At 33.0% G+C, this 72089-nt stretch overlaps 1 protein-coding gene across 1 annotated transcript; it reads right to left on the bottom strand.

Annotated features, from left to right (window-relative positions):
• Positions 1-43084: 43084 nt before the first annotated feature.
• Positions 43085-62193, bottom strand: LOC140692591 (heat shock transcription factor, Y-linked-like). The gene is made up of 2 exons (XM_072956990.1): positions 62116-62193; positions 43085-43849 (listed from the first exon to the last, which is right to left on the bottom strand). Exons 1-2 carry the CDS (start codon positions 62191-62193, stop codon positions 43319-43321), a joined length of 609 nt encoding a protein of 202 aa, XP_072813091.1. The 3' UTR covers positions 43085-43318.
• Between the last annotated feature and the right edge of the window lie 9896 nt (positions 62194-72089).

Below are 72089 nucleotides of genomic sequence, written 5' to 3'. Positions count from 1 at the left end.
ATTAGGACATTATAAGAACAGTAAAGAAAATGAACAAATCACCTCCCTTAATGTCATAATACTACAAAATATTTTGACTTTCCTGGGTTATTTTCTTCATTGTTTTTCCCATATACATGCACATTTTACTAAAATATATGCCTATAATCTCTTTGAAATCATTTAAATTATTAAAATATTTCTCTGTGCTGTAAATATAGCCCTGTTGGTTCTCTAATTTATAACTGGTAGCTTGCATATTTCTGTCTTCACCATCCTTCTTGTCTGTCCCAGAAGGAAACCAGTACTTGGTACACTAAACTTATATATGTGATTCTTTTCCTGTTTCTTTATGATTATTTCTCTTATATCATTAGTTTCCTCATATAAGAGATAAGTTAGAGTTTCTTTCTCTGTATGACTTATTTTCATATTTACAACATTCTCTGGGTGCAGTCACATTTTTCCAAATGAAAGAGTTTTATTTTTTGATATGACAATTACTAAGTATTTATTATGTTATCTGTATCTCACATCTACTTCAGCCAATCATCTGTTGATGGGCAGTTGAATTGTGCATCTATCCTTGGCTATTTTAAATGATGATGTTAAGAACATTGGGGGTAATATATCCTTCAAAGTTTATGTTTTCATGTTTTTACAGATTTATATCCAAAACTGGAATTGCTGCAACATGTAATGCTTCTATTTCTATTTTTCTATGCACTGATTACACTTTTCTAATAGTGGATGCATCAATTTATGTTTCCACCAGCAGTGTCCCTGGGTTCCCTTTTATCGACATTCTTATTAATGTTTATCATTTGAAGCCTTTTTTAATAGCCATTTTGGTTGCTATGAGATTATATTTCATTCTGGTTTTGATTTAAGATTTCCTAATGAATAGAAACATTATGTTTCTTTTTATGTGAATGAAAATCATCCACATGTCTGTTTTAGAAAAGTTTCCATGAATATCCTTAAACTGTTTTAAAGTTGGGGCCTGTGTTTTAAAATATTGGGTCTAATATGCTACATATGTATTATGGATGTTAACACCTTTTTGGTCTCATTGTATGAAAATTTTCCTTCTATTTTGAGTGTTGTCATATGTTTTGTAGAAGGTTTCCTTTGCCCTGCAAACAGTTTTGCACTTCACACTTATACAAGAAGAAGAATCCCTGTATCACGTAGTACATCTAATTTTTCCTACATAAACTTAAAACTATTATTGTAATTTTCCTTTTTTTTTTTTTTTTTTGCTTAGGAGACAGATGACCAATAAATTTTGCTTTGATTTTTCTCAAAGGCAGTTCTCCTCATGTTTTTGGTCAGAAATTGTATAATTTCAGGTTTTACATTTAGGAAAATTATCCATTTTTATCTTATATTGTATTCTATGGAAGGAAGTGCTCATACATCTTCATTTTACATGTACTGTCCAGTGTTCTCAGAACTACTTGTTGAAGAGACTGCCTTTATTCCATTGTATACTCTTGCCTCCTTCATTGTAGACTAATTGACCATATGTGTGTTGGTTTATTTTCGGACTATTTATTTTGTTCCATTGATCTATGTGTGTCTTTTAGTGATATATTTTGATGTTTTGATTACTGTTGCTTTGTAGTATGTTATAAATTCAGGGAGGATAATACCCACAGCTTTGTTCATTTTTCAAAGATAATTTTAGAAAATTTGGGTCTTTCCTATTTTTGTATAAATTTTAATATTTTTCTCTTTGTTTTGAGAAGAATCATATTGATTCTGTGAGAATAGAAGTTTATTAAAAGTAAAAACCTAAGAAAATAGTAAAATGAGGAAAATCATACAATATTAAAAAACCAATGGATTGCTGTAAAAATCAAAGGAAATATACATAAAGAAAAATGACAACCAAAACAAAGTCCATGTGGTATAGCAATAGCTGTATTAATAAGGATGCTTTTAGCAAAATAATCCCACTCATATAAATAAGAAACATGTCTCTCTTACAACATAATCTTACAAACAAAATATGTAGCAAAATAAGAAAAAAATTGTTAGTAGAAGGAAAGACAGCTGAAAGGTCAGAACATAAATAAATAAAATAATGATTTAAAATAGAAACACTCTATCAAACTAAATAATGGCTTTTGAAAGATAAATAAAATTGATTATTTTTAACCAGACTCATGACAAAAAGAGTTCAGATTAATAAGCTCAGAAATAAATGAGAAGTTACAGCTTATATCAAAGAAATACAAAACATCATAAGAAGATACAACAAATTATTCGTAAATAAAAAGAAAACCCTAGAAGAAATATACAACTTCTTAGAAAGACATTATTTCCAGGATGGAATGAGAAATAGAAAATATGAACAGAATACCACTAATGAAATTAAATAAGTAATTAAACAAAATCTCCCAAGAAACAATATTCCAGGCCTAGACAGCTTCACAGGTGAATTCTGCCAAACATTTAAAGAGCTATCACCTATACTTCTGAGAGAATTCCAAAATTTTGCAGAGGAAGGAAGGATTCCTACCCCACCTTTCTGTATCACACTACTACTAAAACCGTAACAAATACCTCAAAAAATTACAGGTTAATTACTACTGATAAGCATTGATGTAAAAGTCATCACTGAAATGTTAGTAAAGCAAAAAATCCATTAACAGGATTATATAGTATGATTAAGTCCATTTTAATCCAGGGATGCAAAAGTGACTCATTACCTACAAATTAATCAATATGATACACAACACTGACATATTAAATAATAAAAATTATATAGTCACATCAATAGTGTCATAAAATATTTTGACAATTCATTAACTATTTTAGATTATATTTCTCCTCAAATTGGGCATGAGAAAACATACCTCAACACAGTTAAGGTCATATATGACAAGAACTCAGCTAACATGGCAGTCACTGATTAAAAGCTGAAAGCATCTCCTGTAAGAGCAGGAATAAGACAAGAATGCTCACTCTTACCACTTTTATTCAGTATAGTATTGGAAATTCTAGCCATAGCTATCCAAAATAAATGGAAATATAATATAGCAAATTAAGAATAGGAGTAAAAGTATCTGTTTACAGATGAAATACTTTAAACAGAAATCCTATAGATGGCATCTCAATACTACTAGGGCTTATCAGTGCATTTGGTAAAATTTCAGAATGTAAAATAAACATACAAAAATCTTGCATTTCTGCACGCTAACAACAGCCTAACAGATAGAGAAAGTGAGGGAAATGCCTCATGAACAGTTGCATTACAAGAAAAAATTTAGAAATATATCCAACCAAGGAGGTAAAAGACCTGTACACAGAAAACTATAAAATATTTATAACAGAAATTGAAGATAATGCAAACAAATGAAAGAATATACTGTGTTCATTGATGAGGAATTAATATTGTTTTAATGGCAGTACTAGCCCAGAAAATACATTAATTAAATTCAGTTCCTATCAGAATATCAAGGACATTTTCAGAATTTAAAATAAATAATTCTAAAATTTACATGTAAACACAAAAGATTTCAACTCACTAAAAAAAAAAAAGAAAAAACAAACAATAAACACAAACATATTTGACAAAGAACAAAGAGGATGTATCACTTTCCCTGATTTAAAACTATAATACAAATCTACGGTAATAAAAATAATATAGTAGTGGCACAGAACAAAGGAAATAATGGAACACAAAGAACGACTGAAAATGAAATCAGACAGTTAAGGTCATTTTGCCCATTACAAAAAGTGAATATACAGTGGGGGAAAGGTAATCAACAGGCATATGAAACCGGTCAACATCACTAACCATCAGAAAAATGCAAGTCCAAAACACAATAAGATTTTATGTCAGTCCTGTCAGAATGAATATTATCAAAAAGATAACAAATATTAGTGTTGGTGTGGATGTAAGAAAAACAACACTGATGCACTGCTGGAGTGAATGTAATTTTGTGCTGCCACTGGAATACAGTATGCAGTTTTATCTAAAAATTAAGAATGAAATATAATCCAACATATCCATATTTGGATACTTATTCCAAGAAAATAAAAACACAAACAGGTAAAGACAAATTCAAACATACATTCACCGCAGCAGTATTTACAATAGAGAGGATATAGAAGCAAATTAATTGTTCATCAATAGGTGGTGGATAAAAAATATGTGTTTATAGTATATATATCAACCCATCAATATTTTTATTTTTATATTTTATAGATTTATATATATATATGCACACATACAGATAAAAATACAATGGGTAATTACACAGCTATAAAAATAATAAGTTCTTAATTTGTAACAAATGGTTAGACCAAGAGGGTAATATGCTAAGTGAAATAAGTCAGAAAGAGAATGACAAATGCTGCATGATTTTACTCATATTTGGAATTTAAAGAAATGTACATAGCACAACAGAAAATTAGATATATTTATACAAAGAAAGAGGTTGTTCACAAGAAGGAGGGAAATGGTGTGAGGAAAAAGAAATATTTGACCAAAATTAAGAGAGAAAATTTTCCAGTTGCAAATTAAATGAGACAGCAGCTAGAAATGTGCTGTATGGGGAATAGAAAATAACTCTGAAATATCTTTAAATAGCAACATATCATAACTAGATATATTCTAGATATCGGTTTGAAATGTTCCTAAAATAGGAAACAGTACGTTGTGTAAGAGGAACTAACACAGTTTATAGATTAAAGTACACTTCAAAAACAAACATACTTATAGAAAAAATTTAGATTTGTAGTTAACAGAGGCAGGGGTTGGGAAAGGAGGATTTGATTAATGCACCCAAAAGCAACAAACCACCAGCCGTAAAATAATCGTGTCCTAGGGATGCCCCATATAAACATGAAAATTAAAATTATCACTGCTTTATGTTATATATGAATGTTGTTAAGTGAGTAGACCCTAAATTTTCTCATCACAACCAAAATGCAAATTGTATCTCTTAAAATTGTATCTAAATGAGATAATTAATTCTCCCTAAATATTCTATGATATTTATTTTAAGATACTTGTTAATCAAATCACTATCCTGTGCACCTAAACTTACACAATATTCTACACCAACTATATCTCAATTGAAGTGGAAGGAAAAATGGAAATACAATATTCACTTATTCCCATGACATTTCTCATGATTGTTTCTTCAGCAAGTAAAATTGAGTTATGATATACTTACCCTAGGTAAAGATACTAATAAATAAGTGATTCTAATAAATAATAGATAAAGATACTAATAAAATTAGTGTTTTAACTTGCCTTAAACTTTCTTCATGTTAACAGCTCACTGCTTCTCTAGGCACCAAAATTTCACTCTGTGTATTCATCTGAGATTAGGGAATGGATACAAATTTAAAACTGGCTGCTCTTCCTGTAAGTGATAAAGTTCACTATCTCTGACCGATGATCTCATCTCCCAGACAGCATCTGTAAGTAATCAACATGCTAGGTTGCTAAAAATCTCAGCATGTTAAAATCTCAAAACTCCTACAATTCTTAACTGTTTTGCAATGGGAATGCAATACTGACAAATACTTGATTTTGGATAACAATGTGGTGTTTAATCATGGTTGCATTAGGGGATGTGAGGATAATCCCTGAGATCCAAAACATTCTTGCTCAAGTGCAGGGCAAAGAAGTGCAAAGGCTCTGCATTATTAGGAGTGAGGACTGCTCTCAAAATGATGACTATGCTCACTTTATTCCAGGTAGTCCAAGGATAGAAAGGTTATTGCAATTTCTAGGTGAATGGGAATAATTCAGTGGTTCAGTCTCTCTAAATTAGACAAGGGGTGACCAAAGCCAAAATAAGTTTTGTCAACAATGAGAATTAGAAAAAAAAAGAAATTAGACATAAGCTTAAATTAAAAAGGAGACAGTCCTGTGTTGGGCTCTGGGGCCTGGAGAATATATATGCCTCAGTCCAATTCAAGGTTTCAGTGGCTTGGCCCTCGTATCAGCTCGGGATTCAATGAACAGGTAACAATTAGTATACTGGGAGAAATATAATCTACCTCTCCCTGATCAGAAGAAAATCTGGTGGCTCAATGAAACTCTTAATTCACAGAGATTCTGCCAGATGCAGAAAAATACTTCACTGATGACACAACTAAGACAAACTTAGTTACTGCTTAACAATCCATCTTCACACACACACACAGTGGCAGAGAGATTTGTAGTATGTAGTGGGAAGAATTCAGAGTGCAGAGCTCAGAGTATAGGTTTCAAACACCAGCAAACTTTTGTACTTTTGCCAATAGTCTAGCATTTCACAGGTAGAAAACTAGAGATGGACAAACAAACAATATTCTTCTTTAGGATTTCTAATTTTGAAAGTAAACTGTAGATTTTGACTTATCAGTATGGAATCTTGTTAAGATGATCACGGTAAGACGTACTGTCTGATAAGAGAGCTGGAAACTAGCTGCTGAACCAAGCGCATCTGAACCCCAGCCTGCTAATGTAAGCAACAACATGTCCACCATCAGAGTTCAGCTGACAAATTTAAAAGCTTGATGTTTCTGTTGTAGGAACAACCACTGCTCTTCAGACACAGATCTCCTGCTGCAAGTGTCTCTTTTCTTCTCTTGGTAAAGACATATTAGTGGGATGTTGTAAGAGATTACCCTGGCCCATTTGCTCTTTCTCCTGATTATCAAAGTCTTTCTTCACAAGTAGTGAAATATTTTCAAGACTCAATGTTGCCATTTCAGCCTTATCAGCTGACACTTGCTGCATGATTATGAGCAGAAGCCTTAGAAACCCTGACCCTGCCTACAATGTTTCCAGCATTTCAGAGAATTTCACATTCTGTAAATACTTCACCTTTTATTTTGAATTAATGGGAAATAGTCAAGCCTTCCATGAATATTTTATATTTCCTAATATCTGCAGAAAATTGGTACTCATGCAGTTGGACAAATTTTTAATTCCACCACACTCTCCTCCTTCTAGTTCACACATATTAGATTGCAATTTGGTTACTGAATATGACAACCCCAACCAAGGGGCTAGTAACTCTTTGATACTTCCTTTGTGAAGGTAAGAAGGGGCACAAGTTATGTGGGGTGCATAAACCTACGTTAAATGTTTGCAATAGCACTGTCTCTTCAAGACAAAGCTCTGATTCTAAGAAGTAAACTTATTAGAAGATAGTATAGTTATTAGTTTGGGGAAAAGAATCAGCGCTTTTGTGTGGGTGGGTGATGAAGAGACAGGAAAAAATCCAGCAAATGAGAATGGAATGCTTTAGGCCTCTGGAGTCATGAATTAAGAAGAAAATTATACTTTGTCTACTGTACCTACCTCCACTTACTGTCTTGAGTGACTAGTCCACGGGCTATGAAAAAAGCTAGTTTGTGGAGAAGAGTAAAGACCATAACGAAATAGCTTGAATACCATGAGAGTTTTGCTGTTTCAGGAAAGTAGATTTTGCTTAAAGTCAACATGTATTTTTCATTCACTAAATTCTAAAATGCATTCTGTGGCATGTTTTGTGCTTAATGTGCTGGTATCCAAGTTACACAAGGAAAGGGGGATAGACAGAAAACATCTGGAGGAGGTAGTTTCTGTGCTGTGACTGGGAAAGTCTAAGTAGGTAAAAGGAGGACACCCAAAGTCCAAGGATGAGCTGGAGCAAAGTTCTGAGGTTGCAGCTAAAATAGTTGACAAGCATTCGCCTGGATATATCTCCAGACACAGTGAAACACAAAGATATGCCAAGGTAGTCAGATGCCAGATTTATAAAGAAATGACTAAGCTAAGTTGAGTTTGTGGGCTTAGAGTTGGAAAGGCATTAAATGCCACCCTGGGGACATAAGCTTGTATTTGGCTGGAACATAAAAGCAACATAAAGTATCAACTAGAAAATATAGTGTTGACTCTTGAGGACAGGAAAAGAAAGCACCAATTGGAATGCTTTGAGAACAGCCCAAAGAAGACCATAGATAAAATTACTTGTTAAATTCTACCATATGCTGAATGTGCCATCTGAGACTACATCATGTGACATTTATGATTCCAGGGATGACATAATAGAGACCATGATCCCTGGGCCGGTTCCTGCATTTATATACTATTCCACCCTATCCTAACATCACATTTTATACTTTCCAGGATGAACCAGAAACCACTTAATACTTTTCCCTCTCTCCATGTTTAAGTCTTCCACAAAATTCTTCCATTTTCATTTCTTCCTTACAAGAAATTATTTAAATTAACTCCCATATTTTCCATCAAATGATCATATTTATCAAATATCTCTATTTTCTTTAAATTTTAACTTAGTCTCCCATTTAACTCTTAACTCTATTTAAAAAAATAAGGTAAATACAGGTACACATCTATGTCTATTGTTCAAATAAGAAAATTGCAGATATTTGTCGACATTTCCCAGCATCAATTTTAATCTTGGTTATCCTAAATAATTTGGTAGTCCTCTGGTAGGTCAGTTGTGATTAGGTTGACGTTCATAAACTGAAGATGTCTGAAGAGTTGGCCTTGAAAGAGTGGTAGCTGATGTATCAGCTATCACTGGCAATGGAAACCGTGGGTTGATCCCTGATTGAAGTTTAGAATAACGACCTTCATTGGCAGATATATTATGATGACTATTTGGAAAAATAGAATGCTTTACCATCTGTCCAGAATAATTCCCCTGTATGACAGACAAGATGCTCTACTGAGAAGTAGAAGTTGTAGTTGTAATGAAGTTCACAACACGGCCTTTTGCTTCAATTTAGCTGCTTTGGGAGTGCCCATGGACAGTGGTCAACTGATTTAAAATAGCATGTTGATCCACTGCAATTTGTTCTGTTGGTGTAACTGACATTGATGATGGAGGAGAAAAATCACCTCTGATCAGGGTAGTTGTAACAGCAATTATGTGGCTAGTAGAGGGCTTTCTTATTAGAGGCATGTTTAAATTTACAGAAGGTAAAAATGCCCTTTCTCCACTAGTGTCCCCCACAAAACGAGAAATTTTATCATGAACATTACCCACTGCTTTATAGTGCTTCTTGTTGAAATCTTCAGCCAATGAAGATACCAGAGAGGCATTTTTAATCCCAACTCTTCTTTTTATTCTCGCTAAAAGCTGGGGAAAGCCTCATTTAACATTTGGAATATGGTAGAACTGCAGTTACAACCAAAGTAGAAAAATTTTAGAAATAATTTAAACCAAAATACAACACTAAAATAAGCCTAACCTATAAAACCTCAGATTTCACGTTTGCTATGCAAAGATAATATCACCAAATATGAACATTGCTGACGATATTTTGAAGTTCTTAATTGGAAAATACACATTTAAATACTATAGTCATCAAATTTAAAAAGTTAGCATTTGCAGTAACGGTGAATGCCACTTTTCACAAGCAGCTTTAATACCTTTATTTAGATTTCTGGTAAGATTCAAAGTTGCAAGCAAAGTTCCTTATAATCTGAATACTTAAGGCACTGTCCTCATTTTTTAGAAAAAATAAAGGATTTTAGCCTTAGTAGTTTTATACAATTTTCAAAATTTAGCTTTACATTTATATTAACATAATTTTATGTACAAAATAAAATTTTATATACAAGTTACCAAGTGGTAACTAAAGTTTGAATAACTTGCTTATAAGAGAGGCTTGTTTTTCTTCTGCCAGAAAGTCTGCTAGAAATGCAGATCTTTGAAAATTCTGCCGCACTTTACTAAACCCATAAATGTTAAGCTGTCTTATTAACTTTTCATACTTCCAGTTTAAAATATCCTGAAAGGGGCCTTTCTTTCCAATACTTTCTTCTTAAAGACACCTTCAGCAATCACTACGGAAGTTCCATTATCATCCCACCAGATGGATTTAAATTGGTCACTCCCAGCCATTTTGCAGAGTTTTCTTGGAAATGTCAGAGAACGAAATTCATTATCTTCATCTGGTTCAGAGACACAAAGTGTGTAACATGGCCTTTCTACCAAGGATTCATCAGACAAAGTCTGAAGAGCATTTTCTTCAATCATAGACCTCAAGTCCAATTCCCCAGAGAATGTTTGATCACACAATAGAGATCTACCAGAGTTTACTGACCCACTTGGTCCATATTTACGAGACATATTTTGAATTTCTGGAGAAACATGTGCCATTTCATATAACTTTTTCTACCTCAACTTTTCTAATCTGCATGATTTTGAGCACTGCAGCACCAAATGCTGCTTTGGCAGGCCTGCACAGATAAAATTCTAGGCCATCACAATGGTTCTCAACCTGAGTAGCTGTGACATCACAAAACGACTGGTCTCCTAGCAACTATAGTGTAACATTCAGCCAGTGTTTACTTCTCATTCATCCAGTTAAATGAAACATATAGGATGCTTATATTTATACTGTGATCTGCAAATATTATCCCCACAAAATCTTTTTAAAAATTTTAATTTTGGGTTCTATTAAATAAAACCAATCTCCATCCTTTTGTACACAAATTTATAACAGATAAGTGAACAGAGAATAAATAATGCCAAAAATATACAAAATAATTTTAAAGTTTTGAAATTTTAAGTGAAATTTGTTTAAAACCTTTTCAGAAAATGTATATCTATTTCAATATCATTTGTAATTAAAGTGAAGCATAATTTGATTTGGATATTGAAGTAGGTATTTATCTGTGTACTTTAGAATAAGTAGCTCTATATTCAAACATGAGAAGAATAAATATGTTTATTTGGTATGTTTATAAATAAATATTTAATATTTAAGAAATAAAATTTGATTAATCAATCAAATTTAAGAAATCCCAAAGGGCGAATTTTTGTTTTAAATTGTAATTCAGTGCTATAATTGAAACAAATGTAATTTAATATTCTACATTAAAATTGCAAAACAGACAATCTTATTGTAAGTTTACAAATGTTTATTTTTGCCATTCTTTCTCTCAGAGGTTTATTAGTCCCTAGAAGTAATAAATTTTCTTGTCATCTTTATAATCCATACCCTTGTGGCTTCTGTTAATTGTTCCAAAATGATGTTGATAAATAGACTTATGCACAATATCCTGGGTTCAATAAGCCGTGTCTCCATTAAGGGGCAAACAAACAGTCAGAAAACAAAGATATTACAGTATATGTGGGTTGGGTGGAAAAGATCAGGTAATGCATTTTAGGAAGCAATATTTTTTCTCAGTCCTGGAAACGTTGGGATTGATAGTATAATATGGCATATTAAGGCAAATGTCTTGCGGTACTTGTTAGTAATAGCAATGTTCTCTATCAGTAAACTGTAGTAAATCCAGTTCAATGAAAATTTATAACCTTTATTTAGAAATAAATTCCATTAAACATAAGCCAAATTCAAAATGAGAGATAAAATTTTTAAATAAATTAATGTATCCTCAAGCTACAATGTAAATTTTTCCTTCTGTATCTGTAAATTCCATTCTAAATAAATATTAGCAACCTGAATTCATGGCATAGTATTAGTATTATAAACTATAGTTATGTTGGAATTAGTCCTGAATCATAAATATTATTTAACATACAAAAATGAACATATGTGATACAATCCCTTTAAAAAACAAAGAATTCATAAATAACAATCTCAAAATATGTAGGAAAATTATTGACAGATCTGATCTTAACTTTTTATAAAAATATTCTTAAATTCGTTCCAGATAGAATGTAACTAATCATAAAAGAAGCCATATATGAAAAATCCATGACTAACATCAAGTTCAATGTTAACATACAGGAAGGTTTTCCTCTGGTCAAGTAATAAGAAAAAGTAGCTCATTTTCACAAGTCCTAAATTACACTACTGGAAGTCCTAGCCAGAACAACTAGTCAAGAAAAAATATAAAATTCATCCAACTTGTAATAAAGCAGTGAAGTTTTTACAGATTACATAATTATGAATAGATAGAAAACTCCATACACTCCTCCAGTGACTCTTAGAAATAATGAACAAACTTAGTAAACTTGCAGAATAGAAAATCAATATACAAATATCCGTTGCATTTTTGTATAGTAACAACACATAATCAGAAAGAGAAATTAGGAAATCTATTTTGTGTAAATTTATACCAAAAAGAATAAAATAGGAATATATTTGATAAGTGAAATAAAAATTCTAAACGTAGATCTATATATTACAGGTGCAAGAAATATAAGTAAATAAAATAAATAGAATGATATTCTGTGCTCATGGATGGTATACAACGTGAGGAAATATTCTAATCTGTATGTTTCATGTTCAGTCTCCCCAGCACTAATTATTGAGGAGAATGTCTTTTCTTCATTTTAAACTCTTGCTTCCTTTTTCATGGGTTAATTGATCATAGGTGTGAGGGATTATATCTGGTTGCTCTATTCTCTTCTATTGATTGGTGTCTGTTTTTGAGCCAGTATCATGTTATTTTAATTACTAAAGCTTTGTAGGACTGTTTAACATCAGAGAATTTTACACCATTATATTTAATAAACTTTTTTAAGATTATTTTGGAATCTTATGATCTTTGTGGTTTCATATAAATTTTAAAATTATTTGTTCTATTGATGGGAAAAATCTCTTGCATATTCTCAGATGAATCACACTAAATGTAGATTCCTTTGGGTAGTATGGTTGTTTCAACCACATTGTTTCACATCATTAACATAAGAGATCATTTCATTTCTTTGGGTCAATTTTAATTTCCTTTATCAATGTTTTCTGTTTTTTAACATATAGGTTTTCAACATATATGTTAACTTCATTCCTAGGTGTTCTTTATATATATATATATAATTATATACATAATATTTGTAAACACGTCTGCTACACAAATACAGGAGTCAGAGGGCAGTGGCAAGACATATTAAAAGTCCTGAATGAAAGAAAGATGTAATCTAAGATACTTTTTCTAGCAAGGCTATGTTTTAGAATACAGAGATAAGTAACTACCACATAAGCAAATACTTAAAGAATTCAGCAATGGAAAAAGAAATAAAGAAAGATCTACTCTAAATAATAAAGAAGCAGGATGCTATAGAAAAGAGAAAGGCATAATTAGAAAGGCAACATCTACAATGACTTACAACAGAATACATATGATGTTGTAAAACAGGACATCAAAATTTTTAAGGGTCACAGAGTGAAACAGGAAAATACAGAGTGTTTTCTTCTTGTTTCTGTTCTCTGTAGGATGGGTTTGAGTTTGTACTCTTATCAGTTAAAATAAACAAATATAGGACGGGTCAATATACATACAAAACAAGGTAACTATAAGTCAAAAGCTTACAATGAAGTCACAAAGCAAAAAAGAAACCAAGATAATAAAAGAAAACTTTTCAAGCCACAAAAACAAAAAGAAATGAACAAAAAGAAAATACCAAATCAACTGTGGAATGAAGTTCAATATGGAAATAAACACCAGCCTATCAATAATTATCACAAATATTAATGGACTTAGTGCTTCAATCAAAAGATATATATTGTCAGATGTGATAATATAACAAGACCCTACATTATGAAGTATAGAAGAGACCCACTTTAGTAAGAGGAACACACTTCCATTGAAAGGCAGAAGTTGGAAAAATATATTCCATGAAATGCACATGACAAGAAAGCAGGACTAGCAGTACTGACTTCACATAAAGAGACTTTACAAAAAAGCCATAGAGAAAGATAAACAAGGACATGATATAATGACTACAGGAGGAAATCAAAATGAGGGTATTATACTCATTAAGATATATGCACTCAATATAGGAGCACCTAAATACATAAACCAAACACTAATAAAAATAGAGAAATCCCTGGGAACACAATCAACATAGGAGACTATAACTCCACATTACCATCACTGGACTGTTCCTTCACACAGAAAATTAATAAGGGAACAAAGATACTAAAAGACATGATAAAATAATTGGAGATGTTTGATATTTTCAAAACAGCACTTCTCCCCAAAAGAGAATATACAATCTTTTCCTGTGCACAAGGAACATTTTCTAAGAAAGATTATTTACTCAGGCACTCAAGAAGCGTCAACAAATTTAAGAAGATAAAAATTATTTCAAGCACATTTTCTGAGTACAATACCGTGAAAATAGATATCAATCACTGAAAACAGGGAGAAAAATGACAGCATCCAGATTAAAAAACATGGTACTGAAACAAGGGGGGGGATAATGAAGTAAAAGAAGAAATTAAAAAATATCTTGAGAAATATGACAAAACACTACACAAAGTCTGTGGAATACTGTTAAAGCAGACTTTAGAGGGATGTTCATATTGGCAAGGCCCTCCTCAAAGTAGAAGAACAGTTTCAAAAAAATAATCTAACATTGTATGTAAACTAATCAAGAAAGGAAGAGCGAATAAAACCAAAAGCAACAGAAAGTGGGAAAAAATAAATATCAAGGAATAAATAATTGAAATAGAGATTAAAAAAAGAAAAAATCAATCAATCTAATTTTAAAATAGTAAACAAAATTGACAAAGCTCTGGACAGGCTCACCAACAAGAAAAGAGAGAGAACACAAATAATATTAGAAATGAAAATGGAGAAACTACAAAGAGTACAGCAATTTTAAAAAATATCATAAGGGAATACCATGAGCAACTGTATGGGAACAAACTGGATAACCAGGAAGAAATGGAGAAGTTTTTGGAAACATTCAGCCCACCAATAGTTCATCAAGGAGAAGTTAGCCATCTGAACAAGCAGATCACCAGAAATGGAATATAATTATCAATAAAATAAAAAACCTCTGCAAACAAAATTCAAAACCAACTAGCTTCACTGGGGAATTTGACCAAACATACATAGAAAAATCCATACCAGTCTTCCTCAAACTCTTCCAAAAGTTTGATATGGAGACGGTACCCCCAAACTCACACCATAATGCCAACAACAACCTGATACCAAAACCAGACAAAGACACTACCTCAAAAAGAAAACTATAGGCCAATATCATTGATAAACATAGAAGTAAAAGTCCTTGAGAATTTATTAACAAACAGAATTCAAAAGCAATTAAAAAAAGATCATGAACCATGGACAAGTTAGGTTCATCCCAGGAACACAAGGATGGTTGAACATATGCAAATGAATCAATCAATTGTGATACACCATATCAACAAAAGGGAAAACAAAAAAGATATTATCATCTCAGTAGATGCAGGAAAAGCATTTGATAAAATTTAACATCTATTTGCAATAAATGTATTATCACAGTCAGCATAGACGAACCATATCTCAACATAATGAAAGCTACTTATGACGAACATATGGCCAGCAAAATACTCAATGGTGAAAAACTGGAAACCTTCCCACAAAACCCTGAGACAAGACAAGGATGCCCATTCTCACACTTTCAATTCAATATAGTCTTGGAATTCCTAGCCACAACGATCAGGCAAGAAAAATAAATAAAATCATTCGGAATGGAAAAGAAGAGGTAAAATTGTCATGACATGCAGACATGACACTATATATAGAAAAGTGAAAAAGCTTCACAAAAATATACTTAGGCTAAAAAAGGAACTGGACAAGGTAGCCAGAGTAATGTACAAAAACCAATTACATTTTTTTACACTAAAAATGAATCAACAGGAAAACAAAATATAGAAAAAACCCCTTTAATAACTGCACCCAAAATTATAAAAAAACATAAGAATATCTATGACCAAGGTGATGAATGGCTTGTAGATGGAGAACAAGAAAACATTGATTGAGGAAATCAAGAAAGATTTGAAGAATTGAAATGATACCCAATGGTCTCATAATGTATGAAATAATATTGGTAAAATGGCCATAATACCCAAGATAATCCACAGACTTAATCTGAGTTCCTGTCAAATTATTCAAAACATTTCTTTTTAGGACTGAAACAAATGATCATAAGATTTATATAGATACAATAAAGATGCATAATTTCCAAAACAAAATTGAAGACAAAGAAAGAGGCTGGAGGAATAGCCTGCCTGGTCTCCATACACTATTACAGAGCTACAATAATCAAAATGTCATGATATTGGTACAGAAAAAGGCATATGGACCAATGGAACAGAACAGAGAGCCTAGGAATAAATCTACAGGCCTATGTTCAATTAACATTTTACAGAGTAGCCAAGAATATGACAGAGAAAACACCATCTCTTCACCAACTGGTGTTGGGAAAACTGGATAGCAGCATCAGGGCAATGGAGTTAGAACAATCCTTCAATCCATACACAAGAATAAGCTCAAAATGACTTGAAGTCTTAAATGTAAGTCAAGACACAGTAAATCTCCTAGAAGGAAACATATGCAAAACACTCCGAGATAAGTCGCAGCAATGATCTCCTAGAACAGCCTACCCAGGTAATGGATGTAAGAGCAAAATTAACAAATAGGACCTAATTAAACTTACAACCTTTTGCACAGCAATGGGAACCATAAACAAAGCAAAATGACAATTTACAGGATTAAAGAAAATATTTAGAAGTGATGCAACTGACAAAGGCTAAATTACCAAAATATAAAGTGTTCATACAACGTAATAATAGTACTTTTAAAAAACAAGAAACCCAATCTGAAAATGGGCAGAAGCCCTACAAGCAATTCTCCAATAGAGACATATAAATGCCACACAGATATATGAAAAAAAATTGCTCACTATCATTATCAGAGAAGGGCAATTAAAAACTATAATGAAGTATCATCTCACAATAGTCACACTGGCCATCATTCAAAAGTCCACAGAAAATAAATGTTGGGGATGCTGTGGAGAAAGAGAACCCTCCTACACTGTTGGTAGGAATGTAGTTTGGTGCAGTCACTGTGGAAAACAGGATGGGGATTCCTCAAAAGTATAAAAACAGACTTAACATATGATCCAGCAACCCCACTTCTGGGTATATATCAAAGAGAACCCTAATTCAAAATGTCACTTGCACCCCAATGTTCTTAGCAATGCTATATACAACAGCCATGACATGGAAGCACCCTAATTGTCCATCAACAGATAAAAGTAAACAGAATTTATGCCATATTTACACAATGGAATAATATTCTGCCATAAAATATGTAAAACACTGACATTTGCAGCAAAATGGATGTCCCCATAATGTGTCATTCTAATTGAAGTAAGCCAGAAAGAGAAAGAAAAATAGTATATGATATGATATATGTAGAACCTTAAAAAAAATTAGGATGAGAACACTATGATTTCATCTACAAAGCTGAAACACACTTGCAGAACTATTTATAATATTCTGGTTACTGCTGAAATGTGCTAGAGAGGAAATATTTGGGGGATGTAGAGTTATCAAAGTTATCCACTATATATAAAAATAGACTTTTTCAAAATGTCTATTTTATGACACAGGGCAGTATGTTAAATATTGTGAAGTTAACTCTAATAGGCACACAAATATATGCATGAAGTGGGACAATGGGCTATACACCACAGATTGACACATTGTAAATGGCAGTAATTCAATGATAAATAAATGAATAAATAAGTAAATAAGCAAGTAAATAAATAAATAATTAATAAATAAATAAATAAATAAATAAATAAATAAATAAATAAATAAATAAATAATATTTAGTATTAACAAAATACAAAGATTCACACCACATATATTTACACATCAAGAATCTTGGAGAAAACAGAAAGAATAAAGAAGAAAATTGAATGAATGAGAGTAAGGCAAATAACAAGAGAAACAATTGAAAAGATTAAAAAAAACCTAAGTCTGTTTGTTTTTAACATAAAGTGGACAAAACTTTAGGTTTTCTAAGAAAATAAAGACTCAAATAAAATTAGAAATAAAAGAGAAGAAATTACCACTGATGATGTATAGATGCCAAGCATCATAAGAAATTACCACTAGCCAACAATTTGAATGACCATGAACAAAAGACAAATTCCCAAAAACATATGTCTTCCAATACTGAATCAAGAAGAAATAAGAAATTGAGCAAAAGTGTGTATGAGTAAATCAGCAATCCAAACCTCCCAAACCAGAAAACACTTACAAGATGACTTTACTGGTGAATTCTGTGATACATTTGAAGAAAATTTCTCACCAATACTTCCCTGAAACTTCCAAGAATTTAAAGTGGATGAAACTATCCAAACTTGTTTTATGATGTCAGCTTTATTTGCATAACAATGCCAGAAAGGACATTATATGCAAAATATAGAATATTATCCCTAATGCACATATGTGCCAAAATTCTCAACAAAACACAAGCAAAATTAATTCAACAACACATTTAATGTATCATACACATACATGAGAAAAGGGATTTATCCCTGGGTTTAAGGATATTTCAAAATATTCAAATCAATAAAAGTGAAATGCCACGCTAATAGAATGAGAAATAAAACTCACATGATCTCCTCAATAGGTGCACAAATAACATTGTATATAATGCAACATAATTTTAAGATAATCCCAACAAATTAAATTAACCCTGTCAGTGGTATGATATCATATACACACAAACACTGTGTGGAGAGAAGCGAAGCAGATCTCTGTTTATTGATTCTTAGGAAAAGGGTTTATATAGGACATGCACAATGCCTCACATATCATCTAAGTTAAAACAATGTTAATAATCTTAAGCTATTTATGTCCCCATGCTCCCGCACTAAGCACAGAATGTTAAATGATCAAGGATTATTTTAAAGTTCATCACGGAACTTCATTAAGTAGGCCATCTCTTATCCAGCTGGCTGTGCCTGTCTTAGGTTGTCCTGAGGATCTTACCCAGCATAGGCTATCCAGTCATCCATACTGGATACATTGAGTAGGCTATTTCTTATCCAGCCTGGATATGTGACATTCCTCACAGCTTGATTATCAGTTCAGCCCATGGGCTTGTTCTCTAGCACCTTCAGACAGGGGCCTGCAAACCCAACATCCCTTGACAGAAAAATGGCTGAAGAAAATTTGATGCTTATATGAAATGGAATGAATACTTTTCATCCCTATCAACAGTATCCACGGTGTTCGCTTTTCTCCACATTCTCACCAACATCTATTTCTTTTCTTTTTGATGAGAGCCTTCTGTCAAGTGTGAGTTCTTGTCTCATTTTTGGTTTATGAATTTTCTAATAATTTATAACTCTGAACATATTTTCATGTGTCATTTAGTCAACTGTATGTTTCCTACAGAAAATTGATTCAGATCTATCTCTTCAGTTCCTATGGACATTTATTTTAATTGGATTGTTTGGACTATATTTTGTTGTGTATGAGTTTACCATATAATTTGGATATTAACACTTGATTGGAAAATATCACTTGCAAATATATTCTCCCATTGTGTTGGTTGACTTTTCATTTTATTGATCATTTCTTCTGCAGTGTAAATCTTTTAAGACTGATATAATCATCTTTTGTTAGTTTTGCTTCTGCTTACGTTGTCAGAGGAGACATATGAAGAATCAAATTAAGACAAGTGTACTTCTTATGTTTTAACCTTGGATTCTTTGTTTTCAGTTTTTATGTTTTATATGCCCAGGAGTGGGATTGCTGGGTCATACGATAGGTCTATTTTTATTATTTAAAGAACATCCATTCTGTTTCCAAAGTGGTTGCAACAATTTTCATTCCCACCAACAACGTTGGTGTGTCCCTTTTTCTCTACAACCTCCACAGTCTTTATTACTTGTAGACATTTTGATGACAACCCTTCTCAATAGTGTGAGGTAAAACATTATTTTATTTTTGTCTTGCCTTTGTATAATGATTATCAAAGTGAGCATATGTTTATGTCCCTGTTTGGCATCTGTGTGTCTTTTTTAGAGAATTGTCTTCTGCTCATTTTCTGGCTGAGTTGTTTTTAGATTTTTGAAATGGAGTTTTATGAACAATGTGTGTATTATAGAAATTAGCCTCTTGTTGATAGCATTGTTTCCTAATGTTTTCTTACATTTGGAAGTTCATCTTTTCATTCTGTTTATTTTGCTGCGTAGAAGCTTTTAAGTTTAATTAGGACCAATTTGATTATTTTGCTTTTAATGTTTTCAGCTTGGGAGAATGACATAGGAAACTTTTAATACAATTTATCTATTGTTTTGCCTATGTTAGTTTCCAGGAGTTTTATTGTGTCATGTGTTAGATTCAGATATTTAAAACATTTTGAGTTTATTTTTGTAAAGTGTGAGGGAGTGTTCTAATTTCATTGATTTACATGTAGATGTCTAGCTTTCTCAACATCACTTGCTGAAAACTTTTAGGCATTGTATATTTTTGTTTCCTTTGTCATACTTTATTTGACCATATGTGTGATGTGTTTTTTCTGCCTCTGTGTTCTGTTCCAGTGGTATATATGTTTGTTTGTTTTCCAGTAATGTGCTGTTCTGATTACTGTATTTTTCTAATATATTCTGAGATCTGGGAGGGTTATGGGTTATGCCTCCAACTTTGTTCTTTTTCCTGATTGTTTCTTTTGCAGTTCTGGTTCTTTTGCAGTTACTTATAAATCTTAGGACTGTTTCTCTTTTTGTGGAAAATATCATGTATTTCGATCTGAATCACTTTATTTCTGTAGACATCTTTGGTCGTATGTATATTTCAACAATATTAATTCCTCTAAACTAAGACCTTGAGATTTCATTCCATTTCTTTGCATCATCTTCATATTAATTTATCATTGTCCTTCAGATTTTATTATGTTGGTTTTTTCATAGGTTTCTCATTTTTTGTTCTGATTTCAAATGGATTTTTTAAAATTATGGAATATTTCATTGTTAGTGTAAAGAAATGTGACAGTTTTTATATATTAATCATGAATCATCCTACTTGTTAAATGTCTTTATTAGTTTTAGTTGTTCTGGTGTAGAGGATCTTTAGGGTTCTCTATATAGATTATTAGTCATTTAAAATAATAACAGTTTTATTTCATTCAATCCAACTTGAATAAATTATTTTCTATTTCAATTGCTGTTGCTAGGACTTCCCATACTGTGTTTAATAGAAATGGTGAGAGGGGGCATCCTTGTCGTATTCCTTAATTTGGCTTTCAGTTATTCACTTTTGTATATTATATTGTCTGTGTGTTTGTGAGTAATGACTTTAGATATGTTGAGATATATTTCCTGAATCCTACTTTGGTAAGAGGTTTCTATTGTTGTTTTTGTTGTTGTTGTTGTTGTTGCTGTTCTAATGAATAAATGTTGAATTTTGTGAAATGCTTTGATGGATTTATTGGGATAACCATGTCATTTTCTCTTTTACTTTTGTTAATGTGGTGCTTCAAACTTATTGATTTGTGTATGTTGAACCTCTCTTGTGACCCTGCAATTAATCCAAATTGATCATGGTGTATGATTCATTTTTGGTATTGCTGGATTCAGTTTGCTAATAATATTTTGTAGAATATTTGCATCTAAATCAATCAAATATATTGGCTTGAAGTTGTCTTTGCCTGTACTTTGTTTGTTGGCTTTGCTATCATGGTGAAGAAATCTTCATAGGATTAATTTGGGAGTTTCCCACATCTTCACTATTTTTGAATAGTTTGAAGAGTATAAGCCCTGCTTTGTATTTTTGTGCAGTTCTCCATGGGAGCTATTTAAATCTGCACTAATATATAATGATTTTTTTAAAAGCAGATTCTATGTTTCTTCTTGTAATCAGTTTGTTCAAATTATTTGTTTCTTCCCATCTCTGTCTCTTTCTAAACATTTGTCCATTTATTCTAATTTGTCCAGTTTATTGGCATATAGGTGTTGACAAAATGAATACATTTTTGTACATCTGAGGTAACAATAGTTATTTCTCTTCTTTTATTTCTGACTTTATTTCTTTGGAGCATCTCTCTTTTCTTCATGATGCACCTGGCTAGAGGCTTTATGATTTTGCTTATCTTAAAAAGAATAAATAAATCAAAACCTTTGGTTTCAATAAAATTTGGCATATTTTTTCTCTATAATTTATGTTTGCACCTGTAATATTTAGGATCATTTTTTTCTTTTTTATTTACTTTTTTTATTGGTTTACATTCATTTTACAAAGTTGTCTCCATTTCCAGCATAGAGCACAATATTTCAGTAACAATTAATATATATATATTTGTTGTCCTATTTTTTCTTCTGTGAGCTGCTGTAAGATCTTTTATATATTTCCCTGTCCTATACAGTACAATTCAGTTTATCTATTCTACAATTTTTTCCTCCCAGTCTATGTCTCCCCCCCCTCCACCCCCTTGACAACCAAAACATTTTATTCTATGACTGTGAGTCTATTTCTGTTTTGAATTTGGGCTTTTTATGTTTTGTTTTGTTTTTGTTTTTAGATTCCACTGATGAGCCATCTTATATGGTACTTTTCTTTCTCTTTCTGGCTTACTTCACTTAGAGTGATTTTCTCCAGGAGCATCCATGTTGCTGAAAATGGCATTATGTTTTCATTTTATATGGCTGACTAGTATTTCAATGTATAAATATACCACCTCTTCTCTTTCCAGTCAACTGTTGATGGACATTTAGGCTGTTCCCATGTCTTGGCTATAGTAAATACTGCTGCATATGAACATTGGGGTTCTAGTGTCATACTGAAATAGGGTTCCTTTTGGATTTATGCCAAGGAGCGGTATTCCTGGGTCATATGGTAAGTCTATTCCTTGGCTTTGGAAGAATCCCCATCCTGTTTTCCACGGGGGCTGCAAATAACTGTATTGCCACCAGCAGTGAAGGGTGATTCCCTTTTCTCCACAGCCTCTCCAGCATTTGTCATTTGTGGATTGTTGAATGATGGCCATTCTGACTAGGGTGAGGTGATACCTCACTGTAGTTTTGATTTACAATTCTTGGATAATCAGTGATATTGAGCATTTCCTGATGTGTCTTTTGATCATTCGTATGTCTTCCTTGGAGAATCACTTGTTTAGGTTTTCTGCCCATTTTTGGATTGCGTTGTTTATTTTTACTTATTCAGTTCGATGAGCTGCTTATATACTCTGAAGATGAAGCCTTTGTCGGTTTCATATTCAAATTATTTTCCCATTCTGTAAGTTGTCTTTTTGTTTCACTTCCAGTTTCAGTACTGTGCAGAAGCTTGTAAGTTTCATTATGTCTCATTTGATTATTCTTCCTTTTATTTCTTCTACAAGAAGATTTTCGAGACTTATATCAGATAACAGTTTGCCTATATTTTCCTCAAGGAGGTTTATTGTATCTTGGCTTATGTTTAAGTCTTTGATCCATTCTGAGTTTATTTTTGTGTATGGTGTTCTAGCTTCATTGGGAGTGTTCTAGCTTCATTGATTTACATGCTGCTGTCCAGTTTTCCCAACACCATTTGCTGAAGGGACTATCTCAATTCCATTGTATTTTCTTTCCAACTTTGTTGAAGATTAATTGACCAAAAGTGTGTGGGTTAAATTCTGGGCTCTCTATTCTTTTCCATAGGCCTATATGTTTTCCTACCAATAGTGTGCTGTCATGTTGACTGTAGCTCTATAGTATTATCTGAATCATTAGTGTAAATATATGCCACTGATTTCAAACCTTAATCTTGTAACCTGCTATATTGCTGAATTCTTCGATCAGCTATAGTAGTTTTTGTCTGGATCTTGCAGGGTTTTCTATATATAGTAACATATTATCTGCATGTAGTGAGACTTTTACTTCTTCATTTCCAATTTGCATCCCTTTTAATTCCCTCTCTTGTTTGATTGCGGTGGCTAGTACTTCCAAGATTATATTGAGTTGGATTGGTGATAATGTGCATCCTTGTCTTGTCCCAGATTTTAGTTGGAAAAGTATGACTTTCTCACCGTTGAGTACTATGTTGGCTGTAGGTTTGTTTTCTATAGCTTTCATAATGCTGAAATATGTTCCCTCTATGCCCACTTTGGTGAGAATTTTTATCATATGTGGGTGTTGAATTTTATCAAATGCTTTTCCTGCATCTACTGAGATGATCATGTTGTTTTGGTCCTTTCTCTTGTTGATGTGCTGTATTACACTGATTGATCTGCATATGTTGAACCACCCCTGTGTCCCTGGCATGATCCACACTAGGTCATGATGTATAATCTTTTTTCTGTGTTGTTGGATTCTATTTGATACTATTTTGGTGAAGATTTTGGCGTCTGTGTTCATTAGTGATATTGGCCTATAATCCACTTTTTTGGTAGTGTCTTTGCCTGGTTGTGGTATCAGGGTGATTGTGGCTTCATAGAATGACTTTGGGAGTATTCCTTCCTTTTCAATCTTCTGGAAGAGTTTGAGAAGGACTGGTATGAGTACTTCTTTGTATGCTTTCTACAATTCCTCAGTGAATCCGTCCGGTCCTGGACTGCTATTTGTAGGGAGGATTTATATTGCTATTTTGCTTTCATTTCTAGTGCTCTGCTTGTTCAAGGGGTCAGTTTCTTCCTGATTCAGTCTTGGTGGACAGTAGGTTTCCAGAAACTTGTCCATCTCCTCTAGGTTATCCAGTTTGTTTCAATATATTTTTAATAGTATTTCATATGTTATTCTGCATTTCTTTTTTATTTGTTGAAATATCTCCATTCTCCTTCCTTATTTTGCTAATTTGTGCTCCCTCTCTTTTCTTTTATTTGAGTTTGGACAGAGGTTTTTTGATTTTACTTACTTTTTCGAAAAACCAGCTTTTGAATTCCTTGAATTTTTCCCTCTGGTGCTTTTAATCTCTGTTTTATGTATTTCCTCCCCAATATTTATGATTTCCTTCCTTCTTCTGTCTTTTGGGGTTTTTTGTTCTTCTTTTTCTAGTGCATTCTGCTGGCGGGTTAAATTGCTTATTTGTGATTGTTCTTCTTTTTTGAGGAAGGCCTGTATTGCTATAAACTCCCCTCCCAGCATTGCTATTGCTGCGTCCCTTAAATTTTGTTTGGTTTTGCTTTCATTTTCTTTTGTCTCAAGGTACTTTTTCATTTCAACTTTGATTTCTTCATTGAACAATTGGTTTCTTAGTAAAATATTGTTTAATCTCCATGTTTTCCTTTTGTTCTCCTTTGTTTCTCTGTTGTTGATATCTTGCTTCATGGCATTGTGGTCAGTAAAGATGCTTGAGGTTATTTCTATCTTCTTAAAATTGCTGAGGTTTCTTTTGTGCCCAATTATATTATGAATCCTGGAAAATATTCCACGTGCACTTCAAAAGAATGTACAACCTATTTTGGTGGGGTGCAATTCTCTGAAAACATGCACCATGTGTAATATTTCTATTGTATTATTTAACTTCTCTGTTATCTAATTTATTTTCTGTCTCGATGATCTGTCCAGTGATGTTAATGCAGTGTTGAAATCTCCAAATATAAATTCCCCTTTATATCTGTTAGTAATTATTTTATGTATTTATGTGCTCCTGTATTTGGTGCATATGTATTAACGAGTGTGCTATCCTCATATTATATCACTCCTTAATCACATTAAAATGTCCTTCTTTATCTTACTTTATGTCCTTTGTTTTAAAGACTATTTTGTCTCCAATCAGCACAACAACACCTGCTTTTTTGGCTTTCCCAGTTGTATGGAATATCCTTTTCCATTCTTTCACTCTCAATCTATATGTTTCCTTCTCTCTGAAGTGGGTCTCTTGTATGCAGTATATTGAAGGTTTCTGCTTTCTTACCCAACATGCCACTCTATGTCTTTCGACTGGAGCATTTAGTCCATTAACACTTACATTAATTGATGATAAGTTTGAGTTTATTACCATTTTCACCTTATTTTCCAGTTGATTTAGTATTTCCTCATTGTTCCTTTCATCTTCCTTTTTTGGTTTGGTAATTTTCCTTTGTATTATCATAAAATTTATTTAGTTTTAGTGACTCCCTGATAAGTCCTGTCTTCTTGTTACCCTTTTTTATAAGTCTTTTACACCAGTATTATAACTGCTTATATTAAACTGATAGTAACATGATCTCAAACCCATCCTACCGAGAATAAAAAATTTTAAAAGGGAAGACCAAAAAAAAAAAGATTTTCTCTTTTCCTGCCTCCCTCTCCCAATCTCAATGATTTGAATGTCTTGTTTTAAAATTTTGTGTTTATTTTATTTGTAATTCATGAGTTATCACCTTTCCAGCTGTGAGTTTCACATTTCTGTAGCATCCTGCTTCTTTTCTTTTTAGAGAAGTACTTTCAATATTTCTTTTAGCATGGGTCTAGTGTTGCAAAACTCTTGTAGCTTTTTCTTGTCTGTGAAATTCTTTATGTCTCCTTCAACCATAAATGAAAGCCTTGATGATTAAAGTATCCTATGGTATATCACTTTTTCTATTCAGGATTTTGAATATAACTTGCCACTCCCTTCTGACCTGTAGTAATTGTGTAGTGAAATCAGCTGGGAGCCTTATGGTGATTCCCTTGTAACGCACTCTTTGCTATGCTCTTGTTGCCTTTAGGATCATTTCTTTATCCTTGACTCTGGCCATCTTAATTATATGTCTTTGTGTGGGTGTATTTGGGTTCTTCCTGTTTTGGACACTCTCAGCTTCCTGTACTTGGTTATCTGATTCCTTCTTTAAGTTTGGGAAGTTCTCAGTCATGGTTTCTTCAAAAACCTTTGTAAACAACTTTGATCTTTCCTCCCTTTCTGGGACTTATATCACGCCAAGATTGGCATGCTTTCTATTATCCCATTGTTCCCTTATGCTTTTTTCATTTGTTTCTCATTGTTTCTCCTGTAGCTCTTCTGATTGGGTGCTTTCTATTGTCCTGTCTTCTAAGTCTCTAATTCATTCCTCCGTGTTATCAAGTCAGCTTTGCGTTGCCTTTAGATCATTCTTCATTTCAGTGAACGAGTTTACCTATTTTACTCAGCTCTTCTTTATAGCTTCCATTTCATTTATGACATATTTTATATCTCTAAACCCTATCTCTTTTATTTCCTTCAGTACTTTGATCACTCCTTTTTTGAAATCTTGATCTTGTTAGATATCATTGTCTATTTCACTTTGTCATTCTTCCAGGGGATTTCTCTTGTGCTTTTAATTAGGAATGGTTTATCTGCTCCTTCATCTTGCTCCTACCTCTCTGGCACTGTGGTTTTTGGAGTATCATTTATCTACTGTGGTCCTAAAGGAGTTTATTTACCTAATGCCTATGAAGTAATACAACTTAGAAAAGAGAAAAGAGAGAGAAAGAGATAAGGAATTTTAAAGAAGGGATAAATAATTGTTTGAAGACATTGTATAATGAATAATAGAAATGCAAGTTGAAGCAGAGATTTGAAAAATAATAATAATTTAAATATTTTTAAAAATTTCAAAGGGATTAAAATGGGGGCATATATAATTGCATAAGAACTAGAAATTAGTAGGGTAATAGAAAATGGAACCAGTAAAAACAGATTAAAACAAGGGGGCGGTCAGTGTCCTCCTGGAGACTGTGGGCTTTTAATGTGAAATCTTTCTGTATTCATCCTGTTTTGGAAGCTCAGCTTGCTGTTTCCAGAGGCCCTCCATTGGAGGCCTCATCTGTGCTGCTCCCAGGGCATGTCAACAAGCCGATCGCTCCTACACCCAACACTGGGTCTGATGAAGCTCTCTTTACTCTGGGTTGGCTTGTCACTGCCCTGCCCAATGTTGCAGTCTGATGTTCCAGACTGTCCAGGCAGGATTGGGCACCATGCCCTCTCCCATCACCATGGCCAGGGGCTGCATTCCAGCCCAAAATGTGGGGGGCCAACCGCCCCCTCAGTGTGCCAATCACTCTGTTGCTCTGTGCCACTGTACGCTCTGCCTCAGGTTTGCACACTGGATGTAGGCTCAGGGAAGATTGAGGAACTGCCCTGTCCCTGGTCTGGGTCAAAATCCAGCTCCTTGTTTGTCTTAGCGGACAAGTTCCCTGAGGAACCAATACAGTAGGATCCTATGTGCCTCAGGCTTTTCACAAGTCTCGGTCTGGCCCTTGAGGCTGCTAAGTCCTTAGGTGTAGATGCAGTTGTTGCCCCCGCTTCCACCTGGGTGCAAAGCACCAGAGGGTATGGTGGCTGTGTCTGAGCCCCAGCTTTCTTCACCTAGAAACTTTTGTGGATTTTCAGAGATGGGAAATGCTCCCTTTCCCCCTCTGGGCGCATCTGCACTGTTGTTTTATGGAGGGCCCAGGTTGTTTTGCCCTGTGCACCCACAGCCATGGCACAAAGCCCACTCCATTCCCCCAGGCTGCCACAGTAAAACCATCCCCATCTACCACCCAGTTCGGGCAGCATGGCCCTGTCCCCATCTTCTGGGCTGCATCATTTGCTGGGCCTCACAGGGATCCTCTGTGCCTTTTTAACTTAGTTCTGTCAGTCAACTTATACTTTGTACAGGTCCAAACATTAGAGGCTCCCCCTCCATCCTGCCGAACTCTCAGCTGGAGAGGGGAAACACAGTGAATGAGTACCAGGCCTTCTTTACTTCTCCCTCCCTGTGGTACCTGTCTCTCTCTGTTTTGCCTTTTCTTCTTTCTTTCTTCGTTTTCTACTAATAGATTTTTCGCAACTTTATTGAAGAAGATAATGTTCTGTCACAGTCCTGCAGGTTCTCTGGATAGCTGAGTGGGTCTGTGGATGTTAGTCTTGGTGCATTTGTGGGAAAGGGTGAGCTACGAGCATCCTTCTGCTCCTCCATCTTTGCCAACCCCCGAAAAAGTCTCAATTTCTGGTGGAAGATAAACACATTCTGGAAATAAATTGAAAAGATATTCCATGGAATTGACAAGAAAGTGCAGATTGCAATGCTCAACTCATACAAAATATGTTTTAAAATAATGGCCAAAATGAAAGACATATGAGATTATATAAAGAAAAAGACATAAAAAAAATTGGGAATTACACTCAGTAAATTATTTGTGGCCCAACTACATGGAACCTAAGTATAAAAAGAAATTTTAGTAAACATGAAAGAATTAATTCATTATAAAACAATAATAGTAGATGAGTTTAACACCTTACTATTGTGATGATCAGAACATCCAGAAAGGATATCTGTAAGGAAACAGAGGTCTTAATATCATATTAGATCAATTGAACCTTCCTGAGCTATTGGACACTGCATCAGAAAAGCAGAACACATAAAATTTTCATGTGTGCACAGGATGTTATCTAAGGAATTAACACATATTATGTGATGAAATAAGCTTCAGGAACTTTAAGCAAATATAGATTACAACAAGTATTTGGAATATGTATACAGCAAGTATACATAAAAGTATGAAACTATGCATCAACTCTTGAAAGAAGAATAGGAAAAGCACAAACATGAGATCAAACCACAGCTTTTAAAAAATTACAATAAAACTAGGTCAGTGATGAAGTCAAAGAGGTAATAAAATCATACCTGGAGACAAATTACAATGAAAACACAGCTTCATAAAACGAATCGGATTCATCATAGACAAATCTACAAGGTAAGTTAAGAACAAATATGGCCTTCTACAAGGAACAAGAAAAACCTCATACAAAGGACCAAGCATACCACCCAAAATAAAAAGAAAAAAGAACAAAACCCAAAGGCAGTAGAATGAGTAATATTTAATGATTAGGTTGAAAATAAATAAAAGTTGAAAAATAAATTACAAATCATAAAATCAACAGCTTTAATTTTTCTTAAAATATTAACAAACAGTTAAGCATTTAGCCAGGCTTATCAAGAAATACAGAGACTGGACCCAAACAAAATAAGAAATGAAACAGTAGAAATAATATCTGATATTACAGAAATACAAAAAAAAAAGTTTATGAAAGCACTATGAACTGTTACATAACGACCAACTGGACGACCTAAAAGAAATGGATAAATTTCTACAAACATACAGCCTGCCAAGACTGAATAAAGAGAAAACTGAGAACTTGAATAGAGCAATCAGTATAAGTTAAATAAAATATATAATTTTAAAAACACCTCTTGAATAAAATGCCTGGATTCCTTCACTAAAACCCCTTCCCCCCAACTGTTTTAAAAATGAAGGAGGAAGGACAATTCCCAAAGTTATTCCATGAGGCCACCATTACCCTTATAACAAAACCAGTCAAAGACACTACCAAAAAAAATGAAAATGAAAATCCAATATCCTTGATAAATATATATTCAAAAATACTCAAAAAACTTCAACAAATTAATCCAGCAATACATAGAAAGCATTATAAATGATGATCAGTTGGAATCCTTCCAGAGTCACAAGGTTGGTTCAACATACATGTCAAGCAGCATGAAACATATATAATAAAGGAAGGACAAAATTCACAAGACCATGTCAATACACAAAGAAAAAGCATTTGAAAAGTTCAGCAAACATTCATCATCAGAACTCTCATGAATGTGAGTACAATGGGAACATCTCTCAACATAATAAAGACCATTTATAAAAATTTATAAAACTCATGGGAAAGGCTGAAAGCCTTCTGGGTAAATTCGGGAACAAGACAAGGATTCCTACTCTCACAACTTCTGTTCAATAGTAATAGAAGAAAGGAAAAGGAAAAGAAAAAGAAGTTAAAGAAACTCAAAGTGGAAAGAAAGAGGCAAAATTTGCAACAGTACTGATGTCATAACAATCTACATAGAGTCTACATAAGGGCTCCACACAGACTAATATCAACAATAAATAATTTCAACAAGGGAGCAGGGTATAAGATTAATGTAAATTTGTCTCTTGCATTTCTACACGTTAATCATGAGATACCCTAAAATGGACATTGAAAGCAATAATATTTAAAATCCCATTCCCCGAATAACTGGGAATAAATGTAACCACATATATGAAAGATCTACACACTGAAAGTTAAAAAGCATTGACAAAGAAATAAAAATGATTCAAAAAAATGGAAAGATGTATTGTGCTCTTGTATTGAAGCTGTTAATATTGTTAAAATGACCGAACAACACAAAAAAACCTACAGATTTAGGGCAATTCCTATGACGAAGTTGTAGTATTTTCCACAGAACTAGAAAATAAATAACTGTAAGTTTTAAATGAAACCATTAAAAATTGCCAAAATGATCTTGAGAATAAAACAACAAATATGGAGGCATAACCCTCCTGGATTCCTTACTATAATGAAAACCTACAGTAATAAAAACACCATGGCATTGGCACAGAGATATAATCAATAAACTCAGTTAGAGAGCCTAGAAATAATTCCACACACCTATGAGTAATGAATCTATGATAAAAGAGGCAAGAGATCACAATGGAGAAAAGACAGTCTTGTCAATGGGTGGTGTTGGGAAAGCTGGAATTCTACATGTAAAACAGTGAAATGAGAGCATTCCCTGACATCATATACAAAAATAAACTCCAACTGAATTAAGGACCTAAATGTAAAACCTGATACTATAAAAATGCTAGAAGTGAATATAGGTGATACACTATTGGATATATGTCATAGGAATATTTTCTAATATCAGTCTCCTAAGGCAAAAGACATAAAATCAAAAATAAGCAAGTGGGACCTAACAAACATGAAAATTTCTGCACATCTAAGGACACTATCAATGAAATGAAAATACTGCATGTATAATTGGAGAACTTATTTTCAAAAAATGCAAGTGACCTGGGGTTAATAGATGTAACAGGGATTTAGGTTGCACAACTCAAAGTGAAAAATAAAAACCAAATAAAAACCAAAAGCAGAGTACCTGAGTTAATATTTCTCCAAGGAAAACATTCAGATGAGTAACAGGCAAGTGATAAAATTTCTCAAAATTACTAATTATTAGGTAATTGTAAATCAAAACCACAATGAGGTATCACTTCACACTGGTCAAATGACTATTATCAAATAGTCTACAAATAGTAAGTGTTGGAGATGATGTGTGGGTAAGAAATCTCTTGTATACTCTTGGTAGGAATGTAAATTGGTACAATTTCCAAGGAAAACAATATTCAGATTTGTTGATAAACTAAAAAGTTAACTTCCATATGACCCAGTAATACCTCTCCAAGGAAAAATCTGGGGTTAACACCCTAAATTGAGAAGAACCAATGTTCACACTATCACTGTTAATAATGTGGAATACAGGGAAGCAATCCAAGAGTCCACAGTTGACTATGGACTTAAGAAGATATGATGTTTCTATAAATATGCAATGGAATATTACTCAGCCTTGAAAAAGTATAACACATTCCTATTTCAGCATCATGAGAGGACCTAGTAAATATTGTGCTTAGTGAAGTAACTTAGATAAAGATAAAAGTATATAATATAATTTATATGTGGAATCAAATGAATAACAAATATCTGTGTACATCTATCTATAGCTATCTATTGATAGATGACAGAAAAATAGAAGGATAGATATATACATACATGATAGATAGATAGATGGATAGATAGATAGATAGATAGATAGATAGATAGATAGATAGATAGTTACATGATGGAGAGGTAAAGAGATTTGATAGGCAAGCCTTAAGCAGACTCAAAGAATTGGGAAAAAATTTAGGTTTACCAAACTGGAGGGGAAGGAGAATTTAATGGTAGGACATTGACAGATACAAAATAGTATACATTAAATAGAGAAGCAACAAGGATTATCTGTATAGATTAGGGAATTATACACAATAGCTTAAAATTATTGTATGTTACAATTATTGTAATAATTCATAAAGCAATATATTCTGCAAAGTGGTTGGAATCACTATGCTGTACATCTGAAACAACACAATATTATACATCTATGGTACTTCAATTAAAAATAAAACATATCATGCATAATTGAGTCCTTTTTCTGCTGATAGCATCTTTCTTCAATATTGTTTTAATTTTCTCTTTACTCTTTATGATTACTGTTTCGAATTATTTCTTTTACTCTTGTGAACATGATACCAGTTTGAAGTATCTATATTTATTACCCCTGATTTCCTCTTTTTCTCTCTTTAATCCATATAGTATAGTAGCATTTAAGAACATACCCAAAGAAACAGTTGCAACTTTCACGTGGACTCTCCTTAGCATTTTGGTCAATGTTTTGCATATTTTTGCCATTTTATATTTCTTAGAAGACTTCTTTCTACATCTCTTATAAGGTGTCTCGGTTTTGTTTTTTCATCTAATTCAGTTTTTGTTTGTCTGTTAATGTCTTTATTTTCCCTTTATATCTAAGTGATAACTGTGTAAGCATTATTGTGTGAGTGATTTCTTATTTCAGTAGTTTGAAAATACAATTTTATTTACCCTTGGTGTATGTTTTCTGCTCAGAAATATGCTGATAGCCTAATGGGGGATCCTTTGTAGATTATCATAACTATTTCTGGCTGCCTTTAAAATTTTACTCTGTCATTGACTAGCCAAGTTGCATATAACGTATCTTGAAGGAAGTCCCTTTGTCCTAAATTTATTGGTGTTTTGTTTGCTCACGGACTTGTATATCAGTTCCTAACCCAGGTTCAGGAAGTTATCAACTATTACTTCTTTAAGTAAACAATCAGCTGCCTTCTAACTGTCATCTCACTCCAGGATTCCATTCTAGTGTGCATTTCCTGAGAAAGTTTGATGGCTACTGTTGAATTTCCTCACATTTTAAAATCTTGTATCTCTGTGCTCCTCTATCATTTGTAGTTTTGTATTGGTGAGTTTGCTAATCCATATTCCACAAAGACAGTCTACTTCCAATGCTTTCTGTTGCATTCTTCATCTCATTGAATAAGTTATCCTGATCCTCCAATAATGTTTTGTTATTTTATAGTTTCAGTCTCTTTGGTAATGTATTTCTTATCATCATTTCATTTATTCCTGAGCTCACTAAACTGCTTTCTTAGTTTTTTTTTGTATTGTGTTTCTGTATGACACTTATTTGTATTCTCTATTAGTTATTGGCAATATACCATGACTTTAAGTTTGTTTTACTGCAGGGTTGACATTGTGTGTGTTTGTCTGTGTGTGTGCAGGTGCGCGTGCATGTGTGTCTGTGTCTTTGTCTGTGTCGGTGTCTGTGTGTGTCTATCTCTGTGTGTGTGTGCCTATAATGTTACTGTGATTGGTCATGATCTTGATAAATTATTGCTCTGATGACACTAAATAACAGATTGGGAGTTGGAGTCCTTGCTTTTGTTTTCTGGTAGCTTGCAATATTGCACAAATTTTGGTTTTACTTACCTGAGCTACCTCTGATAACATTTCAAAATGGCACTTTCCAGTCGCTACTGTCTGGATAAAAGATGTGTTTTCATTGTCACTTCTTAGACTTTTCTGGTAGTTAATGCCACTGTTTTCACTGGGACGGCAAACCCTTCCTTTTATCTGATATCCCTTGAGAATCAGTGTACACATTGAGGAAATGTGTTAAAACAGGTGAGTATTTGGAATCAGGCAAGTGTCTTTGCCATGTCCAGTGTTGCAAGGTACCTTGTCTCCACCATTGTGAATGGGGAGTAGGGACAGTGTCATGAAAGTCTGAGTGTCTGAAATATGGAATTTCTGTCTCCATTGTAGCGTCCTCCTAGTTAACTGTGATCATGATTACTGGTGCAGTTGGAGGCCGAAACTGTGTGAAGAACTGAGACCCTGATTCTACTGGGTTCTCTGAACTTGTGGACTCAGATATCCTATCCAGTTGGCCTTGGTTGCAGACACCAACTCTGCTTTTCCCTCAGTTCAGCTTGATTTGTGTATTTTAGTAAACCGAACTTCACCTGTTCACATGTGTTCCAGAGTATTGTTTTGTGTTGTAGTTATTTTTGTTCAGATGTGAACGTTTTACTGAGTGTAGGTATAAGGGGAGGGATAAAAATAGTTTAAACTTATGTCACTTTTAAAAGTATATTTGAGCTTTCAATTAAAAGCTCAAATTCTACTAAGGATATTATAAGAACACTAAAGAAAGTGAACAAATCATCTCACTTAATATCATAGTACTACAAAATATTTTGATATTCCTGGGTTCTTTTCTTCAATGTTTTTCCCACATACATGCACATTTTACTAAAATATGTCCCTATAATCTCTTTAAAATCAATTAAATTATTAAAATAATTCTCTGTGCTGTAAATATAGACCCGTTGGTTCTCTAATTTATTACTAGTAGCTTGCACATTTCTGTCTTTTACATACTTCTACCCTGTCCCCACAGGAAACCACTACTTGGTACACTACACATATATATCTGACTCTATTTCTGCTTTTTTATGATTATTTTTCTTATATCTTTATTTTCCACATTTAAGTGACAATGTAGAATGTTTTTCTCTGTATGACTTATTTTCCAATGTGAAAAAATTTCTGGGTCTAGTCACATTTTCCAAATGGAAGAATTTTATTTTTTAATTTAGAATGACTAAGTATTTATTATGTTACCTATATCTCATATTTATTTTATTCAATCATCTGTTGATGGGCAGTTGAGTTATGCTTCTACCCTTGTCTTCTATAAATGATGATGTTAAGAACAGTGTGGATAATGTATCTTTAAAGTTAATCTTTTCATATTTTTTCAGATTTATAACAAAAACTGGAATTGCTGCAACATATAATGCTTCTATTTATAGTTTTCTAAGCACTGACCACACTTTTCTAATAGTGGATGCATCAATTTATATTTCCACCAACAGTGTACCTGGGTTCCGTCTTGGTGACATTCTTATTAATGTTTGTCATTTGTAGACATTTTCTTTGTTTGCTGTAAGATTATATTTCATTCTGGTTTTGATTTAAGTTTTCCTAATGAATAGCAATGTTAAGTTTCTTTTTATGTGCATGAAAATCATCCACATATCTGTTTTTGAAAATTTCCATGAAGATTCTTCAACTGTTTTAAAGTTAGTGTCTTTATTTTTTAAATATTGAGTCTAATATGCTACATATATATTATGAATATTAAAATCTTGTTGGTCTCATTGTCTGAAATTTTTCCTTCTATTCTGTCTGTTATCATATGTCTTGTTGAAGGTTTCCTTTGCTCTGAAAAAGGTTTTCCACTTCACACTTATACAAGAAATAGAATCCCTATATCACATATTTCATCTATTTTTCCTCAGTAAACTAAAAACTTTTTGTTAGTTTTCCTTTTTTTTTTTAATTTGGAGACAGATCAAAAGTAAAGATTGCTTTGATTTATCTCAAAGTCAGTTCTGCTTCTGATCTTGGTCAGAAATTGTATAGTTTCAGGCTTTACATATAGGAAATTAATCCATTTTTATCACATATTTTATACTATGGAAGGAAGTGCTCTTACATCTTCCTTTTACATGTACTGTCCTGTTTTCTCAGAACTATTTATTGAAGAGACTGCTTTTTTCCATTGTATACTCTTGTCTCCTTCTTTGTAGACTAATTTACCATATATGTGTGGGTTTATTTTTGGACTCTTTATTTTGTTCCATTGATTCATGTGTTTCTTTAAGTGCCATATTTTGATGTATTGATTATTGTAGCTTTATAGTATGTTCTAAACTCAGGAAGGGTAATACCCACAGCTTTGTTCATTTTTCAAAAGAATTTTAGTAAATTTGGTTGTTTCAGATGTATGTATAAATTTTATTATTTTTCTCTTTGATTTGTGAACAAACATGGATACTTTAAAATGGAAATTTACTAAAATAAAAAACCTGAGAAAAATACTAAAGTGTGGAGGAAAAATCATACAATATTAACAACAAATGGATTGCTGTATAAATCAAAGAAAAAATGTATAAAGAATTATGACAACAAAAACAAAATCCATGGGGTATAACAAAAGCAGTATTAATAGGAATGCTTATAGCAAAATAATCCCACTTATACAAAGAACAAATATCTCTCTCTTATAACATATCCTTACAACCAAAAGATGTAGCAGAATAATAAAAAAAACTTGTTAGTAGAAGGAAAGCCAGCTGAAAGGACAGAACATAATTCAATAAAATAAGGATTAAAAATATAAACATTTAATCAAACTAAATAATGGCTTTTGAAAGATAAAGTTGATAAACTTTAACCAGACACATGAACAAAAAAAGACAGTTACAGATTAATAAGCTCAGAAATAAATGAGAAGTTACAGTTTATATCAAAGGAACACAAAGCATCATAAGATGATACAACAAATTATATGCCAAAAAATGGAAAACCTAGAAGAAATGGACAATTTCTTAGAAAGTCTTAATCTCCAGAATGGAATGAGAAAGAAAATATGAACAGATTATCACTAATGAAATTGAATAAGTATTTAAAAAAAAATTCCCAAGAAACAAAATTCCTGGCCTAGTCAACTTCACAGGTGATTTATGCCAAACAATTAGGGAAGAGTTATCACCTATACTCCTCAGAGAATTCCAAAAATTTCGAGAGGAAGGGAGGCTTTCTACTCCACAATTCTGTATCACACTACTACTAAAACTGGAACAAATACCTCAAAAAATTATAGGTTAAGTACTACTGATAAGCATAGATGCAAAAATCACCACTAAATTGTTAGCAAATCCAACAATACATTAAGAGCATTGCGCATTATGATTAAGTCCATTTTATTCCGGGGATGCAAAAGTGATTCTATACCCACAAGTTTATCACTATGATACACCTCACAAACAACCTGAATAATAAAAATTATATGGTCACCTCAATATAGTCATAAAATGTTTTGACAAATTCAGTATCTATTTATGAATATATTTCTACTCAACGTGGGCATGAGGAAACATACCTCAACACAGTTAAGGTCATATATGACAAGAACCTAGCTAACATGACACTCACTGATTAAAAGCTGAAAGCATCTCTAATAAGAGTAGGAAGAAGACAAGAATGCTCACTCTTACCACTTTTATTCAGTATAGTATGGAAATTCTAGCCATAGCTATCCAAAATAGAAGTTAATAAAATATAGCTATTTAAGAAAAGTAGTAAAAGTATCTGTTTGCAGATGACATACTTTAAACAGAAATCCTAAAAATGGTGCCAGAAAACTACTAGGGATTATCAATGCATTTGGTAAAATTTCCAAACGTTAAATTAACATTCACAAATCTTGCATTTCTACACACTAACAACAAGCTAACAGATTGAGAAAGTGTGGTAACTGTCTCATTTACAGTTGCATTACAAAAAAAAATCAAGAAATTTATCCAACCAAGGAGGTAAATTCCTGTACTCAGAAAACTATAAAATATATATAACAGAAATTGAAGATAATGCAAACAGATGAAAGGATATATTGTGTTCATAAATGAGGAAAAAATATTGTTTAAATAACAGTATTAGCCAACAAAATACACAAATTAAATTCAGTGCCTATCAAAATACCAAGGGCATTTTCAGACACTTACAAAAATTAATTCTAAACTTACATGTAAACACAAAAGAGTTGAAATCACTAAAAAATATAAGAAAGGAAAGAAAAAAAACTAAAAACACAAACTTCTTTAACAAAGAACAAAGAAGATGTACCTCTGTCCCTGATTTTAAAGTATAATACAAAGCTACAGTATGAAAAAGAATATGGTAGTGGCACAGAACAAACAGAAGAAAGGAACACAACAGAATGCCTGAAAATGAAATCAGACAGTTATGGTCATTAAGCCCATTACAAAAAATAAATATACAGTGGGGGATATGGAACCAAGAGGCACATGAAACCGATCAACTTCACTAACCATGAGAATAATGCAAGTCCAAAACACAATGAGATTTTATGTCACTGCTGTCAGAATGACTATTATCAAAAAGATAACAAACATAACTGTTTGTTAGGATGTAAGAAAACAACACTGATGCACTGTTGGAGTGAATGTAAATATGTGATATCACTGTGGAAATCAACATGGAGCTTTATCTAAATATTAAAAATGAAATTATTTCAACATATACAGATCGGGATACTTATTCCATGAAAATAAACACTAATTAGAAATCATAAATTCAACCCTATATTCACTGAAGCATTATCCACAATAGACAGGATATAGAAGCAACTTAATTGCTCACCAATATATGATGGATAATGAAGATGTGTGTTTATAGTATATATATCTAACCATCTTAAGTAAAGATTTATCTATATACACACACATTTATATATATATGCAGTATATATATATATATATATATATATATACACACACACACATAAAAAATGGGTTATTACTCAGCTCTAAAATAATAAGTTTTTGCCATTTGCAACAAATGGTTTGACCAAGAGGGTAATATGCTAAGTGAAAAAAGTCAGAAAGTGAATGACAAATGTTGAATAATTTTTCTCATATTTGGAATTTAAAACAAATGAACATAAAAACACAGGAAAGGAATTATATATATAGAAAGAAACAGGTTGTTCACAAGAAGGAGGGAAAAGGGGTAAGGAAAAGAAAAAGTTGAGGAAATTTAGAGAGAAAATTTTCCATTTGCAAATTAAATGAGTCAGGGACAAGAAATGTACTGAATGGGGAATAGCCAATAACTTTTAAATATCTTTAAATAGCAACATATCATAACTAGATATATTCTGGTGATCAGTTTGAAATGCATTAAAAACAGCAAACAGTTAAGTTGTGTAAGAGAAAGTAACACAGTGTTATAGATTAAAGTACACTTCAAAAACAAACATACATATAGAAAATAATCAGATTTGTAGTTAACAGAGGCAGGGGTTGGGAAAGGAGAATTTGATTAATGCACTTAAAAGCAAGAAACCCCCAGTCATAAAATAATCGTGTTCTAGGGATGCCCCGTAGTAACATGAAAATTAAAATTAATACTGCTTTATGTTTATATCAATGTTGTTAAGAGTAGACCATAATATTTCTCATCAAAATCAAAAGACATATTGTATTACTTTAAAATTTTTTCTTAATGAGATAATGAATTCTTCCTAAGGTTGCTATGATATTTATTTCATGATACTAGTAAATCAAATCACTATCCTGTGCACCTAAACTTACACAATGTTTTATGCCAATTATATCTCAATAAAACCGGAAGAAAAAATGGAAAGTGAATGGTAACTTTTTCCCATGTCATTCCTCATGTTTGTTTTTGCAGCAGGTAAACTTGGGTCATGATACACTTATCCAAGGAAACGATACTAATAGATAAGTGATTCTAATAAATAATACATAAAGATACTAATAAAATTAGTGTTTTACTATGCCTTAAAATTTCTCCGTGTTAACAGCCCACTGCTTCTGTAGGCATCAAAATTTCACTCTGTGTATTCATCTGAAATTAGTGAATGGATACAAATTTAAAACTGGCTGCTCTTGCTGTGAGTGATAAAGTTCACTGTTTCTGACCGATGGTCTCATCACCCAACAGCATCTGTAAGAAATGAACATGCTAGGTTGCTAAAAATCTCAGCATGGTAAAATCTCAGAACTCCTACAATTCTTAACTGTTTTGCAATGGGAATGCAATACTGACAAAGACTTGATTTTGGATAACAATATGCTGTTTTCTCATAGTTGCATTAGGGGATGTGAGGATAATCCCTCAGATCGACAACAAACATGCTCACTCAAGTGCTGGGCAAAAAAATGTAAAGGTTCTGCATTTTTAGGACTTAGGAGTGCTTTCAAAATGATGACTAAGCTCATTCTAATCTAGGTGGTCCAAGGAAAGAAAGGTTATAGCAATTTGTAGCTTAAAGGGAATAAATCAGTGGTTCAGTCACTATAAATAATTCAAGGGTTGTTCAAAGACAAAATAAGATGTGTCAACAATAAGAATTAGAAGAAAAAAGAAATTTGACATAAGCTTAAATTAAAAAGGAGACACAGCCCTGTGCTGGGCTCTGGGGACTGGAGAATGTATATGCGTCTGTCCAATTCAAGGGTTCAGTTGCTTGGCCCTAGCTTTACCTAGGTATTCAATGAAGAGTTAGCAATTGGTATACTGGGAGAAATATAATCTACCTCTCCCAGATTGGAAGAAAATCTGGTGGCTGAATGAAACTCTTAATTAACAGAGATTCTGACAGATGCAGAGGAATAATTCACTGATGACTCAACTAAGAGAATCTTAGTTACTGATTAAAAATCCATCTTCACACACACACACAGTGGTAGACAGATTTGAATTATTTAGTGGGAAGAATTCAGTGGGCAGAGCTCAGAGAATAATTTTCAAACACCAGCCAACTGTTGTACTTTTCCAATAGTCTAGGTTTTCCCAGGTAGTAAACTAGAGATGGACAAACAATATTCTTCTTTAGGATTTCTAATTTTTAAAGTAAATGGTAGTTTTGAGTTGTCAGTATTGAACCTTGTTATGATGATCACAGAAAGACCCACTGTGTGATAATAGACCTGGAAACAAGCTGCTGAACCAGCCCATTTTATCCCCAGACTACTAATGTAAGCAACAAAATAGTCACCATCATAGTTGAGCTGACAAACTTAAAAGCTTAATGTTTCTGTTTTAGGAATAACCACTGCTGTCCAGACACAGATCACCTGCTGCAATTGGATTCTTTTCTTCTGTTGGTTAAGGTCATATTGGTGGGAAGTTGCTAGAGTTCACCCTGGTCCATTTGCCCATTCTCCAGATTATCAAAGTCTTCCTTCACAACTGGTGACACATTTTCAGGACTCAATGTTGCCATTCCAGTCTTATCAGCTGACACTGGCTGCATGATTGCGAGGAGAAGCCATAGGCTACATGACCTTGCCTACAGTTTTCCAGCATTTCAGGGCATTTCACATTCTGAAAATCCTTCACGTTTTATTTTAAATTAATGGGAAATAGTCAAAGTCTTCCATGAATATTTTATATTTCCTAACATCTGCAGAAATTTGGTATTCTTGCAGTTGGACAAATTTTTAATTCTACCACCCTCACCTCTTTTTAGTTCACACATTTTAGATTGCAATTTGGTTACTGAATATGACAACCCCAACGAAGGGTGTAGAACCTCTTAGATACTTCCTGTGTGAAGGTTAGAAAGGGCACAATTTATGTGGGGTGTATAATCCAACATTAAAAGTTTGCAATGACACTGTCTCTTCTGGATAAAAGTCTGATCCTAAAAAGTGAATTAATTAGAAGGCAGTATAGTTATAGGTATGGGGAAGAGAATCAGCTATTTTGGGTTTGGTGGGTGACGAAGAGACAGGAAAAAATCCAGCAAATGAGAATGGAATGCATTAGGCCTCTGGAGGCATGAATTAAGAAGAAAAAATACTTTGTCTCCTGTACCTACCTCCACTTACTGTTTTGAGTGACTAGCCCTTGGGCAAAGAAATGAGCTAGTCTGTGGTTAAGAGTAAAGACCATAATGAAATAGTTTGTAAACCATGAGAGTTTTGTTGTTTCAGGAAAGTAGATTTTGCTTAAAGTCAACATGTATTTTTCATTCACTAACTACTAAAATGCATCTTGTGGCATGTGCTGTGGTGACGGTGCTGGTATCCAAGTTAGACAAGGAAAGAGGGATAGACAGAAAACATCTGGAGGAGGTGGTTTCTGTTCTGAGACTGGGAAAATCAAAGTAGGTAAAAGGAGGACATCCTAAGTCCAAGGATGATCTGGAGCAAAAGTTGTGAGGTTGTAGCTAACATTGTTGACAAGCATTTGCCTGGATGTATTTTCCACACACAGTGAAACATAAAGATATGCCAAGGTAGTCAGATGCCAGATTTATAAAGAAATGACTAAACTATGTTGAGTTTGTTGTCTTTGGGTTGTAAAGGCATTAAGTACCACCCTGAGGATGTAAGCTTGTCTTTGGCTGAAACATAAAAACAACATTTTTTTGACTAGAAAATATAACATTGATTCTTGAGGACAGGAAAAGAAAGCAACAATTGCAATACTTTGAGAACAGCACAAAGAAGACCACAGATAAAATTACTTCTTAAATTCTACCATATGCTGAATGTGCCATCTGAGACTATATCATGTGACCTCTATGATTCCAGGGATGACATTATAGAGACCATGATCCCTGGGCTGGTTCCTGCATTTATCTTCTTTTCCAACCTATCCTAACTTAACACTTCTAATACTTTCCAGGATGAACCAGAAACCACTTAGTACTTTTCCCTCTCTCCATGTTTTAGTCCTTTTATAAATTCTTCCATTTCTCTTCTTCCTTACAAGAAATTATTTAAATTTACACCCATATTTTTCCATCAAATGATCATATCAATCAAATATCTCTTTTTTCTTTAAATGGTAACTTAGTCTCCCATTTAACTCTTTACTCTATTTTAAAAAAATATAAGGAAAACACAGGTACACATCTATGTTTATTGTTCAAATAAGAAAATTGCTGATAGTTGTCGACATTTGCCAACATCAATATTAATCTTTGTTATCCTGCATAATCTGTTAGTCCTCAAGAAAATCAGTTGTAATTAGGATGACTTTCATAAACTGAAGATGGCTGATGAGTTGGCCTTGAAATAGAGGTAGCTGATGTATCAGCTATCACTGTCACTGGCAACCATTGATTGCTCCCTGGTTGAAGTTTAGAAAACCGACCTTCATTGGCAGATATGTTGTGATATCAATTTGGAAAAGTAGAAGGCTCCACCATCAGTCCAAAATAATTGTTCTGTATGGGAGACAAGATGCTGTACTGAGAACTAGAAGTTTTAGTTGTAATGAAGTTCACAACACAGCCATTTGCATCAGTGTAGCTGCTTTGAGAGTGCCCGTGGACAGTGGTCAAATGATTTAAAATAGCACATTGATCCACAGCAATTTGTTCTGGTGGTCTAACTGATATTGATGATGGAGGAGAAAAATCACATCTGATCGGGGTAGTTGTATCACCAATTATGTGGCTAGTAGAGGGCTTTCTTATTAGAGGCATGTTTAAATTTTCAGAAAGTAAAAATGCACTTTCTCCACTAGTGTCAGGCACGAAATAAGAATTATGATTACCCACATTACCCCCTGCATTTAAGTGCTTCGTTTTGAAATCTTCAGCCAATGTAGATAACAGAGAGGCATTTATAATCCCAACTCTTATTTTCATTCTCACTAAAAGCTGGGGACAGCCTCGTTTAAGATTTGTATTATGACAGAACTGCTGCTACAACCAAAGGAGAAAGATTTTAGTAATATTTTAAACCAAAATACAAGACTAGAATAAGCCTAACCTATAAAACCTCAGATTTCACGTTTACTATGCAAAGATAATATCATCAAAATATGAATACTGCTGACTATGTTTTAAAATTCCTTATTTGGAATATACACATTTAAACAGTATTGTCATCAAATTTAAGAAGTTAGCATTTGCAGTAATGGTGAAAGCCACTTTTCAAAAGCAGCTTTAATATCTTTATTTAGATTTCTGGTAAGATTCATAGTCGTAGGAACGTTTCTCACAATCTTGAATACTTAAGGCACTGTCCTCATTTATAGAAAAAATAAATAATTTTAGCCTTTGTAATTTTATACTATTTTCAAAATATAGCTTTACATTTATATTACCATAGATTGATGTACAAAATAAAATTTTATATATACGTTACCAATTCATAACTACAATTACTGTATATCTTGCTTAAAACAGAGACTTGTTTGTCTTCTGCCATAAAGGCAGCAGGACAAGCAGATCTTTGAAAATTCTGCCGCACTTTACTAAACCCATAAATGTTAAGCAGTCTAACTAAACTTTTCATACTTCCAGTTTCAAATATTCTGAATGGGGCTTTTCTTTCCAAAACTTCCTTATTAAAGACATCTTCATCAATCACTATGGAAGTTCCACTATCATCCCAGCGGATTGATTTAAATTAGTCACTTCCAGCCATTTTCCAGAGGTTTCTTGGAAATATCACAGAACGAAAGTAATTATCTTCATCTGGTTCAGAGACACAATGTGTGCAACATGGACTTTTATACAAGGATTCTTCAGACAAAGTATGAAAATCATTTTCTTCAATCATAGACTTCAAGACAAGTCCACAGAGAATGTTTGATCACACAATAGAGATCTACCAGAGATTCCTGAACCAGGTCCATCTTTATGAGACACATCTTGAATTTATGAAGAAAAATATGCCATCTCAAATAACTTTTTCAACAGCTACTTTTCTAATCTGCATGATTTTGAGCACTGTCCCTGAAAATGCTGCTCTGCCATTCCTGCACAGATAAACTGCTAGGCCATAACAATGGTTCTCAACTTGAGTACATGTGACATCACAAAACGACTGGTCTCCTAGCAACTCAAGTGTAACATTCAGCCAGTGTTTACTTTTCATTCATCCAGTTAAAATGAAACATATAGGATGCTTATTTTTATAGTGTGATCTGCAAATATTATCCCCACAAAATCTTTTTAATAATTTAATATTGGGGTCTATGAAATAAAACCAATCTCCATTCTTTTGTACACAAATTTATACCAGATTGGTGAACAGAGTATAAATAATGCACAAAATATATAAATTAATTTTAAATTTATGGATTTTAAAGTGAAATTTGTGTAAAACTTTTACAGAAAATGTATACCTATTTCATTATAGTTTGAAATTAAGTGAAACTTAGTTTGATTTGGAAATGGAAGTAGTTATTTTTCTGTTTACTTTATAATATGTAGCTCTGTATTCAAAAAATGAGCAGAATTTTTATCTGGGTATTTGGTATGTTTAAAAATAAATGCTAAATATTTATGAAATAAAACTTGATTAAATTAGTGAATCAAATTTAAGAAATCCCAAAGGGGGTAATTTTTGTTTTAAATTGTAATTCAGTGCTATAAGCAAAACAAATGTAATTTAGTGTTCTACTTTACAATTACAAAAGAGAAAATCTTATAGTATACTTACAAAAGTTTACTTTTGCCATTCTTTCACTCAGAGGTTTTCCAGTCCCTAGAAGGAATAAATTTTCTTCTCATCTTTATAATCCATACTCTTGGGGCTTCTGTTAAGCAATCAAAAATGACGTTGATAAATACACTTATACACAAGATTCAGGGTTCAATAAACAGTGCCTCAATTAAGGGGCAAACAAACAATCAAAAACAAAGAAATAACAGTGTATGTTGTTTGGGGTGGAAAGTACCAGGTAATGAATTTTAGGAAGCAATATGTTTCTCAGTCCTGAAACAGTTGGCATTTTTAGTATAATGCGGCATTTTAAGGCAAGTGTTTTGTTCAATAATTGTTAATAATAGCTAGGTTCTGTATCAGAAAGTGTAGTAAATCCAATTCTACCAAAAGTTGCATTCTTTATTAAGACATAATTCCATTAAACATAAGTCAAATTCAAAATGAGAGATAAAATTTTTAAATAAATTAATGTTCACTCAAGCTACAATGTAAATATTTCCTTCAGTATGTATATATTCCATTCTAAGTAAATATTAGCAAGCTAAATTCATGGCGTATTATAAGTATTATAAAGTATAGTTAAGTTGGATTTAGTCCTGATTCAAAATTTTATTTAAAATATGCAAATCAATAAATATGAAACCATCTCTTAAGTAACAAAGAATTCAAAAATGACAATCTCAATGTATGTTGGACTATTATTCACAGATCTGATCTTAACTTTTTTATAAAAAATTCTTAATAAATTAGCTCTAGATAGAATATGACTAAACATAATATAAGCCGTATATGAAAAACCCATGACTAACATCAAGTTCAATGTTAACATACAAGAAGGTTTTCCTCTGGTCCAGTAATAAGAAAAAGTGCATTCTAACAAGTCCTAAATTACACTATTAAAATTCTAGCCAGAACAACTAGTCAAGAAAAAATATAAAAGCCATTCAACTTGTAAGCAAGTAGTAAAATTTTTACAGATGACATAATTATACATAGATAGAAAACTCCATAAACTCCTCCAGTGACTGTTAGAAATAATGAACAAAGTTAGTAAATTTGCAGAATACAAAATCAATATACAAATTTCCATTGCATTTTTATATAGTAACAACACATTATCAGAAAGAGAAATTAGGAAGACAATTGCGTGTAAATTTATACCAAGAAGAATAAAATAGGAATACATTTGATAAGCGAAATAAAAGATCAAAACATAGATCAATAAATTACAGGTGCAAGAAACATAAATAAACATAATAAATAAAAGAAATTCGGTGCTTACTGATTGTATACAATTTGAGGAAATACTCTAATCTCTCTTTCACTTGTTCAATCTCCCCAGCACTACTTATTGAAGAGAATCTCTTTTCTTCATTTCATACTCTTGCTTCCGTTTTCATGGGTTAATTGATCATAAGTGTGAGGGATTATATCTGGTTGCTGTATTCTCTTCTATTGTTTGGTGTCAGTTTTTGAGCCAGTATCATGTTGTTTAAATTACTAAAGGTTTGTAGGACTGTTTAACATCAGAGAACTTTATACTATAATTAATAAGCTTTTTCAAGATTATTTTGGTAACTCAGGATCTTTGTGGTTACATATAAATTTTGAAATTATTTCTTCTATTTAATGGAAAAATCTCATGGGTATTTTGACATGAATCACACTAAATGTAGATTGCTTTGTGTAGTATGGTTGTTTCAACCACATTGTTTCACATCATTAACATAAGAGATATTTTTATTTCTTTTAATCAATTTTAATTTCCTTCATCAATGTTTTCTATTTTTTAACGTATAGGTTTTCTCCTTATTTGTTAACTTCATTTGTAGGTATTCATTACGTATATATAATTATATACATTATATTTTTAAACACGTTTCCCACACAAATACAACAGGCAGAAGGCAGTGGCAAGACATATTCAACCACACAAATACAACAGGCAGAAGGCAGTGGCAAGACATATTCAAAGTCCAGAATTTAAGAAAGCTGTTATCTAAGATAATATATGAAGCAAGGCTGTCCTTTAGCATATTAGGAGAGATAAATAATCTCCACAAAAGCAAATTTTAAAAGAATTTAGCAACAGAAAAAGAAATAATAAAAGATCTACTCTAAAAATAAAGGAGCAGGATGCTATAGAAAGGAGAAATGCATAATTAGAAAGGCAATAGCTACAATGACTTACAACAGCATAAACATGTTGTTGTAAAACAGGACATCAAAATTTTTAAGGGTCACAGAGTGAAACAGGGCAATAAAGAGTATTTTCTTCTTGTTTCTGTTCTCTGTGTGATGCGTTTGAGTTTGTATTCCTTTCAGTTAATAAAAACAGATATAGTAACGGGTCAATATACATACAAAACAGGGTAACCATAAGTCAAAATCCTAGAATGAATTCACAAAGCCAGAAAAATCCAAGATAATAAAAGAAAACTTATAAAGCCACAAAAACAAAAAGAAATGAATGAAAAGGAAATACCAAATCAACTGGAAAATGAAGTTCAAAATGGAATTAAACACCAGTCTATCAATAATTATCTCAAATGTTAACGGACTTAGTGCTTCAATCTAAAGATATATATTGTCAGATGGGAAAATATAACAAGACCCTACTTTATGAAGCATAAAAGAGACCCACTTTTGAAAGAGGAACACACATCAATTCAATGTCAGAAGATGGAAAAATATATATTATGCAAATGCACATGACAAGATAGCAGGACTTGCAGTACTGACTTCACAAAAATAGACGTTACAAGACAGGCCATATAGAAAGATAAACAATTACATGATAAAGTGATAAAAGGAGCAATACAAAATGAGGGTATTATACTCATTAATATATATGCACTCAAAATAGGAGCACCTAAATACATAAAGCAAATACTAATAGATAAAAAGTGAGAAACTGATGGGAACACAATCACAGTAGGAGAATATAACTCCCCATTGCCATCACTAGATTGTCTTTCAGACAAAAAATTAATAAGGGAACAAAAATACTAAAAGTTATGATAAAATAATTGGATTTGGTTGATATTTTCAAAATACTACTTCTCCCCAAAACAGAATATACATTCTTTTCCAGTGCACATGGGATGTTCTCTAGGAAAGTTTATGTACTGAGGCATAGAAGAAGCCTTAACAAATTTAAGAAGATAAAAACTTATTTCTAGCATATTTTCTGAGTATAATACCATGAAACTAGAAATCAATCACACAAAAACAGGGAGAAAAAATGACAGCATTTAAATTAAAAAACATGGTACTAAAACAAGTGGGGGAGGTGTTGAATTAAAAAAAGAAATTGAAAAATATCTTGAGAAATATGACAGAACACTACACAAAGTCTATGGAATACAGTTAAAGCAGGCTTAAGAGGGAAGTTCATAGTGACAAAACACGCCTCAATATAGAAGAACAATTTTAAATAAATAATATAAAGTTCTTGTAAACTAATCATGAAGAAAAGAGCAAAGAAAACCAAAAGTCAGCAGAAAGTGGAAAAATAAAGATCAAGGGAGAAAGAATTGAAATAAAGATTAAAAAATAAAAAAATCAATCAAACTTTTTTTTGAAATAGTCCACAAAACTGACAAAACTCAGGACAGGCTCACCAACAAAAAAAAAGAGAGAGAACACAAATATAAGAAATGAAAATGGGGAAACTACAAAGAGTACATCAAATTTGCAAAATACCATAACGGAATACCATGAGCAACTGCATGGAAACAAACTGGATAATCTAGAAGAAATGGAGAAGTTTCTGGAAACATTCAGCCCACCATTATTGCATCAAGAAGAAATTGACCATTTGAAAAGACAGATCACCAGAAATGGAATAGAAATATTAATAAAATAAAAAATCTTTGCAAAAAAATTTTCAGATCCAAATAGATTCACTGGCCAATTTACCCAAACATACAAAAAAAATCCATACCAGTCTTCCTCAAACACTTGCAAAAGATTGATATGGAGAGATTACTCCCAAACTCACACCATAAGTCCAAAATCAACCTGATAACAAAACCAGATAGAGACACTACCTTAAAAGAAAACTATAGGCCAATATCATTGATAAACATAGATTAAAAGTCCTTAAGGAATTATTAACAAACAGAATCCAACAACATGTAAAAAAAGATCATGTACCATTATCAAGTTAGGTTCATCCCAGGAACACAAGTATGGTGTAACATATGCAAATCAATCAATCAATTGTGATACAACATATCAACAAAGAGAGGATAAAAAACCACATGATAATCTCAGTAAATGCAGAAAAAAACATTTGATAACATTTAACACCTATCTGCAAAAAAAGTTCTTATCACAGTGGGTACAGAGGGACCATATCTCAACATAATAATAGCTATTTATGACAAATATATAGCCAGCAAAAGACTCAATGGTGAATAACTGAAACCCTTCTCACAAAAACCTGAGACAAGTCAAGGTTGCCCATTCTCACAATTTCAATTCAATATAGTCTTGGAAGTCCTAGCCACAATGATCAGGCAAGAAAACTGGATTTCCTATCAAATTATGCAAAATATTTCTTTTTAGGACTTAAACAAATGATCCAAAGTTTTACATAGAGTAATAAAAAATCCATAGTTTCCAAAGCAATATTGAAGTAAAAGAAAGAGACTGGAGGAATAACCCATCAGGTCTCCATACACTATTGCAAAGCTACAATAATGAAAATGACATGATATTGATACAGAAACAGGCATATGGACCAATGGAACAGAACAGAGGGCCTAGGAATAAATCTACAGGGCTTTGTTCAATTAATCTTTGACAGAGTAGCCAGGAATATGACAGAGAAAAGACCATCTCTTCACCAACTGGTGTTGGGATAACTGAATAGCAGCATGCAGAACAATGGAGTTAGAACAATTCTTCACTCCATACACAAGAATAAAAAAAAATTGCTTGAAGACTTAAATATAAGCAAGACACAGTAAATCTCCTAGAAGAAAATATAGGCAAAACACTCTGAGATAAATCTCAGGAATCATCTCCTAGAATAGACTACCCAGGGAAGGAATGTAAGAGCAAAATTAATAAATGGGACCTAATAATACTTATAAGCTTTTGCACAGCAAAGGGAACCATAAATAAAGCAAAATGACAACCTACAGGATTAAAGAAAATATTTTGAAGTGATGCAACTGACAAAGTCTTAATTCCAAAATATAAAGACTTCATACAACCTAATAATAATAATAAAGAAAAGAAACCCAACCTGAAAATGTGCAGAAGCCCTAAACAAGCAATTCTCCAATAGAGACATTCAAATACCACACATATATATGAAAAAATAATTGCTCACTATCACTATCAGAGAAGGGCAATTCAAAACTATAATGAAGTATCACTTCACAGTTTTCACAATGGTTATCATTCAAAAGTCCACAAACAATAAATGCTGGGTAAATTGTGGAGAAAGTGAAAATTCCTGCACTGTTGGTAGGAGTGAAGTTTGGTGCAGTCATTTTGGAAACCAGGTTGGGGATTCCCCTAATGGATAAAAATAAACTTAATATACGATCCAGCAACCCCACTTCATGTATATATCAAAGGGAACCCTATTTCAAAAAGACAACTGCACCCCAATGTCCTTAGCAGTGCTGTATACAACAGCCACAACATGGAAGCAACCTAATTGTCCAACAACAGATGACAATATACAGAAGTTGTGCTGTATTTACACAGTGTAATAATATTCTGCAATAAAAAATGATAAAACAATGACATTTACAGCAAAATAGATGTCCCCAAAAAGTGTTATTCTAATTGAAGTAAACCAGAAAAGGATAGAAATATAAAACATGACATTACATATGAAGAATCTTAAAAAAAATTTGGATGGGAACACTATGTTTTCATCTACAAAACCGAGACACACTCGCAGATCTACTAAACAATTTTATGATTACTGCGGAAAGGGGTTGCGAGAGGATATATTTGGAAGCTGTAGATGTATATATATTATCCAGTATATATAAAAAAAGATGTTTTCAAAATTTCTTTTGTATGACACAGGGCATTATGTTTAATATCGTGAAGTAACGTTTAAAAGGCACAGAAATATATGCATGTATGGGGCAATATGCTACACACAACAGATTGACACATATTAAATGGCATATTTCAATGATAAATAAATGAATATATATGTAAATGTATAAATAAATAAATAATATTTAATAATAAAAGTAATACAAAGATTCACACTACTTAATTTACACCTCAAGAATCTAGGAGAAAACAGAAAGAAAAAAGAAGAAAATTGAATCAATGAGAGTAAGGCAAATAAAAAGAGAAACAATTGAAAAGATAAAAAAATACGAAAGTCTGTTTCTTTTAAACATAAACTGGACAAAAGTTTAGGTGGGTTAAGAAAATAATAACTCAAATAAAATTAGAAATAATGGAGAAGATATTACCACTGATGTGGAGATGCATAGCATCATAAGAAATTACCAGTAGCCAACGATTTGAATGACCTAGAACAAAGACAAATTCCCAGAAACATGTGTCTTCCAATAATGAATCAAGAAGAAATTAGAAAGTTAAATAGAGCCAAAGGGTGCATGAGTAAATCAGTAATCCAAACATCACAAACCAGAAAAATTTACAAGATGACTTTACTGGTGAATTCTGTCATATATTTGAAGACAATTTTTCACCAATTCTTGCAAAATTCTTCCAAGAATTTGAAGGGGGTGAAAGACTCCAAACTTGTTTTATGATGCCAGTAGTATTTGCACAACAAAGCTTGAAAGGACGTTAGATGCAAAATATGGAATATTATCTCTGATGAACATATGTGCCAAAATTCTCAAAAAAAAAGAAGGAAAATGAATTCAACAACACATTTAATATATCATACACATACATGTGTAAAGGGATTTATCCCTGGGTTTAAGGATACTTCAAAATAATCAGATCAATAACGGTGACATACCACACTAATAGAATGAGAAATAAAACTCACATAATCATTTCACTAGGTGCAAAAAGACCATTGTAAATAATGCAACATCCTTTTAAGGTACTCCCAAAAAACTAAATTAACCCTGTCCATGGAACGATATCATATACACACAAACACTGTGTGGAGAGAAGTGGAGCAGTTCTCTTTTTATTGATTTTTAGAGAATGGTTTATATAGGACATGCACAATGCCTCACATATCATCTCAGTTTTAGCAATGTTAATAATCTTAAGCTATTTATGTCCCCATGCTCCTGCAGTAAGCACAGGATGTTAAATGATCAAGGATTGTTTTAAAGTTCATCACGGAAATTCATTAAGTAGGCCATCTCTTATCCAGCCGGCTGTGCATGTCTTAGGTTGTCCTCCTCTGAGGATCTTACCCAGCATAGGCTATCCAGTCATCCATACTGGACACATTGAGTAGGCCATTTGTTACCCGGCCTGGATATGTGACATTCCTCACAGCTTGTTTATCAGTTCAGCCCATGGGCTTATTCTCTACAGCCTTCAGACAGGGGCCTACAAACCCAAAATCCCTTGACAGAAAAATGGCTGAAGAAAATTTGATGAATATATGCAATGGTATCAAAACTTTGCATTACTATCAACAGTGTCCACAGTGTTACTTTTTCTCCACAATCTCACAAACATCAATTTCTTTTCTTTTTGATGAGAGCCTTCTGAAAATTGTGAGTTGTTGCCTCATTTTTGGTTTATGACTTTTCTAATAATTTATAACTCTGAACATATTTTCTTGTGTCATTTTGCCGATTGTATACTTTCTACAAATAATTGATTCAGATCTATCTGTTCAGTTACTACGGACTTTTTTTTAATTGGATTGTTTGGTCTTTTTTGTTGTTGTTATGGGGTAAGAGTTTGCCAAATACTTGGATATTAACACTAGATTGGAAAATATCACTTGCAAATATATTCTCCCAATGTGTTGGTTGACTTTTCATTTTATTGATCATTTCTTCTGCAGTGTAAATCTGTTTAGAGTGATACAATCATATTTTGTAAGTTTTGCTTCTGCTTCCCTTGCCAGAGGAGACATATGTAGAATCAATTTACGTCCAATGTCAGAGTGTACTTCTTATATTTTACCCTAGGATTCTTCATTTTCAGGTTTTATGCTTTATATACCCAGCAGTGGGATTGATTTATCATATGATATGTCTATTTTAATTATTTAAAGGAACTTCCATACTGTTTCCAAAGTGCTTGCACCAATTTCCATTCCCACCAACAGCATTGGAGAATACCACTTTCTCCACAACTTCACCAGTCTTTAGTATTTATAGACATTTTGGTGAAAGCCCTTCTCACTAGTGTGAGGTAAAACATTATTGTATTTTTATCTTTCATTTGTATAATGATTAGCTATGTGGGCATGTTTTTATGTTTCTGATTGTTATCTGTGTGTCTTCTTTAGAGAATTCTGCTCATTTTCTGTCTAAGTTGTTTGTAGATTTTTGAAGTGGAGTTGTATGGACGATTTGTGTATTTTAGAAATTAGCCTCTTGTTGATTTCATTGTTTCTTAATGTTTTCTCCCATTTGGAAGTTCATCTTTTAATTTTGTTTTTTGCTGTGTAGAAGGTTTTAAATTTAATTAGGACCTATTGGTTTATTTTGCTTTTATTGTTTTCAGCTTGGGAGATTGACATAGGAAACTTTTAAAATTTCGGTACAATTTATGTCTTGTTTTGCCTATGTTAGATTCCAGGAGTTTTATTGTGTCATGTATTAGATTCAGATATTTAAAACATTTTGATTTTATTTTTGTACAGTGTGAGGGGAACTACATTGATTTACATGTAGCTGTCTAGCTTTCTCAACATCACTTGCTGAAGACTGTCTTTTAGGCATTGTATATTTTTTTTTCCTTTGGCATAATTTAGTTGACCATAGGTGTGATGTTTTATTTCGCCTCTCTGTTCTGTTCCAGTGATATAGATGTTTGTTCATTTTCCAGTATTGTGCTGTTTTGATTACTGTTTTTGTAATATAGTCTGATATCTGGGAGGGTTATGGGTTATGACTCCAACTTTGTTCTTTATCCTCATTGTTCCTTTTGCATTTCTGGTACTTTTACATTTCCATACAAATCTTAGGACTGTTTTAATTTCTGTGGAAAATACCATGTACTTTGATCTGAATCACTTTATATCTGTAGACACCTTTTGTAGTATGTATATTTTAACAATACTAATTCCTCTAAACTAAGACCTTGGTATTTCCATTTCTTTGCATCATCTTCAAATTTCTTTATCAGTTTCCTATAGATTTTATTATCTTGGTTTATTCAATCCTATTCATAGTTTTTTGATTTCTGATCTGATCTTATGTATTTTTTAAAATTATGGAATATTTCATTGTTAGTGTAAAAATGTGACAGTTTTGTATACTAATCATGAATCATACTACTTTGCTAAATGTCTTTAATTGTTTTATTTGTTTTGGTGTGGAGTATATTTAGGTTTCTCTATATATATTATCATGTCATCTAAATTAATAACACTTTTAATTCATTCAATCCAACTTGAATAATTTTTTTCTTGTCCGATTTATGTTGCTAGGATTTCCCATACTGTGTTTCATAGAAATGGTGAGAGAGGGCATTCTTTTCTTATTCCATAATTTGGCTTTCAGTTTTTCACTTTTGCATATTATGTTGTCTGTGTGTCTGTTATTATTGACTTTAGTTATGTTTAGATATATTTCCTGAATCCTAATTTAGTAAGAGGTTTCTGTTGTTGTTGTTTCTGTTGTTTGTTTGTTGTTGCTGATGTTGCTGCTTTTTTAATGAATAAAATTTGAAGTTTTTTAAATGATTTTTATGGATTTATTGGGATGACCACGTCATTTTCCCTTTTTCTTTTGTTAATGTGGTGTATCAAACTGATTGATTTCATGTATGTTCTACCACTCTTATGACCCTGCAATGAATTAAAGTTGATCATGGTGTATAAATCATTTTAGGTATTGCTGGATTTAGTTTGCTGATAATATTTTTTAGAATTTTTGCATCTATATCAATCAAAGATATTAGCTTGAATTTCTGTTTGCCTGTACTTTGTTTGTTGGCTTTGCTATCAGGGTGATGATACCTTCACAGAATTAATTTGAGAGTTTCCCACATCTTCACTCTTTTTCAATAGTTTGAAGAGTATAAGTTCTGCTATGTATTTTTGTACAGTTTTCCACTGGAGCTGTTAAATCTGCACTAACTTTTAATGATTTTTTAAATGCAGATTCTTTCTTTCTTCTAACAAACAGTTTGTTCAAATTATATGTTTCTCTTTATCCCTGTCTCTTTCTATACATTTGTCTATTTCTTCTAAGTTTCCAGTTTATTGGCATGTAAGTGTTGACAAAATGATCCCTTTTTTGTATATCTGAGGGAACAATTGTTATTTCTCCACATTTATTTCTGACTTTATTTCTTTGGAGCATCTCTCTTTTCTTCATGATGCACCTGGCTAGAGGTTTTTTGATTTTGCTTATCTTAAAAAGACCACAAAACAAAATCTTTGGTTTTACTACTCTTTTGCATAGTTGTTTTACTTTCTAATTTATATTTGCACCTGTAATATTTAGGGTCATGTTTTTTTCTTTTTTAACTTTTTTTATTGATTTTTAATCATTTTACAAAGTTGTCTCAAATTCCATTGTAGAGCACAATTTATTAGTTACAATGAACATATATACATTTGTTATCATATTTATTCCCCTGTGAGATGCCGTAAGACCTTTTATATATTTCCCTGTGCTATACAGTACAATCCTGTTTATCTATTTTACAATTTTGATCTCCCAGCCTATCTATTCCCACACACCACCCACTTGGCAACCAAAACTTTGTATTCTCTTCTTGCTAGTCTATTTCTGTTTTGTATTTATGCCTTTTTTGCTTGGTTTGATTTTGTTTTTAGATTCCACACATGAGCCTTCTCATATGGTATTTTTCTTTCTCTTTCTGCCTTATTTCAAGTAGACTGATTTTCTCCAGCAGCATACATGTTGCTGAAAATGGCATTATGTTGTCAGTTTATAAGACTGACTACTTTTTCATTGTATAAATATACCACCTCTTCTTTCTCTAGTCAACTGTCGATGGACATTAAGGCTGTTTCCATGTTTTGGCTATTGTAAATAGTGCTGGCTATGAACATTGGTGTGCAGGAGTCATCCTGAAGTAGGGTTGCTTCTGGATTTATGCCCAGGAGTGGGATTCTTGGGTTACATGGTAAGTCTATTCCTATGCTTTTGAGGAATCTCCATCCTGTTTTCCACAGTGGCCGCACCAAACTGCATTGCCACCAGCAATGAAGGATGGTTCCCTTTACTTAACAGCCTCTCCAGCATTTATCATTTGTTGATTTTTGAATAATGGCCATTCTGACAGGTGTGAGGTGATACCTCATTGCAGTTTTGATTTGCATTTCTCTGATAATAAGTGATATTGAGCATTTTCTGATGTGCCTTTTGATCATTTGTATGTCTTCCTTGGAGAATTGATTGTTTAGGTCTTCTGCCCAATTTTGGACTGGGTTGTTTATTTTATTTTATTCAGTTGGATGTGCTGCTTATATACTCTGGAGATCAAGTCTTTGACGGTTTCATATGCAAATTTTTTCCCATTCCTTAGGTTGTCTTTTTGTTTTACTTCCGGTTTCTTTATTGTGCAGAAGCTTGTAAGTTCCATTAGGTCTCATTTGTTTAGTATTGCTTTTATTTTTTCTACGAGAAAATTTTCGAGACTTCTGTCAGATAACGTTTTGCCTATAGTTTCCTCTTGGTGGTTTATTGTATCTTGACTTAAGTTTAATTCTTTGATCCATTCTGAGTTCATTTTTTTGTATGGTGTTCTAGCTTCATTGAATTACATGCTGCTGTCCAGTTTTCCAAACACCAGTTGCTGAAGAGACTACCTCTATTCCATTGTAATTTCTTGCCTCCTTTGTCTAAGATTAATTGACCAAACGTTTTTGTGCTCATTTCTGGGCTCTATATTCTGTGCCATTGGCCTATATGTATGTTTATCTACGAATACATTGCTGTCATGATGACTGTAGCTCTATAGTATTATCTGAATCGTTAGTGTTAAGAAATGCCACTGATATTTGAACCTTAATCTTGTAAACTACTAGCTTGCTGAATTCCTTGATCAGCTGTAGTAAATTCATTCTGGATCTTGTAGGGTTTCCTATAAATAGTAACATATTATCTGCATATAATTAGACTTTTATCTCTTCGTTTCCAATTTGCATCCCTTTTACTTGTCTCTCTTGTTTGATTGCTGTGGCTAGGACTTCCAAGACTATCTTGAGTAGGAGTCGTGATAGTATGAATCCTTTTACTGTCCCAGATTTTAGTAGGAAGAATTTGACTTTCTCACTTTTGAGTAATATGCTGGATGTAGGTTAGTTATCTGTAGCTTTCATGATGCTGAGATATATTCCCTCTATGCCCACTTTGGTGAGAGTTTTTATCATAAATGTGTGTTGAAATTTATCAAATGCTTTTCCTGCATCTACTGAGATGATCATGTGGTTTTGGTTCTTTCTCTTGTTGATGTGCTGTATTACATTGATTTGCATATGTTGAACCACCCTGTGTCCCTGGCATGATCCACAATTGGTCATGATATATAATCATTTTTCTGTGTTGTTGGATTCTATTTGCTACTATTTTGGTGAGGATTTTGGCGTCTGTGTTCATCAGTGATATTGGCCTATAATCCTCTTTTTGGTAGTGTCTTTGCCTGGTTGTGGTATCAGGGTGATTGTGGCTTCATAAAATGTCTTTGGGAGTATTCCTTCCTTTTCAATCTTCTGGAAGAATTTCAGAAGGACTGGTATGAGTTCTTCTTTGTGTGTTTGGTTGAATTCCGCTGTGAATCTATCTGGTCCTGGACTGTTATTTGTGGGGTGGTTTTATATTGCTATTTTGATTTCATTTCTATTGCTCTCTTTGTTCAAGGGGTCAGATTTATCTTGATTCAGTCTTGGTGGACAGTATGTTTCCAGAAACTTGTCCATCTCTTCTGGGTTATACAGTTTGATTCCACATACTCTTCATAATATTCTCATATGATATTCTGTATTTCTATTTTTTTGTTGTAATTTCTCCATTCTCCTTTCTTATTTTGCTAATTTGTGCTCTCTCTATTTTCTTCTTTTTGAGTTTGGCCAGAGGTTTGTCTATTTTACTTACTTTTTGGAAAAACCAGCTTTTGGATAGGTTGACATTTTTCTATGGACTTTTTGATTTCTATTTTATTTATTTCCTCCTCAATATTGATGATTTCCTTCCTTCTGCTGCCTTTTGGGTTTTCTTGGTCTTGTTTTTCTAGTTCATTCTGCTGGTGGTTTAAATTGTTTATTTGTGGTTGTTCTTTTTTGAGGAACGCTGTATCACTATAAACTCCCCTATCAGCACTTCTTTTTCTGTGTCCCATAAATTTTGTGTGGTTTTGCTTTCATTTTCTTTTGTCTGAAGTTACTTTTTCATTTCAGCTTTGATATCTTCATTGACCCATTGGTTTTTTAATAACATATTGTTTAATCCCCATATTTTCTTTCTTCACCTTTGTTTCTCTGGTGTTGATTTCTAGCTTCATGGCATTGTGTTCAGTAAAGATGCTTGAAGTAATTTCTAACTTCTTAAAACTGCTGAGGTTTCCTTTGTGCCCAAGTACATCATGAATCCTGGAAAATGTTCCACGTGCAATAGAAAGAATATACATCCTATTTTCGGGGGTTGCAATGCTTTGATAGTATCCTCCAAGTGTAATATTTCTATTGTATTATTTAATTTTTCTGTTGCCTAATTTATTTTCTGTCTTGATGATCTGTCCAGTGATGTTAATGCACTGTTGTAATCTACATATATGAATCCCCCTTTATATCTGTTAGTAATTATTTTGTGTACTTAGGTGCTCCTGTATTTGGTACATATGTATTAATGAGTGTGGTATCCTCATCTTGTATCACTCCTTCAATCATTATAAAGTGTCCTTCTTTATCTTTCTTTATGGCCTTTGTTTTAAAGACTATTTTGTCTGAAATCAGTAATCCAACACCTGTTTTTTGGCTTTTCCAATTGTATGGAATACCCTTTTCCAATTGTATGGAATACCCTTTTCCATCCTTTCACTCTCAAACTATATGTGTCCTTCTCTCTGAAGTGGGTCTATTCTATGCAGCATATTGATGGTTCTTGATTTATTGTCCAGCCTGCCATACTATGAGTTTCGACTGGAGCATTTATTCCATTAACATTTACAATTATTGATGATAGGCTTGTGTTTAATGCCAATTTGACCTTATGTTCGCAGTTGATTTGGTATTTCGTCTTTGTTCCTTTCATCTTCCTTTTATGGTTTGGTCATTTTCCTTTGTATTATCATGAATTTTATTTAGTTATAGTGACTCCCTGATAAGTTTTTGTCTTCTTGTTACCCCTTTTTATAAGTCCATTAGACCACTACTATAACTGCTTTTATTAAACAGATAGTAAGATGATATCAAAGCCATCCTACCGAGAACAAAAAATTTTAAAAGAAAGACAAAATAATTCTCTATTTTCCTGCCTCCTTCTTCCACTCTCAATGATTTGTATGTCTTGTTTTAAAATTTTGGGTTTATTTTATTTGTAATTCATGAATTATCACCTTTCCAGCAGTGAGTTCCACATGTCTGTATCATCCTGATGCTTTTATTTTTACAGTAGACATTTCAATAATACTTTTAGCATGGGTCTAGTGTTGCTAAACTCTTGAAACTTTTTCTTGTCTGTGAAATCCTTTATTTCTACATCTACCAAAAAGGATAGCATTGCTGGTCAAAGTATCCTACAGTATATATTTTTTTTCATTCAGGACTTTGAATATATCTTGCCACTCCCTTCTGGCCTGTAGTATTTGTGTAGAGAAATCAGGTGTTAGCCTTATGGGGATTCCCTTGTAACTCACACTTTACTCTTCTCTTGCTGTCTTTAGGATCATTTCTTTATCCTTGTCTCTGGCCATCTTAATTACATGTCTTGGTGTGGGTTTATTTGTTTTCTTCCTGTTTGGGACACTCTGATCTTCCTGTACTGGGATATCTGATTCCTTCTTTAAGTTTCGGAAGTTCTCAGTCATGATTTCTACATAAACCTTTGCAATCCTCTTTGATATTTCTTCCCCTTCCGGGGCTTCTATCATGCCAAGTTTGGCATGATTTCTATCATCCCATATGTCCCTTATGCTTGTTTAATTTGTTTCTCATTGTTTCTCTTGTAGCTCTTCTGATTGTGTGCTTTCTTTTTTCCTGTTTATAAGTTACTAATTCATTCCTCTTCTTTAACAAGTCAGCTTTACTACACCTAAAAATCATTACTCATCTCAGTCAATGGGTTTATGTATTCTGCTCGGCTCTTCTTTAAAGCTTGCATTTCATTTTTGACATATTTTGTATCTTTAAATCTAATTCTTGTATTTACTTCAGTACTTTGATCACTCCGTTTTTGAAATCTTGATCTAGTTTATATCGATATCTATTTCACTGATCATACTTTCAGGGGATTTCTCTTGTTCTTTTAATTGGGAATGTTTTCTCTGCTTCTTCAAATTTCTACTACATCTCTTGCACTGTGATTTATGGAGTATCAGTTTTCTACTGTGGTCTTGAAGGAGTTTATCTACCTAATGCTTATGTAGTTATAGAACTTAGAAAAGAGAAAAAAGAGAGAGAGGTAAAGAATTTTAAAGAAGGGAGAAATATGGTTTGAAGACATTGTATAATTAATAATACAGAAGGAATTTGAAACAGAGTTTTGAAAAGTAATAATAATAAAAATATTTTAAAAAATTTTAAAGGGATTAAAATGAGGTATATATAATTCAATAAGAAGTAAAAATTAAGAGGGTAATAGAAAATGTAACAGGTAAAAACAAATTAATACAAGGGGTGGTCAGTGTCCTCGTGGTGACTGTGTATATTTAATGTGAAGTCTTTCTTTATTCATCCTGATTTAGAAGCTCATCTTGTTGTTTCCAGAGGCCCACCACTGTGCTGTTCCTTCATCTGTGCTGTTCCCAGGGCATGTTGGCAAGCAGATCGCTTCTACATTCAACACTGGGTTTGATGAAGCTTTTTTACTCTGGGCTGGCTTGTCAATGCCCTGCCTGATGTTGCAATCAGATGTTGCAAACCGACCAGGCAGGATTTGGCATCACGCCCTTTCCCAGCACCATGGTCAGTGGCTGTATTCCAGCCCAAAATTTGAGAGGCCATCTGCCCCCTCAGGTTGCCAATCACTCTGCTGGTCTGTGACACAGTATGCACTGCCTCAGATTTGCACACCGGAAGTGGGCTCAGGGAAGACTGAGGAACTGCCCTGTCCCTATTCTGGGCCAAAATCCAGCTCCTTGTTTGTCTTGTCAGTCAAGTTCTCTGAGGAACCATACCGTAAGATCCCATCTGCCTCAAGATGTAGACAAGTCTCACTCTGGCCCTTAAGGCTGCTATGTCCATAGGTGAAGATGCAGGTTTAGCGCCCACTGCTGCCTGGGTGTAAATCTCCATAGGGTATGGTGACTGTGTCTGAGCCCAAGCTCTCTTCACCTAGAAACTTTTGTGGATTTTCAGAGATGGAGAATGCACCCTTTCACCCACAGGGCACAACTGCACTGTTGTTTTATGTAGGTCCCAAGTTGTTCTGCCCTGTGTACCCACAGCCATGACACAAAGCCAACTCCATTCCCCCAGGCCGCCACAGTGCAGCCATTCCCATTTAACACCCAGCTTGGGCAGCATGGCCCTGCCCCCAGCTTCTGGGTTGCATCTTTGGCTGAGTGTCACAGGGATCCTCTGTGCCTGTTTAACTTAGTTCTTTCAGTCAACTTATACTATGTACATTTCCAAGACTTGGAGGCTCCCCCACTGTCCTGCTGATCTCTCAGTTGGAGAGTGGAGACACAGTGAATGAGCACCAGTCCTTCATTCCCTCTCCCCCCCGTGGGACCTGTCCCACTCTGTTTAGTCTTTTTTCTTTCTTTCTTTATTTTATCCTACTAGATTTTTCACATCTTTATCTATTGAAGAGGACAATGTTCTGTCAGAATTCTGCAGGATCTCTGGTTAGCTGAGTGGGTCTGTTGATGTGAGTGTTGGTGCATTTGTGGGAAAGGGTGAGCTACGAGCATCTTTCTACTCCACCATCTTTGCCTCCCCCCAAAGAAGTCTCACTTTATTGTGGAAGATAATCATAGACTGGAAATAAATGGAAAACAGATTCCATGGAAATGACAATAAAGTGTAGATTGCAATGCTCAACTCATACAAAATACGTTTTAAATTAAGGGCCAAAATGAAACAAATATGAGCTTATATAAAGAAAAAGAGATCAATAAAAAATAGGGTATTACACTCATTCAATTATATATGGACCCAACACCGTGGATCCTAAGTATAAAATGAAATTTTAGTAGACATGTAAGAATTAATTCATTATAAAACAGTAATAGTAGATGAGTTTAAAACCTCACTATTTTGATAAGCAGATCATTCAGAAAGAATATCTGTAAGGAAACAGAGGTCTTAAGAGCATATTAGATCATTTGAACCTAAGTGAACTATTGGGCACTTCATCAGAAAAGCAGAACACATAAACTTTTCAAGTGTGCACAGTATGTTATCTAAGGAGTTAACCACATAATTTGTCATGAAATGAGCCTCAGGAACTTTAAACAAATATAGATTACAGCAAGTATTTTTCCATACACAAAAGTAAGAAACTGTGCATCAACTCTAGAAAGAAGAATAAGAAAAGCACAAACGTGAGGTCAAACCTCATCCTTTAAAAAAATAATATAAAACAAGGTCGATGATGAAATCAAAGAGGTAATAAAATCATACCTGGAGAGAAAATACAATGAAAACACAGCTTCATAAAATGTATGTGATGCATCCAAGACAAATCTAAGAGCGAAGTTGAGAGCAAATCTGGACTTCTGCAAGGAGCAGGAAAAACCTCATAGAAAGGACAAAGCATACCACCTAAAATAACAAGAAATAAGAACAAACACTACCCAAAGGCAGTAGAATGAGAAATCTTTAATCATTATGTTGAAAATAAATAAAATAATAGTTGAAAAATAAATTAAAAATTATAAAATCAACTGCCTTAATTTTTTTAAAAAATATTAACAAACAGGTAAGCATTTAGCCAGGCTTATCAAGAAATACAGAGACTGGACCCAAACAAAATAAGAAATGAAAGAGTACAAATAATATCTGATGTTACAGAAATACAAAAAGAGATTACGAAAGCACTATGAGCTGTTACGTGACAACAAACTGGACCTCGTAAAAGAAATGGACAAATTTCTAGGAACGTACTGCCCACCAACACTGAATAAAGAGAAAACTGAGAACATGAAAAGAGCAATCAATTTAAGTTACATAAAATGTACAATTTTAAAAACACCCCTTGAACAAATTGTCTGGATGTCTTCACTAATACCACTTTCCCCCCCAACTATTTTAAAAAATGAAGGAGGAAGGAAAATTCCCTAAGTTATTCTATGAGGCCACCATTACCCTAATAGCAAAACCAGTCAAAGACAATACCAAAAAATAAAATGAAAATGAAAATCAAATATCTTTGATGAATGATGATATACATTCAAAAATCCTCAAAAAGTATCAACAGATGTATCCAGCAATACTTAGAAAGTATTATACATGATGATCAGTTGGATTCCTTCCAGAGTCACAAGGATGGTTCAACATACACAAGTCAGTCAGCATGACACATATCTCATAAACGAAGGACAAAATTAACAAGACAATGTCAATACACAAAGTAAAAGCATTTGACAAAATTCAACATACATTCATCATTAGAATTCTCATGAAAGTGAGTACAATGGGAACATCTCTCAACATAATAAAAACCATTTGTAACAATTTATAATACTCAGGGGAAAGGGTGAAAGCCTTCTAGGTAAATTCGTGAATAAGTCAAGGATTCCTACTCCCACCAATTCTGTTCAATAATAACAGAAGAAAGGAAAAGGAAAAGAGAAGAAAAAGAAACACAAAATTGATAGAGGCAAAATTGTCACCAGTACTGATGGCATAACAATCCACATAGAGAGTCATAAAGGCACCACACTGACTATTATGAACAATAAATAATTTAATCAAGGGAGCAGGGTACAAGATTAATGTAAAGAAATCTCTTGCATTTGTCCACATTAATCATGAAATACCATAAAATGGACATTGAAAGCAATAATATTTAAAACCCCATACCCCCGAATATATTGGAATAAATATAACCACATATGTGAAAGATCAAAACACTGAAAATTATAAAACATTGGCAAAGAAATTAAAAAGGATTCAAAGAAATGGAAAGATGTCTTGTGCTCTTGGATTGAAAGAGTTCATAATGTTAACATGTCCGTACTACACAAGAAACCTCTGGATTTACTACAATACCTGTTACGAAGCTGTAGTATTTTCCAATGAACCAGAAAATAAATAACTCTAAGTTTTACATGAAACCATTAAAAATTGACAAAATGATCTTGAGAAAAAACAACAAATCTGGAGGCATAACACTCCCAGAAACCTTACTTTACTACAAACCTACAGCAGTAAAAACAGTATGGCATTTCCACAGAAATATAATCAATAAAGCAGATAAAGAGCCTAGAAATAATTCCACACACCTATGAGCAATGAATCTATGATAAAAGAAGCAAGAGTACACAATGGAAAAAAGACAGTCACGTCAATGGATGGTGTTGGGAAAGCTGGACATCTACATGTAAAACAGTGAAATGAGAGCATTTCCAGACATCATATACAAAAATAAACTCCAAGTGTATTTAGGACATAAATGTAAGACCTGATAGTATAAAACGGCTGGAAGGGAATATAGGAGAAACCCTATTGGATATATATCTTAGGAATATTTTCTTATATCAGTCTCCTAAGGCAAAAGAAACAAAAGCAAAAATAAGCAAGTGAGACCTAAATGAACTTGAAAATTTCTGCACAGCTTAGGACACAATCAATGAAATGAAAAGACTGCCTGTGTAATTGGAGAACATATTTGCAAACAATGCAAGTGACCATGGGTTAATAGACGTAGGTTAATAGATGTAACATGGATTTAGGTTACACAACTCAGGGTGAAAAAAACCCAATGAAAAACAAGAGCAGAGTACCTAAGTTAATATTTTTCCAAATAAAACTTACAGATGAGTAAAAGGCAAGTTATAAAATTGCTCAACATTGCTAATTGTTAGATAATTGCAAATCAAAACCACAATGAGGTATTACTTCACACTGGTCAAATGGCTATTATCAAAAAGTCTACAAATAGTAAGAATTGGAGACAATGTGTAGGTAAGAAATGTCTTATATACTCTTGGTAGGAATGTAAATTGGTAAAACTTCTTTGGAAAACAGTATTCAGATTTGTTTAAATACTAAAAATTAACTACCATTTCACCCAGTAATAACTCTCCAAGGAATAATCTGGGGAAAAATCCCTAAATTGAGAAGAACCAATGTTCACAACAGCACTGTTTATAATATACAAGACAGGGAAGCAATCCAAGAGTCCACAGTAGACTATGGACTTAAGAAGATATGATGTCTCTATAAATATGCAATGGAATAATACTCAGCCATGAAAAAGTTTAACACATTGCTATTTCAGCATCCTGAATGGACCTAGTAAATAATGTGCTTAGTGAAGTAACTTAGACAAAGACAAAATTATATAATATAATTTATATGTGGAATCTAAAGAATAACAAATATCTGTGTACATGTATCTATAGCTATCTATTGATAGATGACAGAAAAATAGAAGGATAATATATGATAGAGAGATACAGAGATAGATAGATAGATAGATGATAGATAGATAGAGACATGTTGGAGAGGTAAAGAGATTAGATAGACAAGACTTAAGCAGACTCAAAGATAAGGGAAAAATTTATGTTTACAAAAGTGGAAGGGAAAGAGATTTTTATGGTAGAATATTTACAGAAAGAAAGTAGTATACATAAAGGAGAGATCAACAAGGATAATCTGTATAGATCACGGAATTATACACAATAGCTTAAAATAATTGTATGTTAAAATTATTGTTACAATTCATAATGCAATATAATTTACAAAGTGATTAGAATAACTATGCTGTACATCTGAAACTACACGGTATAGTACATCTACTGTACTTCAATTAAAAATAAAACATGTCGTTTGTAATTTAGTCCTTTTTCCGCTGATAGAAGCTTCCTTTAATACTGTTTTATTTTTACTCTTTACCTTTTATGATTACTGTTTCAAATTATTTCTTTTACTATTGTGAACATATTACCAATTTGAATTACCTATATTTATTGTCCCTGATTTCCAATTTTTCTCTCTTTAATCCACCTGGTGTAGTAGCATTTAAAAACATACCCAAAGATACAGATGCAAATTTCTCGTGGTCTCTCCTTATCATTTTGGTCAATGTTTTGCACATATTTCCCAATTTATATTTCTTAGAAGACTTCTTTTCTGCAGCTCTTATAAGGTGTCTCGGTTTTGTTTTTTTGTCACATTCAGGTTTGTTTGACAGTTAAAATCTTTATTTTAACTTTGTATCTATTTGATAACTGTGTAAGTATTATTGTGTGAGTGATTTCTTATTTCATAGTTTGAAATGTAACTTTATTTACCCGTGGCCTATGTTTTCTTCTCAGAAATCTGCTGATAGCCTAATGAGGGTTCCTTTGTAGATTATCATAACTATTTTTGGCTGCCTTTAAAATATTACTCTGTCATTGTCTTGCCAACATGCATATGACGTATCTTGAAGGAGGTCCTTTTGTCTTAAACTTATTGCTGTTTTGTTGGCTCACGAAATTTGATATCAGTTCCTTACACAGGTTCGGGAATTTATCAACTATTATTTCTTTAAATAAACCATCAGCTGCCTTTTAACTTTCAACTCCCTCCAGGATTCCACTCTAATGTGCACTTCCAGAGGAAGTCTGATGGCTACTGTAGAATTTCTCTACTTTTTTATATCTTGAATATCTGCCCTCTCCTATCATTTCTAGTTTTGTATTGGTGAGTTTGCTATTCTCTCTTCCACAAAGACACTCTACTTCCAATGCTTTCTGTTGCATTCTTCATCTCATTTGTTAAGTTCTCCTGGTCCTCCAATAATGTTTCGTTATTTTATAGTTTCATTCTCTTTGGTAATGTATACTTTATCATCATTCCACTTATTCCTGAGTTCACTAAACTGCTTTCTTACTTTTGTTTTTTGTATTGAGTTTCTGTATGACACTTATTTGGATTCTCTATAAGTTATATGGCAATATATCATGATTTTAAGTTTGTTTGCTGCACTGTTGACATTGTGTGTGTGTGTGTGTGTGTGCAGCTGCGTGTGTGTGTGTGTCTGTGTCTGTGTCTGTGTCGGTTTCTGTGTCTGTGTATCTGTGTGAGTGCGTGCCCTATAATTTTACTGTCATTGGTCATGATCTTGATAAATTATTCCTCTGATGACACTAAATAACAGATTGGGAGTTGGAATCCTTGCTTTTGCTTTCTGGTAGTTTGCAATATTGCACAATTTTTGGTTTTACTTACCTGAGCTACCTCTGATAATATTTCAAAATGGCACTTTGCAGTCGCTACTGTCTGGATAAAAGATGTACTTTCATTGTCACTTCTTAGACTTCTCTGGTAGTTAATGCCACTGTTCTCACTGGGTTGGTGAACCCTTCCTTTTATCTGATATCCTTTGAGACTCAGTGTACACATTGAGGAAAGGTGTAAAGACAGGTGGGTATTTGGAATCAGGCAAGTGCCTTTGCTCTGTCCAGTGTTGCAAGGTATCTTGTCTCCACCACTGTGAATAGGGAGTAGGGACAGTGTCATTAATGTCTGAGTGTCTTAAGTATGGAATTTCTCTCTCAATTGTGGCTCCCTCATAGTTACATGTGACCATGAGTACTGGTGCAGTTGGAGGCCGAAGCTGTGTGAACAAATGAGACCCTGATTCTACTGGGTTCCCTGAACATGAGGACTCATATATCCTAGTCAGGGGGCCTTGGTTTCAGACACCAAATCTGCTCTTCCCTCAGTTCAGCCTCCATTGTGTGTTTTAGTCCACCAAACTTTACCTGTTCACATGTGTTCCAGAGTATTGTTTTGTGTTGTATTTATTTTTGTTGAGATGTGAACGTTTTATTGACTGTAGGTGTAAGGGGAGAGACAAAAATTGTTTAAACTTATGTCACTTTTAAAAGTATATATTTTTCAATTAAAAGCTTAAATTCTTCTGAGGACATTCTGAAAATAGTAATGAATGTGAATAAATCACCTCCCTTACTATCAGAGTACTACAAAGTAGTTTGATTTTCCTGGGTTTTTTTTTTTTAAAGTTTTTCCCACCTACATGCAAATTTTACTATATAATATTCCTATAATCTCTTTAAAATCAATTAAATTATAAAAATATTTCTCTGTGCTGTAAATATAGCCCTGTTGGGTCTCTAATTTATTACTAGAAGCTTGCACATTTCTGTCTTCTCCATCCTTCTTCCCTGTCCCCACAGGAAACCACTACTTGGTACACTACACCTATATATGTCATTCTGTTACTGTTTTTTTGTGATTATTTCTCTTATATCTTTATTTTCCTCATTTAAGTGACAACATAGAGTGTTTTTCTTCGTATGACTTATTATCATATGTGCAACAATCTCTGGGTCCATTCACATTGTTCCAAATGGCAGTCATATTTTTTAATATGACAATGAATAAGTATTTATTATGTTATCTATATCTCACATCTACTTCAGCCAATCATCTGTTGATGGGCAGTTGAGTTGTGCTTCTATCCTTGGCTACTATAAATGATGATGTTAAGAACACTGGGGGTAATATAACCTTAAGTTAATCTTTTCAGTTTTTTTCTGATTTATACTAAAAACTGGAATTGCTGCAACATATAATGCTTCTATTTCTAGTTTTCTGGGCATTGTCCACACTTTTATAATAGTGGATACATCAATTTATATTTCCACAAACTGTGTACATGGGTTCCATCTTCTCAAGTTTCTTATAAATGTTTGCCTTTTGTAGACATTTTCTTAATAGCCATTTTGGTTGCTGTGAGATTATATTTCTTTCTGGTTTTGATTTATGTTTCCCTAATGAATAGCAACGTTATGTTTCTTTTTATGTGCATGAAAATCATCCACATGTCTGATTTTGAAAAGTTTCCTTGAAGATCTTTCAAGTGTTTTTAACTTGGTGTTTTGATTTTTAAATACTGAGACTAATATGGTATATATATAATATGGATATTAACATCTTTTTGGTTTCATTGTCTGAAATTTTTCCTTCTATTCTGTCTGTTATCATATCACTTGATGAAGCTTTCCTTTGCTGTGTAATAGGTTTTGCACTTCACATTTATACAAGAAAAAGAATCCCTGTATCGCATAGTACATCTAATTTTTCCTCAGTATACTAAAAACTATAATTGTTACTTTTCCTTTTTTTTTAATTTGGAGACAGATCAAAAATAAACATTGCTATGATTTATCTCAGAGTCGGTTCTGCTGCTGTTCTTTGTCAGGAATTGTATAGTTTCGGGCTTTATATTTAGGAAATCAATCCATTTTTTTCTTATGTTGTATACTATGAAAGGAAGTGCTCTTACATCTTCCATTTACATGTAGTATGCAGTTTTCTGAGAATACTTTTTGAAGAGACTGCCTTTTTTCCATTGTATACTCTTAAAACCTTCATTGAAGACAAATTGACCATATGTGTGTGGGTTTATTTAAGGACTCTTTATTTTGTTCCATTGATCTATGTGTTTCTTTAAGTGCCATATTTTGATGCATTTATTACTGTAGCTTTGTTGTATGTCACAAAGTCAGGGAGGATAATACCCACAGCTTTGCTCATTTTTAAAAATACTTTTAGAAAATTTGGGTCTTTCAGAATTTTGTGTAAATTTTATTATTTTTCTCCTTGTTTTGTGGAGAAACATATGGATTTTTTGAGAATAGAAATTTACTAAAGAAAAAACCTGAGAAAAATTCTAAAGTGTGGAGGATAAATCATACATTATTAACAACAACTGGAATGCTGTATAAATCAAAGAAAGTATATAAAAAGAAAAATGAGAACAAAAACAAAATCCATGGGGTATACCAAAAGCAGTATTAATAGGGATGCTTATAGCAAAATAATTTCACATATACAAGTAAGAAAAATGTCTCTCTTACAACATATTCTTTCAAACAAAAGTTGTAGCAAAATTATAATAAAACTTGTTAGTAGAAGGAAAGACAGCTGAAAGGTCAGAACATAAATAAAATAAAGATTAAAAAGAGAAACATTTAATCAAACTAAATAATGGCTTCTGAGAGATAAATAATGTTGATAATCTTTAACCTGACACATGAGCAAAAAAGAGAGTACAGATTAATAAGCTCTGAAATAAATGAGAAGTTACAGCTTATATCAAAGAAAAACAAAGCATCATATGAAGATACAACAAATTATATGCGATAAAATGGAAAACCTAGAAGAAATGGACAATTTTTAAGAAAGAAGTAATCTCCAGAATGGAATGAGAAAGAAAATACGAACAGATTATCACTAATGAAATTGAATCAGTAATTAAACAAAATCTCCCAAGAAAATAAATTCCAGGCCTTGACAGATTCACAGGTGATTTCTGCCAAACATTTTGAGAAGAGCAATCACCTATACTTCTCAGCATATTCCAAAAATTTCAAGAGGAACGGAGACTTCCTACTCCAAATTTCTTTATCACACTACTACTAAAACTGGAACAAATACCTCAAAAAATTACAGATTACATACAACTGATAAGCATAGTTGCAAAAATCACCACTAAATTGTTAGCAAATCAACCAATACATCAAGAGGATTATACATTATGATTAAGTCCATTTTATTCCAGGGATAAAAAATTGATTCAATACCCACAAATTAATCAGTATGATACACCACACTGACAACCTGAAGAATAAAATATATATGGTCACTTCAATTGAGTCATAAAATGTTTTGACAATTTCAGTATCTATTTATGAATATATATCTCCTCAATGTGGGCATGAGGAAACATACCTCAACACAGTTAAGGTCTTATATGACAAGAAATCAGCTAACATGACACTCACTGATTTAAAGCTGAAAGCATCTCCAATAAGAGCAGGAAGAAGACAAGAATGCTCACTCTTAAAACTTTTATTCATTATAGTATTGGAAATTCTAGCCATAGCTATCCAAAATAAAATTAAGTAAAATATAGCTAATTAAGAAAAGGAGTAAAAGAATCTGATTGTAGATGACATAATTTAAACAGAAATCCTAAAAATGGTGCCACAAAAATAGTAGGGCTT

This window comes from Vicugna pacos, unplaced genomic scaffold (genome assembly GCF_048564905.1).
Source record: "Vicugna pacos unplaced genomic scaffold, VicPac4 scaffold_13, whole genome shotgun sequence".
Classification (NCBI taxonomy): domain Eukaryota; kingdom Metazoa; phylum Chordata; class Mammalia; order Artiodactyla; family Camelidae; genus Vicugna; species Vicugna pacos.
The sequence above is the reverse complement of the archived record's forward strand: the minus strand, read 5'-3'. Positions and strand labels throughout refer to the sequence as shown.

What these genes read in the sequence shown, in the direction of transcription:
- LOC140692591 (XM_072956990.1), bottom strand. Translation starts at nt 62,193, where the DNA reads ATGGAGATTTACACCCAGGCAGCAGTGGGCGCTAAACCTGCATCTTCA. An exon ending in TAGCAGCCTTAAGGGCCAGA is followed by an intron (nt 43,850 to 62,115) that starts GTGAGACTTGTC and finishes CTTTGGTTGTAG; the next exon opens with CAGCAGTTCTGTCATAATAC.